This window comes from Bufo bufo, chromosome 2, assembly GCF_905171765.1.
Source record: "Bufo bufo chromosome 2, aBufBuf1.1, whole genome shotgun sequence".
NCBI classification, from domain to species: Eukaryota; Metazoa; Chordata; class Amphibia; order Anura; family Bufonidae; genus Bufo; species Bufo bufo.
This window is the reverse complement of record NC_053390.1, coordinates 573,610,499-573,682,587: the sequence shown is the minus strand read 5'-3', so window position 1 is coordinate 573,682,587 and position 72,089 is coordinate 573,610,499. Positions and strand designations below refer to the sequence as shown.

The 72,089-nt window shown below is 42.2% G+C and overlaps 1 protein-coding gene across 1 annotated transcript; it reads right to left on the bottom strand.

Annotated features, from left to right (window-relative positions):
* Nucleotides 1-17,607: 17,607 nt before the first annotated feature.
* Nucleotides 17,608-52,139, bottom strand: LOC120991693 (alcohol dehydrogenase 1-like). The gene is made up of 9 exons (XM_040420487.1): nt 52,122-52,139; nt 51,108-51,209; nt 45,925-46,066; nt 37,524-37,608; nt 33,794-34,016; nt 28,465-28,725; nt 22,153-22,288; nt 19,696-19,834; nt 17,608-17,809 (listed from the first exon to the last, which is right to left on the bottom strand). The coding sequence occupies exons 1-9, from the start codon at nt 52,137-52,139 to the stop codon at nt 17,785-17,787; spliced, it is 1,131 nt and encodes a 376-aa protein (XP_040276421.1). The 3' UTR covers nt 17,608-17,784.
* Nucleotides 52,140-72,089: the final 19,950 nt, after the last annotated feature.

The following is a 72,089-nucleotide window of genomic DNA, read 5'->3' as shown; positions in this document are numbered from 1 at the left end:
CTACGCCGATCAGATCGGCGTAGGATTGTTTTGATACCAAAATTTTGATTCACTTTCGTCACCATAAAAAAGTATTGCGATACTCAATACCGCGCAAAAAAAAACACCAAAAAAAGCCGCGTGCATTTCACATTTTATGAAACATTCAGCCCATAATAGAACCGTCCTATCCTATTTTTTGGGGTGACAAGGTGACTAAAAAATGGCGAATGCTCACCGCATAGGAGATATTTTTTAATAATTTAATAGTTTGGACAGCGCTATGTAATATGTTTATTTATTGTTTATATATAAAATTGGGAAAGGGGGGATTTAAACTTAATATTTTAGGGTACTTTCATACTAGCGTTTTTCTTTTCCGGCATAGAGTTCCGTCCTAGGGGCTCTATACCAGAAAATAACTGATCAGGCATATCCTTATGCATTCTGAATGGAGAGAAATCCGTTCAGGATGCATCAGGATGTCTTCAGTTCAGTTATTTTGACTATATAAAAGAAATTAGTCACCAGTCCGCAACAATGCTGTGCTGCAGGTCCGAAAAGTGTTGTGGGATCAATCACGTTTAAACAGGTAAAAATATAGAGTTCGGACCGCGCATGTCATCAAGGTCAGTATGCAAATAATTTTTCTTTCTTTCTTCCTTCCTTCTCCCTTTTGACAGAGAACCAAGGGCTGCAAATACCCTTTTGTATGGATATCCTGCAACTAAACTTTTATTAGTTGCAGGATATCCATACAAAAGGGTATTTGCAGCCCTTGGTTCTCTGTCAAAAGGGAGAAGGAAGGAAGAAAGAAAGAAAAATTATTTGCATACTGACCTTGATGACATGCGCGGTCCGAACTCTATATTTTTACCAGTTATTTTGACTGATCAGGCAAAAGATAAAACCGCAGCATGCTACGGTTTTATCTCTGGCGAAAAAAACTGAAGATTTGCCTGAATGCCGGATACAGCATTTTTCCCCATAGGAATGTATTAGTGCCAGATCTGGCATTCAAAATACCGGAATGCACCCGCACTGAATCCGGACACATTCACTTCTATGGGGCTGTGCACATGAGCGGTGATTTTCACGCATCACTTGTGCATTGCGTGAAAATCGCAGCATGCTCTATGTTGTGCGTTTTTGACGCAACGCAGGCCCCATAGAAGTTAATGGGGCTGCGTGAAAATCGCAAGCAAGTGCGGATGCGGTGTGATTTTCACGCATGGTTGCTAGGATGAAAGTCTATTCACTGTATTATTTTCCCTTATAACATAGTTATAAGGGAAAATAATAGCACTCTTTAATACAGAATGCTTAGTAGAAGGTCAATATAATAAACATTGGTGGTGCAGTGCGCCCCCCCCCCCCCCCCCCAACACCCCAGTATGATAAAAATTGGTGGCGCAGTGCGCCCCCCCAACACCCCAGTATAATAAACATTGGTGGCGCAGTGCGCCCCCCCCAATATAATAAACATTGGTGGCGCAGTGCGCCCCCCCCAACACCCCAGTATGATAAACATTGGTGGCGCAGTGCGCCCCCCCCAACACCCCAGTATAATAAACATTGGTGGTGCAGTGGGCCCCCCCAATATAATAAACATTGGTGGCGCAGTGCGCCCCCCCAATATAATAAACATTGGTGGTGCAGTGCGCCCCCCCCAATATAATAAACATTGGCGCACTGCGCCCCCCCAATATAATAAACATTGGTGGTGCAGTGCGCCCCCCCAACACCCCAGTATAATAAACATTGGTGGCGCAGTGCACCCCCCAATATAATAAACATTGGTGGCGCAATATAATAAACATTGGTGGCGCAGTGCGCCCCCCCAATATAATAAACATTGGCGCACTGCGCCCCCCCCAATATAATAAACATTGGTGGTGCAGTGCGCCCCCCCAACACCCCAGTATAATAAACATTGGTGGCGCAGTGCACCCCCCAATATAATAAACATTGGTGGCGCAATATAATAAACATTGGTGGTGCAGTGCGCCCCCCCTCAATATAATAAACATTGGTGGCGCAGTGGGCAGTGCCAATGAGGGTTAAAAAATAAAAAAAATATTAACTCACCTCCTCCAATTGATCGTCTCCTGTTCTTTCTTCAGGACCTGTGGTGACATCACTGTGCTCATCACATGATACATCACATGATCCATCACCATGGTAATGGACCATGTGATGAGCTCAGTGACGTCACCACAGGTCCTGAAGAAAGAACAGGAGACCGGCAGCTACGCGATCAACTGGAGGAGGTGAGTTAATTTTTTTTATTATTTTTTAACCCTCATTGGCACTTCCCACTGTGCCACCAACGTTTCTTATACAAATACAGGAGGCGGGTGCCGGAATCAAATAGCCGGCACCCGACCTTTGTGACAGGGAGCTGCGATCAGCGGCAGTTAACCCCTCAGGTACCGCACCTGAAGGGTTAACTCAACTGCAGCTGATCGCAGCTCCCTGTCACAGAGGTCGGGTGCCGGCTATTTGATTCCGGCACCCACCTCCTGTATTTGTATTACAGGTCAGTTATCTTCATTGGTGGCGCAGTGGCCACAGCCCCTCCCCTCCTCTTCCCGTCTCTCTTCTTATTGGCAGTGGCAGGGGCAGCAGCACAGGGGGAGGGAGAGACTCCTTCTCCACTGCGCTGCTGAATAGAACATCGGCGGCGGGGCAGAGAACTATCATCTCCAGCCCTGGCTCATCTCAGTGCCTGCCCCGCCGCCGCCGCACACATTGCCCCGCTGCCGCTGGGGGGGATTTGACCATACCAGTCCCCCCCGCATTATTTCCTGGGGGGGGGATCCGTCCCCCCCCCCCCCCCCCCCGCTTCCTACGCCCATGCATGCAGCATCCTCCCTGTTTTTTAAAGGGCAAGGTTTTTGAAAGGTGGGTACATTGCTTCAAAATACAGGGATGGTAGGAAAAACAAAGAATTTGAGCCATAATTTTGGAACGACAGCTACTACTTTGCTCCTGCGGCAGGTGCTGTGGTATTCTAACATGACCTCTCCACTGTGGTGAACTAAATAGGAGGCTGCTCACATGCAGCTTGTTACCTAAAACTGGCCAAAACCAAACCAGCCCATTGGAGTCTACGGGTCCGTGAAAACCACTTCGTTCTGTCAGTGATAATCACTGACCATTGGTAGGAGCTGTGATTGAAACTAAATTTTCAGCCTAGCAATGTATATGGAATACAGATGACACCTGGAGGGCAAAAAACGGACACACGGATCCTTCACAGACATTTTCACGGATGAAAGACTGACCAGCTTGTCACAGATGTCATCACGGATGTGTGAAAGAGATCTTACTGTTATTGGGGCATTTATATATCACGGGGCGGCCACCAGCTCTCATTTCTCTTCACCACTCTGATACTGTGGAATCAGGGCAGTGTTAGGCCTTAGGCTTATTGCACACGACGGGGTCCCGTTTTTCCGTGATCCGTGACCGTTTTTTCGTCCGTGGGTCTTCCTTGATTTTTGGAGGATCCACGGACATGAAAAAAAAGTCGTTTTGGTGTCCGCCTGGCCGTGCGGAGCCAAACGGATCCGTCCTGAATTACAATGCAAGTCAATGGGGACGGATCCGTTTGACGTTGACACAATATGGTGCCATTTCAAACGGATCCGTCCCCATTGACTTTCAATGTAAAGTCTGGAGTCCCTTTTATACCATCGGATCAGAGTTTTCTCCAATCCGATGGTATATTTTAACTTATTGCGTCCCCCATCACCATGGGAACGCCTCTATGTTAGAATATACTGTCAGATATGAGTTAGATCGTGAAACCTCATTTCCGACAGTATATTCTAACACAGAGGAGTTCCCATGGTGATGGGGATGCTTCTAGTTAGAATATACTACAAACTGTGTACATGACTGCCCCCTGCTGCCTAGCAGTATCCGATCTCTTACAGGGGGCCGTGATCAGCACAATTAACCCCTCAGGTGCCGCACCTGAAGGGGTTAATTGTACTATCATATCCCCCTGTAAGAGATCAGGGCTGCCAGGCAGCAGGGGGCAGACCCCCCCCTCCCCAGTTTGAATATCATTGGTGGCCAGTGCGGCCCCCCCCCCTTCCTCCCTCTATTGTAATAATTCGTTGGTGGCACAGTGTGCGCCCCCCCCCTTCCTCCCTCTATTGTAATAATTCGTTGGTTGCACAGTGTGCGCCCCCCCCCCCCCCTTCCTCCCTCTATTGTAATAAATCGTTGGTGGCACAGTGTGCGCCCCCCCCTTCCTCCCTCTATTGTAATAAATCGTTGGTGGCACAGTGTGCGCCCCCCATCGGCCCCCCCTCCCTCTATAGCATTAACAACATTGGTGGCCAGTGTGCGGCCTCCCATCTCCCCCCCCGATCATTGGTGGCAGCGGGTTACTAGCAATAGTACAATAGTAAAAGATTCATACTTACCTGGGAGCTGCGATGTTCGTGTCCGGCCGGGAGCTCCTCCTACTGGTAAGTGACAGTTCATTTAGCAATGCGCCGCACAGACCCTGTCACTTACCAGTAGGTGGAGCTCCCGGCCGGACACGAACATCGCAGCAGCCACCAGCAGGTAAGTATGAATCTTCTACTATTGTACTATTGCTAAGTAACCATGGCAACCAGGACTGTAGTAGCGTCCTGGTTGCCATGGTTACCGATCGGAGCCCCAGCGATTAAACTGGGACTCCGATCGGAACTCCGCTGCCACCAATGATGGGGGGGGGGGAGATGGGAGGCGGCACACTGGCCACCAATGTTGTTAATGCTATAGAGGGAGGGGGGGGCCGATGGGGGGCGCACACTGTGCCACCAACGATTTATTACAATAGAGGGAGGAAGGGGGGGGGCGCACACTGTGCCACCAACGATTTATTACAATAGAGGGAGGAAGGGGGGGGGGGCGCGCACTGTGCCACCAACGAATAATTACAATAGAGGGAGGGGGGGGCCGCACTGGCCACCAACCTATTATTACAATAGAGGGGGGGGGGCCGCACTGGCCACCAATGATATTCAAACTGGGGAGGTGGGGAGGGTCTGCCCCCTGCTGCCTGGCAGCCCTGATCTCTTACAGGGGGATATGATAGTACAATTAACCCATTAAGGTGCCGCACCTGAAGGGGTTAATTGTGCTGATCACGGCCCCCTGTAAGAGATCGGGTGCTGCCAGGCAGCAGGGAGCAGTCTTGTACACAGTTTGTAGTATATTCTAACTAGAAGCGTCCCCATCACCATGGGAACGCTTCTGTGTTAGAATATACTGTCGGTTCTGAGTTTTCACAAAGTGAAAACTCAGCTATGAAAAAGCTTTTATGCAGACGGATCTTCGGATCCGTCTGTATAAAAAGGTACCTACGGCCACGGATCACGGACACGGATGCCAATCTTGTGTGCATCCGTGTTCTTTCACGGACCCATTGACTTGAATGGGTCCGTGAACCGTTGGCCGTGAAAAAAATAGGACAGGTCATATTTTTTTCACGGCCAGGAAACACGGATCTCGGATGCGGCTGCAAAACGGTGCATTTTCCGTATTTTCCACGGACCCATTGAAAGTCATGGGGTCCGCGAAAAAAAACAGAAAACGGCACAACGGCCACGGGTGCACACAACGGTCGTGTGAAAGAGGCCTTATTCACACATCAGTGTTTGGTCAGTGATTTCCATCAGTGATTGTGAGCCAAAACCAGAAGTGGAGCCTCCACAGTCATAATGTACTGTATAAGGGAAAGATCTGCACCTGTTCTGTGGTTAGACCCGCACCTGGTTTTGGCTCAAAATCCCTGATAGAAATTACTGACCAAAATATTAGAGTGGCAAATGCAATGTGACGCGAGGTCTACCTTATCTTGCGTGTCCATGCTGTGCTCTCACTGCACTCTCTCACTCTCTCTCACTGAGTTAATTTCATTGGTGCAGAAAACCTGGCTGAATCTGCACTGAAACCGCCTCCCATTGTATTCAATGGGAGGCAAGCGGCAGTTCATGCAGCCGAGGGTTATTGCCCCCCACAAAGCCGTACCCGGAGTCTGCTAGTGGATTTAGCTCCATCAGCGGCAGAAAACCACAGCGCAGCGGTTTCTGACGTGGGATACCAGATGATTTTGGAGCTGGAACCTACCTTTAAAAGATTGTGTCATTTCAGCAAGTGGCATTTTGTCATGTAGAGAAAGTTAATACAAGGCACTTGCTAATGTATTGTGATTGTCCATATTGCCTCCTTTGCTGCTGGATTCATTTTTTTTACCAATTATACACTGCTCGTTTCCATGGTTACGACCACCCAGCAATCATTCAGTGGTGGCCGTGCTTGCACACTGTAGAAAAAAACACCAGCCTCTCTGGTGGCTGGTACAGTGGGAGCTTATATAGGCTGGTGCTTTTTCCTATAGAGTGCAAGCACAGCCACCACTGATGGATTGCAGGGTGGTCGTAACTATGGAAACGAGCAGTGTATAATGTGATGGAAAAATGAATCCAGTCAAAGGAAGCAATATGGATAATACCTCTACACTAGTAGTGCCATCGTATTAACGTTCTCTACATGATAAATGCTATTTTCTGAAAGTGAGACAACCCCTTTAACCACTTAAGGACTCTATTTCACCTTAAGGACATTTTTTGACAATCTGACCAGTGTCACTTTAAGTGCTGATAACTTTAAAACGCTTTGACTTATCCAGGCCATTCTGAGATAGTTTTTTCGTCACATATTGTACTCCATGACACTGGTAAAATGAAGCAAAAAAAATTCATTTTTTATTTATAAAAAAAATACCAAATTTACCCAAAAATTTTTAAAAAAATTGCAAATTTCCAAGTTTCAATTTCTCTACTTCTATAATACATAGTAATACCTCCAAAAATAGTTATTTACTTTACATTCCCCATATGTCTACTTCAGTTTGATCATTTTGGGAATGATATTTTATTTTTTGGGGATGTTACAAGGCTTAGAAGTTTAGAAGCAAATCTTGAAATTTTTCAGAAAGTTTCAAAAACCCAATTTTTAGGGACCAGTTCAGGTCTGAAGTCACTTTGCGAGGCTTACATAATAGAAGCCACCCAAAAATGACCCCATTCTATAAACTACACCCCTCAAGGTATTCAAAACTGATTTTACAAACTTTGTTAACTCTTTAGGTGTTCCACAAGAATTAATGGAATATAGAGATACAATTTCAAAATTTCCCTTTTTTGGCAGATTTTCCATTTTAATATTTTTTTTTCCAGTTACAAAGCAAGGGTTAACAGCCAAACTAAACTCAATATTTATGGCCTAGTTTTTGCTGGATTGTTTTTAGACACCATGTCCCATTTAAAGCCCCCTGATGCACCCCTAGGTTAGAAACTCCAAAAAAGTGGCCCCATTTTGGAAACTACGGGATAAGGTGGCAGTTTTGTTGGTACTATTTTAGGGTACATATGATTTTTGGTTGCTCTATATTACACTTTTTGTGAGGCAAAGTAACAAAAAATAGAAATTCTGAAATTTAATCTCCATTTGCCATTAACTCTTGTGGAACACTTAAAGGGTTAACAAAGTTTGTAAAATCAGTTTGAATACTTGAGGGGGTGTCCTTTTTCCAAAATGGGGTCATTTTTTTCAAATGGGACATGGTGTCAAAAAACCAGTCCAGCAAAAACTGCCTTCCAAAAACCATATGGCATTCCTTTCCTTCTGCGCCCTGCCGTGTGGCCATACAGCAGTTTACGACCACATATGAGGCATTTCTATAAACTACAGAATCAGGCAATAAATATTGAGTTTTGTTTGGCTGTTAACCCTTGCTTTGTTATGGGAAAAAAGGATTAAAATGGAAAATTTGCCAAAAAATAGCTGTTTTGGCAATCTGTTTTTATTTTTTATTATTTACAACGTTCATCTGACAGGTTAGATTATGTGCTATTTTTATAGAGCAGGTTCTTACGGACGTGACGATTACCTAATATGTATACTTTTTCATTTATTTAGGTTTTACACAATACTATCATTTTTGACACAAAAAGAAAACATGTTTTAGTGTCATCATAGTCTGAGAGCCATAGTTTTTTCGGTTTTTTGGCGATTGTCTCAGGTTGGATATCATTTTTGCAGGATGAGGATGACGGTTAGATTGGTTACTATTTTGGGGTGCATATGACTTTTTGATCGCTTGCTATTACACTTTTTGTGATGTAAGGTAACAAAAAAATAGCTTTTTTGACAGTTTTTTTTTTTTTTTTTTTACAGTGTTCATCTGAGGGGTTAGGTCATGTGGTATTTTTATAGATCAGGTTCTTACGGACATGGCAATACCTAATATGTCTACCTTTTTATAATTTATCAGGGTTTTACACAATAATATCATTTTGAAACAAAAAAAAATCATGTTTTAGTGTCTCCATAGTCTGAGACCCATAGTTTTTTATTTTTTGGGCCATTGTCTCATGTAGGGGCTCATTTTTTGCGGGATGAGGTGACGGTTTGATTGGTACATTTTTGGCGTACATGCGACTTTTTTGATCACTTTTTATTACTTTTTTGGGAAGTAAGGTGGGCAAAATTTCAATTTCCTCATAGCTTTTATTTTTTTTTTTTAGGAGTTCACCGTGCGGGGAATGTAACATGACCGTTTTATAGATACGGTCGTTAGGACGCGGCCATACCTAATATGTGTAGTGTATTTTTTTTTATTTTTTTTTTATTCAGTGATAAATGTGTTTTTTTTAACTTTACTTTTTTCACTTTTTTTCACTTTTTTTTGACCCAGACCCCACTTGGTTCTTGAAGATCCAGTGGGTCTGATGTCTGTATAATTCAGTACAGTACAATATATATATTTTTACTGTACTGTATTTTACATTTGATCTGAACAGATCTATGCCTTTGAGCACAGATCTGTTCAGCACCATGGACAGCAGGATGCCTGAGAGGCGTCCTGTTGCCATGGGAACCTTCCCCGTCTGCTCAGTACTGGTCAGAACTTCGCAGACGGGGAAGGGTAAGGACGGGGCTGTCGGGGGGCTGTCTGGGGGCTCTCTCCCTCTCCCATCGGGGGGCTGCAAAGGCACAGCGGCCCCCCGATGGGAGAGGGAGGGAGCTCCCTGAGCTGTTAACCTTATCCATACAGCGGTCCGTACGGACCGCTGTATGGAAAGGGTTAAACGGCTGACATCGCATCACCGATGTCAGCCGTTTATACCAGGGTGCCAGCAATGTGCTGGCACCCTGGTATACCCACTAGACGCCAACGATTATTCAAAGGGAGGCGGGCGGGGGATCGCGATCCCGCCTCCCGCACCTCCCGCACCGCCTACGACACCCCCCCTGCACCACCCGCCCACATAATATCATTCAGGGGTGCAGGGGGGGTGAAAAATCTTTATTTTGGACATACTAAAGTTTCTGATACCGCGGGGATCAGAAACTGCAGAAAGCGCTACAAACCGCAGGTCTGAATTGACCTGCGGTTTGCAGCGATCGCCGATAGGGGGGGTCACAGGACCCCCCTCGGCATTGACCCAAGGTGCCTGGCTGTGTGTAACAGCCGGGATCTCAGCGCTGTCACCATGCGCTGCGATTGGTCCCTCTGCAGTAATGGACCAATCACAGCGATCGCGGGCGGGTCAGAGCTCCTATACAGTTCCTGCCGGCTTCTCTGGTTGCCTAGCAACCCCAGCACGCCGGCTTCACTGAACCTTCAGCGCTTCGCTCCCTGCGCTGACAGAGAAAGCGATCACGTACATGCACGTGGGGATGCGGTGAGGCACCACATTCCCCCCACGTACATGTACATGATGTTGCGTGAAGGGGTTAAGGGACCTTTCTTTAAAGGTTGCCTCTGTACAATCTGATATCTCCATCATAAAAGATGAAATGAATAAAATACGAGATAGAGTTAAGGAGCTGCAGGATTTTACCAAGGAAATAAAAAAGGATCTGGACGTGACCTCGGGAAGCCAATGTTTGGAATCCGAGAACAAAATACTGAAGGATAAACTGGCCTCCCTAGAGATACGTCCAGAAGATCTAATTTAAGGCTGATGCGATTCCCGGAGGGGTCGAGGGTGATGTGGCGGATGAGTTTGTACAAAGTTGGTTGTTAAATAATATTGGAAAGGAATCCCTTTTGCCCTCTTTCTGTGTGGAGAGGGCGCATAGGATTCCAGCTAGAAAAACCCCACTGGGCGCCCCTCCGAGGACAATGTTGGTTAGATTGCTATCCCAAAAAGATAGGGATAAGATCCTGAGGGGAAAGCATGACATTAAAGATCTGCTGTTTAATGATAGAAGGATTGAGATTTATACAGATTTCTCTAAAAATACTCAAGATAAACGTAGGGCATTTTGTGAGGTGTAAAAATTTAATATTCTATGATGTACCCAGCAACCCTTAGACTAATATATGAAGGAAAGACTTTGTTTTTCCCCAAATTGGATGGATTGGTATCGTGGATGGAGCAGGAGGGTATTGCTAATTAAATATGGAGTGGGTATGGGTGGCGAGGGTGGGGAGGGGGGAGTGCAAATAGGAAGAGGCTATCGGGGAGGGATGCTACTCTCTTATGACCAGGAAGGGGGATTGGGGGGGCGGGAGGGGGGTGGGAATTCGCTGTCTCGGGGCGTATCTATGGTGGACAGGCCTGGGAGGTTTGCGCCTCCAAGGATTGATCTAGAGGCAGGATAAGAACATTTTAATGACAGAAAGATTTTTATATGGAATGTCCGTGGTTTGGCGGACAGAACTAAAAGAGTGATTGTTTCTGACATAATTCGCAAACACCTCCCCGCGATTGTGGGTCTAGTTGAAACTCACCATTCCTGAGAAAGTTTTGAGTATGAAAAAAAAGTGGGCACAAGCTGAGTATCACTCCTGCTCTCCTCTTATTCCGGAGGGTTAGTGTGTACATACATAATAAAGTACAGTAGCAGCCCATTGGACAAAGAATAGATAAAGAGGGCAGGTTTATGTTTCTGCACTGCAAGTGGTCCCAGACAATTTGCATACTGGCGTTTGTTTACATCACTCCCCCTTTCTCTCTGTATGTCATTTCTCAACTCTTTGACTTTGTAAGTCAAAGAGATGAATGTCCAATTATACTGCTAGGAGATTTTAATGATGTTATGGACCGGGGGCTGGATAGGATCTCCTCGGGAGGTAGGAGTGGAGCGGGAATAGGAGGGATATCGTCACTATCTAATATAAGTCAAGAAATTACGCTAATAGATATTTGGCGATATCTGTATGGTAATGCAAGAGTATATTCCTGTTTTAGTCGTTCCTGCTCTGCTCTATCTAGGATAGATCTCGCATTTACAACGGCCAACTTTATTAAAAGGATTGTGCGTATGAAATACGAGCCACATACGATCTCAGACCACTCCCCAATTCTCCTAGAAATAAAAAAAGGGGAGGCTGTGAGGATAGCTCACAATTTTAGAGTTAACCCTCACTGGCTCAATATACTTCAGGAACAGGGAGAAATAAGGAGTGATCTGGAAGAGTTCTGGAATTTTAACGCTAGTTCTGCTCATAAGCATTATGTTTGGGATGCCTTAAAAGCTTTTATCCGAGGCATTCTCTATTCTAGAATTCAAAAAGCTAAAGCTTCTTATGCTGAAAAGGAGAAGGCTCTGGAACAGCGAGTATATGCTCTACAAGGGATGGTGGCCACGGATCAAAGCGCAGACATACAACAGCGCTTACTTAAGGCAAGGGAGGAATATAACCACCATCTTCAAGATAAATGTCAACAAAAGATCTTTTTTTCAGGTCAAAAACAGTTCTGTGAGGCTGGAAAGCCAGGGAGATTGTTAGCCTCCCTGATCCAAAACCAGCAATCCACCACCGTAATTAAAGTATTAGATCTTCTAACGGACAAATATACACAGATAGGGTGGATATTGAGCAAGATGTCTGAAGCTATTATCACTTTGGTTCTAAAAGAAGGAAAGAATGAATTGGAGATGGGGTCATATAGACCCATCTCCTTACTTAATACTGACTATAAAATTGGTGCTAAGGCACTTGCTAATAGACTAAGGCTACTTTCACACTTGCGTTCGGAGCGGATCCGTCTGATGTTTCATCAGACGGATCCGCTCCGATAATGCAGACGTTCGCATCCGTTCAGAACGGATGCGTCTGCATTAAAACTTAGAAAATTTTCTAAGTGTGAAAGTTGTCTGAGCGGATCCGTTCAGACTTTACATTGAAAGTCAATGGGGAACGGATCCGCTTGAAGATTGAGCCATATAGTGTCATCTTCAAGCGGATCCGTCCCCATTGACTTACATTGTAAGTGTGGACGGATCCGCTCGCCTCCGCACGGCCAGGCGGACACCCGAACGCTGCAAGCAGCGTTCAGGTGTCCGCTCACTGAGCGGAGCGGAGGCTGACGCTGGCAGGCGGATGCATTCTCAGTGGATCCGCCTCCACTGAGAATGCATGGGGCCAGACGGATGCGTTCGGGGCCGCTCGTGAGCCCCTTCAAACGGTGCGCACGAGCGGACACCCGAACGCTAGTGTGAAAGTAGCCTTAAGAGGGCAATAGCTAAGATAATTCATATTGATCAAACAGGTTTTATACCAAGGCGCTCAGCCCAGACTAATATAATGAGGGTGGGGGAAGGGAAGGGGGAAGGGGACTAAACAGGTTCTTCTCTTTTGTGTACACGATCTTTGTATTCATGATGGAAATGCTGTACAAATTTGTGGTCAATTATTGATCTGTGTAACATCATGTTTTTTAAAATTTTTATGCTGTGGATATAAAATAAAAATTACTCAATTAAAAAAATTAAAAAAAACGTTGCGCAACTAGTTTAATGATGTACATCATGCTGGAAGCATGCGTTATTTCCCCCAGGTTCAGCATGGCCACAATGTTGCAGCCATTGTGGCTGACCACTTTGCCCAGTTGGAGTTGGCAGGGTACAGCCTTGATTTTGGATGTTGCTGCTTGATGTATTTTAGCGACACTGTGCCCTGCTGCTGTTAAGGACGTAAGCGTGTCCATGGAGGAGGAAGTGGAGGAAATGGATAGGTGCCTGGTGTGGGAGCCAGCCCAACGCAATTGTGGGGGGTCAAAACGACCTGGCCTTTGTTGCTGGGGTGCTGCCTCCCCGCTGGCTGCAAAAAACATTGACCCACTGGGCTGTGAAAGACATGTACTGTCCCTTCGCGTAGCAGCTTCTCCAGGTGTCCACCATGCCGTGAACCTTGCCGCACAACAACAATCACAAGGAGCAGCCCATGTTCTCTGCCACGTGAGAGCAGACTTTACTAAATGGTATGACAGCCATTGCACCACCAGCGACTTGGCCAGGTGGGGGTTCAGCTTGTAGACAAGCTAATTGCTGGTCAAGAATAGTGGTTTTTTTTCATTGCCACACATTCTGTTATGTATGTCTCACTATGGATCACAGGAAAAGGAGGAGTCCTAGCAGGATAAATAGATGCTGATATTGATGACAAGGACACTGTATTGCTTAGGGATGGAAGTTGGCTGCAACAAAGAAGACCAGAAGAAGGAGGACAGACTTGTTCTTATTGGGAATACTGGCCAGTTGTATTTTCCCAGGGGATCCAGTGATGCTGCCTCATGTGCTGCAATAGAGCTCTGGTACCTACGTTTGAGTTTTGAACACCCACAGCCTATTTTAATCCTGAAGATCTTGCACACAGCTGTGGTTTTGTTTGCTAGCCTTGTGGAGTAAAACGCCATATGGGAGTTGCTCGCACAGAGCTAGTCGAAGCTGAGCTTGGCATAGGTCTAGCATGTTTTGCGACTGTGCCCATTGTATTACCAGCATTACCAGTTACCGAGCTGACCAAAATATAAGCAGACCTGGCCCTGCCAGTTCTTTGGGAGGTTTTGGTCGTATATTGCTTCCACTATATATTGCCACCATGGTCATTACCTTTCTTGTCAGATTTGTCCTCCTCCTCCACTTCGCCACCACAGTTTGGCTCCTGGGTCCTGTCCAACACACAATCCTTATCGGAGTCCTCTCCCTCCCTAACACTTTTATTAGACTATAGGATATAATGGTGGGCTTCTTAGCACCCCTCCCTATTCCCTGCTCTGTATTTAGCATGACTGCCACTGTTGCTGCCCTCACCGCAAATACCGTGGCTACAGATGCCACTATTAACACCACCAACACAGATATACATTGGATCCCCAACCTCCCCCTTAACCTCCTCCTTTAGGGTAGTCCAAATGCTCGCTGCTCTCACACAAGTTGTCAACAGGGAGACTCTCTTGACCATCGGCAGTAGGGTGTAGTGGAGTTTTGTTGTCTCTTCTAAAGGAAAAAAGAGGATGCCCCACTAGGAAGGGGCAGTGAAGAAAGAGAGGAAAGGCTTCTCTGGGGCTGCAAGGAGGAGGAGGAGGAGGAATGCTGTGATTCCGGTATTCAAGGCACAGTGTCAGACTCAGACGTCTTCTCCTTGTCATCCTTCTGTGAATAAGAGGAGGAGTGAGCCATCCAATCCACAATCTCATCCCTTTTTAGTCAATAATGTTGCACCTTTCCAAAGCCACGGATAACTACTACTACTACTAAAACTACTTCTGGCCAGATAGCTGGTGCGGCTACTACCCACATTCTGGCTCTGCAAGGACAAGGCCTGGACCTGGGTCTTTCATTTCGGAACCTTTCCGTATTCCTGACATTTGGCCTAATGTACACAGTCACACAAAGTATGGAACAGTTTGCAAGTCTGTTTTCTGGAACTTAAAAATAGTGAGGCACAAATAAATGCCCTTCCCTTTCTACAAATACACAAAAGACACTGCTACTGACAAGTTACTTTGGAAATAGTGAAGTATAAAAGTATCAGTGCCATTAAAAGATCTGGGCCTAATGTCTTATGTGCATTAAGATATGCAGATTCAGAAAAAAGCTCTCTGTAGTATAAAACACAAGTTGTTAACCTACTGTATGATTATTCCTACACACCAACACTTAAACTGTTTTGGAAATGCCCTGACACAGATGTAGGACTAGTATTTCACATGTTTTCACTCAGAGATGTAAAATGATACCCTCTGGATTGTGAAACGCACAGTACATACTTGTATTGCTATTTTTTGTGTAACAAAAAAAATAACTGCCTGGAGATGTCTTGACACAGATTTCAGACTAGCATTTCACATGTTTTTCACTCAGAGATTTAAAATGCTACCCTCTCTATTGTAAAACACTCATTGCACATAGGTATTGCTATTTTTCACAAAACAAAAAACCCTTGAACTGTCTGAAGATGAGCTGACACAAATTTCAGTCTAGTATTTCACATCTTTTCACTGACAATTAAAATGCCACCTTCTGGATTGTAAAACACATATTGTACACATGTATTGCTATTTTCCCAAACAAACAAAAAATGCCTGGAGATGCTCTGTCCCATATTATTTCAGGTGTTTTCACTGAGATTTAAAATTCTATCTATTCTCAGGACACTAAAACATGTGTTGTACATTTGTATTGAGCTTATTCCCCCTACACCAACTCTTGAGAAAAAAAGTTGTATTTCTGTTCTAATGGGGGGGGGGGGAGAAATCCTCTTGCAGGTAGTTTCTTTTGAGTTTATTAAACAACTGCAACTGTGCTAGGAGGCACACCCAGCCTCAGCTGCTCACTTCTCACTCCCTGGCTGAAAGCTTTCCCTGCCTTTTTCTATTCTACACAATTATTATTCTTTCTAGCTTTTGCCTTCACTGTCCCTGACACTAGAATAGAAGCTTGATTGTAATTGTACATAGTCCCTATGATTGTTTGCTGTCAGACAGTGCTATACCCACCCACCTTTGTTCACAGCCTAACAAAGAATGACATTCTAGCCGTACTGCAAGGGCACCTCCCTGCCTGCTACAACACTGATTGGCTTATCCAGGCTGTGAGCCAATAAGGACAAGCCTTCCCCCCACTTCCTCTCAGGATCATCTGAGCAATCTTCTTTTGCCTCCCTCGTGCTTTTTTCCACCGAAACGTGCAGTAAAATGGCACTGCACATCGTTGTACTGGATTCAAAGAGAACCTGAAAAGTGAAATTTTGGGAAGTTCAGAACAAACTGATTCATTGATCTGTACAGCAAACCCAACTGACATACTTAGGACTACAGTTACATAAACACCTGGCCTCTTTATATCAGGCACACTACCCTTCTTTGCTCTCTTTGGAATCCCTATCCATCCCTTATCTGTTCTGGATAGGGAGAAAGAACCCATTGAAGTCCTTCAATCCTCTGTAATCAAAATGAGCTAATCTATTTGTGTGAATCATTTTTTTCATCTTTATGCGTTCTAGACCTACACCTACAGGGCCATACATCTAACCTGGCCCTGAATATCTCACACCTGTGTCACTGCTCCAGGTAGTGTAGCAAGTGCAGAGACTCTACTGCCAACAGAGGAGCAGCGACTGTGCATGCGCCGCTACACTTCTGGGTAGTGGCGCCTGAACAGTCAGTGCTCTAGAAGTGGCACATGTGTAGTCGCTGTTGCTGAATTTTTTGAACAGGCTAAGGTCCACATAGATTTTTTTCCTTTTTGTGTTCTAGTGAATTTCCCCCTGTTAATTTTCTACAAGTAGAAAACCTTTGCTAAATCAGTCCTTACCCTGAATTTTCCTACTCCCCCAGATTATACCTGGTTTTAGAAATCATCAAGCAGTACTATGACACTACGACCTACCCAAAACTCATGGCTCTTCTATATGGGTCTCTGTTATCTTCAGATAATGGGGTTATCTCAGCATATATAGATGTATATATATATATATATGAGGTTAGAAATCAGGGCTGTCTAGATCCTTCTCTGAACCTCAGTTGCTATAATCCACAAACTTTCCCATGGTTTCCCAAAGTGTGTTTGGGTGCAGGAGAACCCCTATAAAATTTTAACATGTTGGTATAAAACACCTTCAGTTCTTGAAAGATGTGGGAGATGTGGTTCTGATCTTTTCTGGGACTGTCCGATGGTCAGAGACTATTGGACCAGGATTGAAGCTACTCTTCGACAGGTTTGTAACCATTTGATTAAATTGATCCCTTAGGCTGTGCTGCTTTGGATGCAAAACCAGCATTGGCGTCCAACAAAAACTGACCTTTCGACCCACTTAATCCAGGATGCTAAGCTCCTTATCCCTCTTCAATAGTTTAAGACATCACCCCCTACCATTACTATGTGGTATGAAAAAGTAGACCAGATGCTTAGAATAAAGGAGTTGGCTAGCTGGGAATTGAGATCCCTTAAACTTTGGGGCCCTTGGTAGCACTTCAGAAAGTTACCGGGGCCTGAGAATTAGTGCTTAGATTGTCTGTGTCCGTATACTCATTTAATTTGCCTCAAAATATTGCATTCAAGTTTTATCGTTTATTATAACCTTCATAATATACTGTATAAAATTTTTGGATCGTGGGCTCTCGCCTTTGTCACTAGCCCAGGAATATATAGCCCAGCTATTGTTATTGCATTTCTTTATTATATTTCCTTTCTTCTGCCTTCCACCGGTTCCCCTTCTTCCACCACACCCACCATCTTTGCACTCTACCTCCAAGAGCTCCATGGATGCCGCTCCAAATGTTGGTATTGATGTTGGGTGGGTTCTTCTTTACATTGGCTCTTTTTGTATACTGTGATTGGCTATGTATGTGTATCTTTCAGTAAAAAGATTTTGATAAATTTGCATATGCATTTATTTCAGCTGCAATGAAGGGCTGAACTCTGGAATTCTTGGAGCAGGTGTAGTACAACGGTACAAAAAAAACAGCAGATATGGAAGATTCAAGAGAAGTGTCAAAGTGTCAAAATTGTCCTAAGGCTGTAAGTAAAATAAGAAAAGAGTCATCTTAAAATGTGCAGTAAATGAAGAATAAAGTTCATCTGTGTTATATACAGTCCTGAATCAACTATACAAAATACAATATGATGACCTGACATGGTGAATAATCAAGATTTTCTGGATTAAGATCTAGATTTGATTTGCCTGTGGTAATACCTATTGTATGATGTTCAAAATAAGTAATATGCTCTCTACTGTAGGCTAAAGATATATTGCATTGTGTGTGTCTGTGTGTGCAATGTGTGTGAAAATGAGAGGGTACGAGCTATTATGCAAAAAGTTAAAATACATGAGTTCTTTTTTTAGTCAGTCACTAAGACAGACCCATTTAAACTAAATAAAAGTCAGCTGATATAAAGCGGGCCAAGCTGTGTTAAACATGTCTGGTTTTGGAAGAATGCGGACAAGACTCAGGGCATGCTGGAAATTAAAAAAAATACAGATCCTGCACCACCGCTCCGGTTCTCCCGGATATGCTCTGTTGACCTGACTGCAGTGGTGACAACAGATGACCACTGCATCCAGTCACTGGCCTCAAGCAGTGCACCATGCAGTGGTCACATGTTGTTGATGTGACATCATCGCTGCAGCTGTGTCAACAGAACACGGAAGGGAGAACCGGAGCGGCAGCGCAATGTGCTCAGTAAGTTATGGTCTATTTTTCACTCCAAGTGTTGTCTGGTTTCTTCTTCCTGAACTCCTTTAAGATGGCCCTACACAATTTTAAAAGCTGCACAAATCAATTATTTTCCCTCTGTATTGTTGGTCAGGGAAGCATGTCAAATAGGAGGATGCTAAATCTTAAACAGATAGATATCCCACTAATGTATTGCTCTCTATACTCTTCTTAGGTAACTATTAAAATGAAGACAACAAAGCAGCTCAGAGGAATGGCAGTCGGTATACTAAGGCCAAGTTCTCACTTCAGTTATTTGGTCAGTTTTTTCGATCAGTTATTGTGATCCAAAACCAGATGGAGGTGCAGGTCTGTCCATCATACTTTATCTCTGAGTAGGCTTCACTACTGGTCTTGGCTCACAATAACTGATGGAAATAACTCACTAAATAACTGAAGTGAGAACTTGGCCTTAGGACAGACTAGATGGACCATGTGGTATCTTTTCACCATTAATCTTCTATGTTTAATCTCTTAGACTAAAGGAAATTATGGAATATTGGATAGTCAGAAAACATTAAAAGGGGTTGTTCAGGATTAGAAAAAAAGGGTTTGCTTTTTTCAAAAAGAGTGACATGTCCTCCCATAGGTGTCTGATATTGCAACAACTTTTCCTCATTTGAGTATAAGTGGCGATACCAGACACAGCCTATGGGAATACATGGCTGCATTTCAGCAAAATAAGACTAGAGATGTCCAATTCACCCAGTTTTCATGTTAGATTTGGGGCTGAATACATTTGCTCGAATCAAAAGTGCCCTGATCTTTCTAAAAAGTCGTGCATGGCATTCCTGGTCTCCTAGTACAGTATCCAACTCATTTCAAGCTCTTTAACACCATAACAGCATTAGTGATGTCAAAGCGACACCAAAATATCTGGCTATGGGTATAAAGATAAAAGCTGGCGGTAACAATCAGCCTGTATAAAAACACACTGCACCATTGGATTCTTTATGTTTTTGAAAAATAATACAATATTCAGCAACTGTGATGCAGGAAAATGCATCAGGCAGTATATTATCAGCACCAGGATTAATATCACAAACGATTTGGTGTAAATTATGTGACATGTGTACATTGGGCTGAACTTAGGATAGGTCATCAATAGTAAAAGCCAGGACTACCCCTTTAATAAGAAGTAAATAATAGAAGTGAAATGTAACAGACATATTTCAGAAGTAAAGCGTACCTTTCACCAGCCCGCATGAGGGCAAATCCTTCATTGATCTTTTCCAGGGATAGATTATGTGACACCAGTTTATCCAAATCAAACTTTTTTGCGTTGTAATCTGAAACTAACTGTGGAACAAACTGCTTACTCTTCACCCCTAAAAAGGAATTATGCATATTATATTTAAGGACTCTTGGAATGTATGTAAAGTTGTTGTAGATTTATCAAAACTTGTGCAAAGAACTACTGGCTTAGTTGCCCATAGCAACCAAAGGTGGGATCTGATGCTATGGGCGACTAAACCAGTTTTCCTTTGCCCCAGTTGGATATTGAGTCATATAAAGCAAATGAAAATACTGGTAAGCTCAGACAACCAAACAACCTATTTAACCCCTTAAGGGCTCATGCACACGACCGTGCGGCAGCCAGGACAGATCGAGACCCATTCAACTTGAATGGGTCCGTCATCTGTCCGCACCGTAAAAAAAAAATAGAACACGTTCTATATTTTTGCGGTGCGGAGGCACCTACAGAAAAACCACAGAAGCACTCCGTAGTGCTTCTGTGGGTTTCCGATCCGTGCTTCCGTTCTGCAACGCATCTTCCAGATTGCGGACCCATTCAAGTGAATGGGTCCGCATCCGTGATGCGGGTTGCACACGTCCGGTGCCCGTGTACTGTGGACCCGGTGTATGCAGGCTGCAATATGGCCACGGCCCTAATGGTGACAATGTTTTGGTCCTAAATCACCAGACACTTTTTTTTTGCCATTTTGTGCACATGGTGGTGGCTTAACCCCTTTAAAGATCAGGCCTGTTTGGGCCTTAACAAACAAGCATTTCATTTTTTGTTTTTTATTTGTCGAAATTTTTATTTTTCCATTGATGAAGCTGTATGAGGGCTTGTTTTTTTGCATAATGAGTTTTTTTTTTTTTCAGTGGCACCATTTGGGAAAAAATCTAAATTCTAGGAATGTATTGCCTATATTTTTACCAGTTTAGACTAGATGCTGAAAAGAATTTTTTAAATATTTTTAGTTCTATTTCCTATACATGTATACCTGTATAGAGATCATTGTGCAGGGAGGGGGAGTATATAAGCTTTGACAATCACCCGCTGTAAATGGTAATTCCTGTGTTACGCATACAGAGATGTTATCTGTCACTGTAATCCTGCTTATAATGACAATGAGATGACTGCAGAACAGGTGGGGGGCAGCCTTTTATGAGGCTGAGTGTCCAGTTTAAAAATTACAAGATTTCAGAATGTATATTAATATGGTAATATGGAAATAAAAAACTTTTAAACAATAGGTTATTTTTTTATGACCTATTTCTTTTAAAGGGGTTGTCTGGGTTCAGAGCTTTACCCCACTCAGCCCCTTTGACATAAGCATCGGAGCATTTCATGCTCCGGTGCTCCCCCTTGCCCTGCACTGAATCACACAGGGCAAGGGATTTTTCTGGAGATCTGGTGAAACGGCTAGGGCAGCGCTAAAACCCGCCCATTAGTGGCGGTGATGTCACCGGGAACACTGCTAGGCAGAGGCCCCAACCTAGCAGTGTAAAAATATAAACAAGAATCTCTTGCCCTGCGCAATACATGAAATGCTTCGATGCTTATGTCACAGGGGCTAAATGGGGGAAGAAGGGGATATGTCTGGGTTCAGCTCCGAACCCGGACAACCCCTTTAAACCCTTACTAAGGAGGACTCCCTGGCTAGATGAATATTATATATAAACACCAAAATGGACAAAAATAAAGTCACTTTTTGTTATTCTATTAATTATTTTTCACACTTTATCCTTATTTAACATTTTCATGACAGGGCCTATCTTTAAATGCCTAAATGTCCTTGGCAAAATGTAACCGAAATAACTATTGTAAAGGTAATTTTTTAACTTTATTTGCCACTCATATCCCTTATTTGCACACTGTAAGGCTACTTTAACACTAGCGTTAATATTTTCCGGTATTGAGATCCGTCATAGGGTCTCAATACCGGAAAAAAAGGCTTCCGTTTGGTCCCCATTCATTGTCAATGGGAACAAAACGTAACTGAACAGAACAGAATGCTCCAAAATGCATTTCGTTCCGTTCTCATACCGGAAAGCAAACCGCAGCATGCTGCGGTTTGCTTTCCGTCCTGGGATGCAGAGCAAGACGGATCCATCCCCATTGACTTGCATTGTGGGTCATTTCTCTGACACAATCTGACACAATAGAAAACGGATCCGTACCCCATTCACTTTCAATGGAGTTCATGACGGATCCGTCTTGGGTATGTTAAAGATAATACAACCGGATCCGTTGTATTATCAGTAACGGAAGCGTTTTTGCTGAACCCTGCCAGAACCAGCAAAAACGCTAGTGTGAAAGTAGCCTAAATACTGGAGATTAGCTTCTTAATGTCATTTGGACCGTTTGTTATGGAACAGCAATGAGGGTAAATCATTCAAATACACATTACTATACCTCCAAATAGTGAGCCTTTCACTGTGCGTCCAGTAATCAACATCATTGGATCAAACGTAATGGTTTTTGATAAACCTGAAACTCCAATAAGTACTGTTGTCCCATAATTATAGTTACTTGAATAAATGGCAGAAGTCTGTAGGACACAAGCATATGAATGAAATAAAATCTAGTACTTAGGGTAAATCTGAAATTAAGATAATCAAACACTAAATAATAAATAAGTGAATGGCACAAATTCAGCATTAGACTCTCTTCACGCTGGCATTAATGGTTTCCATCAGAAGCCTCTTCTCCAAGATTAGGAATTTTTGACAGCAAAAATATTCTGTGTTCTTATTTTTGCTGTCTCAAAAAATGGCACCCCGACAGAAACCTGATAAAACCAATTATGGTCAATGGGGTCTTCTGGATTTATCAGTATCCATTGCTAACTGGACCCAGCACCAGTATAAACTGAAGCTATTATACTAGTGTGAACAGAGCTTTACTGTAACAGGTTTAAGGGGTTGTCCGGGTTCAGAGCTGAACCCGGACATCCCTCCATTTTCACCCCGGTAGCCCCCCTGACTTGAGCATCAGAGCAGTTCATGCTCCGATGCTCTCCTTTGCCCTGCACTAAATATCCGGTGACCTACCGGGGCTCTCCATGGGGCTGCCAGGAAGCCCGGTGACGTCACCGGCACAGATGGGCGGGATTTAGCGCTGCCCTAGCCAGTAAAACGGCTAGGGCAGCACTAAAGCCCGCCCATCAGAGCCGGTGACATCAACGAACACACTGCCGGGCGGAAGTTTCCGCCCGGCAGTGTGTTATTGAAAACAAAAGAGACCTCGCCCTGCCGATTTAGCACAGGGCAAGGGAGTGCATCGGAGCATGAGATGCTCCGATACCAACATCAGGGGGGCTGCCGGGGTGAAAATAAGGGTATGTCCGGGTTCAGCTCATCGCATCTAATGTCAGTCAGCTACATAACAGTATTTCTGATGGTAGAAACCCTTTAATTTTTATTTTTATTTTTTATACATATGCAAATGAACCTGAGATGAGTCCCTGATTCATCTCACGTACAGCACTCATCTCAGGTTAATTTGCATATGTATCAAATCGTTTTTTTTACACAATAAAAGCACACAGAGCTATAGGGACTGGGTATTGCAGATGTGCTAGCGGCCATCTAGCAACCCATGTCCTCAGCTCTAGACACAAAATCCTTGTGACAGGTTCCCTTTAAGTTCCCAATCTACATTTTAGTAAGCATTCTGTATTAAGAATGCTATTATTTTCCCTTATAACCATGTTATATGGGAAAATAATACAGGGAATACACTTAAATGGGGTCCGGGGTTGCTTTCATCCCTATCATCTCCTAGCAACCATGCATGAAAATCGCACCGCATCCGCACTTGCTTGCATACCCATTCACTTCTATGGGGCCTGCGTTGCGTGAAAAATGCAGAATATAGAACGTGCTGCGATTTTCACGCAACGCACAAGTGATGCGTGAAAATCACCGCTCATGTGCACAGCCCCATTGAAGTGATTGGGTCCGGATTCAGTGCGGGTGCAATGCGTTCACCTCACGCATTGCACCCGCATGGAATTCTCGCCCGTGTGAAAGAGGCCTTAACCCCTTAAGGACCTAGGACGTACCGGTACGCCCTATTTCCCGAGTCCTTAAGGACCTAGGACGTACCGGTACGCCCTATTTCCCGAGTCCTTAAGGACCGAGGACGTACCGGTACGTCCTGACTTAAAATCTGTATTCCGGCGCCCCAGGGGTTAATTGGAACGGGATTTCGGCTGAAATCATTCAGCCGGCATCCCGTAACAATGCAGGGGGGGGTCATTTGACCCCCCCGTATCGGCGATCGCAGCAAACCGCAGGTCAATTCAGACCTGCGGTTTGCTGCGCTTTTTGCAGTTTCTGATCGCCGCGGTCCCTGACCGCGGGGATCAGAAACTTTAGAGTGGCTAAAATCATTATTTTTCACCCCCCCCTGCACCCCTGCACGATTTTATGCCGGAGGGTGGTGCGGGGGGGGTGTCGCAGGCGGTGGGGGCGTTGCGGGAGGCGGGCGGTGCGGCAGGCGGGATCGCGATCCCCCGCCCGCCTCCCCATGAACGATCGTTGGCTTCTAGTGGGTATACCAGGGTGCCAGCACATTGCTGGCACCCTGGTATAAACGGCTGACATCTGTGAAGATGTCAGCCGTTTAACCCTTTCCATACCGCGGTCCGTACGGACCGCTGTATGGAAAAAGTTAACTGTCATCGGTCAGGGAGCTCCCTCCCTCTCCATCGGGGGGCTGCTGTGGCTTTGCAGCCCCCCGATGGAGAGGGAGAGAGCCCCCAGAGAGCCCCCCTCAGCCCCGTGCTTACCCTTCCCCGTCTGCGAAGTTCTGAGCAGACGGGGAGGGTTCCCATGGCAACAGGACGCCTGCTCAGGCGTCCTGCTGTCCATGGTGCTGAACAGATCTATGCTAAAAGCACAGATCTGTTCAGTGTAAGTAAAATACAGTACAGAACAATATATATTGTTCTGTACTGTATTATACAGACACCAGACTCACTGGATCTTCAAGAACCAAGTGGGTCTGGGTCACAAAAATGTAAAAAAAAGTGAAAAAAGTTAAGATAAAAAAAAAAACATTTATCACTGAATAAAAATTAAAAAAATAAAATAAACTACACATATTAGGTATCGCTGCGTCCGTAACGACCTGATCTATAAAATGGTCATGTTACTTTCCCCGCACGGTGAACGCCATAAAAATAAAAAAATAAAAACTATGAGAAAATTGAAATTTTGCCCACCTTACTTCCCAAAAAAAGTAATAAAAGTGATCAAAAAAGTCGCATGTACGCCAAAATAGTACCAATCAAACCGTCATCTCATCCCGCAAAAAATGAGACCCTACTCAAGATAATCGCCCAAAAGCTGAAAAAACTATGGCTCTTAGACTATGGAGACACTAAAACATGATTTTTTTTTTTTCAAAAATGAACTCATTCTGTAAAACTTACATAAATAAAAAAAAAGTATACATATTAGGTATCGCCGCGTCCGTATCGACCGGCTCTATAAAAATATCACATGACCTAACCCCTCAGATGACCACCGTAAAAAAATAAAAATAAAAACAGTGTAAAAAAAGCCATTTTTTGCCATCTTACGTCACAAAAAGTGTAATAGCAAGCGATCAAAAAATCATATGCACCCCAAAATAGTGCCAATCAAACCGTCATCTCATCCCGCAAAAAATGAGACCCTACTCAAGATAATCGCCCAAAAACTGAAAAAACTATGGCTCTTAGAATATGGAGACACTAAAACATTTTTTTGGTTTTAAAAATGAAGTTATTGTATAAAACTTACATAAATAAAAAAAAATGTATACATATTAGGTATCGCCGCGTCCGCGACAACCTGCTCTATAAAAATACCACATAATCTAACCTGTCAGATGAATGTTGTAAATAACAAAAAAAAAAAACGTGCCAAAAAAGCTATTTCTTGTTACCTTGCTGCACAAAAAGTGTAATATAGAGCAACCAAAAATCATATGTACCCTAAACTAGTACCAACAAAACTGCCACCCTATCCCGTAGTTTCTAAAATGGGGTCACTTTTTTGGAGTTTCTACTCTAGGGGTGCATCAGGGGGGCTTCAAATGGGACATGGTGTCAAAAAAAACAGTCCAGCAAAACCTGCCTTCCAAAAACCGTATGGAATTCCTTTCCTTCTGCGCCCTGCCGTGTGCCCGTACAGCGGTTTACGACCACATATGGGGTGTTTCTGTAAACTACAGAATTAGGGCCATAAATATTGAGTTTTGTTTGGCTGTTAACCCTTGCTTTGTAACTGGAAAAAAAATATTAAAATGGAAAATCTGCCAAAAATGTGAAATTTTGAAATTGTGTCTCTATTTTCCATTAAATCTTGTGCAACACCTAAAGGGTTAACAAAGTTTGTAAAATCAGTTTTGAATAGCTTGAGGGGTGTAGTTTCTTAGATGGGGTCACTTTTATGGAGTTTCTACTCTAGGGGTGCATCAGGGGGGCTTCAAATGGGACATGGTGTCAAAAAACCAGTCCAGCAAAATCTGGCTTCCAAAAACCAAACCGCGCACCTTTCACTCTACGCCCTACTGTGTGCCCGTACAGTAGTTTACAGCCACATATGGGGTGTTTCTGTAAACGGCAGAGTCAGGGCAATAAAGATACAATCTTGTTTGGCTGTTAACCCTTGCTTTGTTAGTGGAAAAAATGGGTTAAAATTGAAAATTAGGCAAAAAAATGAAATTCTCAAATTTCATCCCCATTTGCCAATAACTCTTGTGCAACACCTAAAGGGTTAACGACGTATGTAAAATCAGTTTTGAATACCTTGAGGGGTGTAGTTTCTTAGATGGGGTCACTTTTAGGGAGTTTCTCCTCTTGGGGTGCATCAGGGGGCTTCAAATGGGACATGGTGTCAAAAAACCAGTCCATAAAAATCAGCCTTCCAAAAACCATATGGTGCACCTTTCACTCTACGCCCCGCTGTGTGGCCGTACAGTAGTTTACGGCCACATATGGGGTGTTTCTGTAAACGGCAGAGTCAGGGCAATAAAGATACAATCTTGTTTGGCTGTTAACCCTTGCTTTGTTAGTGGAAAAAATGGGTTAAAATTGAAAATTAGGCAAAAAAATGAAATTCTCAAATTTCATCCCCATTTGCCAATAACTCTTGTGCAACACCTAAAGGGTTAACGACGTATGTAAAATCAGTTTTGAATACCTTGAGGGGTGTAGTTTCTTAGATGGGGTCACTTTTAGGGAGTTTCTCCTCTTGGGGTGCATCAGGGGGCTTCAAATGGGACATGGTGTCAAAAAACCAGTCCATAAAAATCAGCCTTCCAAAAACCATATGGTGCACCTTTCACTCTACGCCCCGCTGTGTGGCCGTACAGTAGTTTACGGCCACATATTGGGTGTTTCTGTAAACGGCAGAGTCAGGGCAATAAAGATACAGTCTTGTTTGGCTGTTAACCCTTGGTTTGTTAGTGGAAAAAATGGGTTAAAATGAAAAATTTGACAAAAATATGAAATTCTCAAATTTCCTCCCCATTTGCCAATAACTCTTGTGCAACACCTAAAGGGTTAACAATGTATGCAAAATCAGTTTTGAATACCTTGAGGGGTGTAGTTTCTTAGATGGGGTCATTTTTGGGTGGTTTCTATTATGTAAGCCTCGCAAAGTGACTTCAGACCTGAACTGGTCGCTAAAAATTGAGTTTTTGTAAATTTCTGAAAAATTTCAAGATTTGCTTCTAAACTTCTAAGCCTTATAACATCCCCAAAAAATAAAATATCATTCCCAAAACAATTCAAGCATGAAGTAGACATATGGGGAATGTAAAGTCATCACAATTTTTGGGGGTATTACTATGTATTACAGAGGTAGAGAAACTGAAAATTTGAAATTTGCTAATTTTTCAAAATTTACGGTAAAAATTGTATTTTTTTATGCAAAAAAATTAACTTTTTTGACCCAATTTTAGCAGTGTCATGAAGTACAATATGTGACGAAAAAACAATCTCAGAACGGCCTGGGTAAGTCAAAGCGTTTTAAAGTTATGAGCACTTAAAGTGACACTGGTCAGATTTGCAAAAAATGGCCTGGTCCTTAAGGTGAAAATGAGCCTGGTCCTTAAGGTGAAAATGAGCCCGGTCCTTAAGGGGTTAAGGTTGCACGGGAGAAGGGGATTGCTGGGGAAGATGGGGGCATTAAAAAATTTGCTCTGGCGCCCAGTGAGTTGTAGTTACTTTATTGGCCCAACCTTTCCCACCCACATTTTGTAAAATTGATCAGTGTGGTGGAAAAAGAAGAAAGGGATGGGATTTGTGCCCAAATTTGGGTCTTTTCTATGCCGATTTTAGCACAGTGATACATTTCCCTCCTTTATCTTCACTAACTGTTATACTGGGCAACCAATAAGAAGGCATAAGGCATATAATAAAGTGTTTTCTAGCCACAGTATCTACACATATACAGTTTTTGTTTGCTTCCTTACCGCCCCTCAACATACTGTATCCTGGTATGTTTGAGGTGAGATGACCAGCTTTGAGAAAAAACATGATATTGTGATGCTATATGCTATATTTATTATGTGGCCACCCAGTGGTTGCAGTGTCTATTGTAGCCTATCAAAGTTTTTTCTAGCACATTGCAATAGTGTTTTATATTTGTATGATATGAATTAAAAGTTAGCAAAATTTGTGCAAAAAGAAGGGTGGAGACATCTGTATCTATTGTGGCATTTACTTACCATAGTTTCAATATTGCCAATGCATTCAAATGCATAGTCTACTCCACCGTACGTTTGTTCCATCAGCAGCTGTGCAATGGGTTTCTCAGTGTCTTGTGGGGCAATGCATTCAGTTGCGCCAAGCTCTTTAGCTTTTTCAAATTTGTCTTTCTTGATATCTATTCCAATGATACGAGAAGCTCCTGCCATTTTACAGGCAATGACCACTGAAAGTCCAACGCCACCTAATCCAAACACAGCACATGTGGATCCCGGTTTTACCTGCCAAAAAGTAAAATAAGGTTCATTGAAAACACATGCACATATTTAGGGTTTTTTCATACATAGTTAGGTCTCATGCACACGGCCGTTGTTTGGGTCCGCATCCGAGCCGCCGTTTTGGCGGCTCGGATGCGGACCCATTCACTTCAATGGGGCCGCAAAAGATGCGGACAGCACTCCGTGTGCTGTCCGCATCCGTTGCTCCGTTCCGAGGCCCCGCTAAAAAAATATAACATGTCCTATTCTTGTCCGCGCTTTGCAGACAAGAATAGGCATTTATATTGACGCCCGTTCCGTTCCGCAAATTGCGGAAGGCACACGGGCGGCTTCCGTTTTTTGCGGATCCGCGGTTTGCGGACCGCAAAAAACGGAACGGTCGTGTGCATGAGGCCTTAGTTTGTTGCCTAAATGTCATATTCTGTACCATTCATCTGAATGGAGATTGCAAAAATACATGCATGCATTTGGATGTTTGGTATGGATTTTTGATTGCTGAAACTTTTGCCACAAATGTACATAATATCTATGGTGACTTACCAACCATACCTGATGGTAGATGTTGGGGGAAGGAAGGCTCAGGCATGGTGATCCTTTGTTCCCAATTGAAATGAAGATACAAATTCAGCCCCAAAGGGTATCTGGTCAACAGATATTTCATGTATGGTGATCTGAGCTGCTGTGGAGCTGAAGTGACTGGTGTAAAAATGCAAAATGTTCTAAAAAAAAATTGCAAATAGGTCGAAAACTTCACAAAACCCTATTTTGCAACATTTGAAGCCAAAATTCTTAAATGTCAGGCTTGATAAATTTTCTCCAGAGTGTCTACTCCCCTTTGCATAAAAAGAAACTATAAAGCCCTAATTTATCACGCCTTCACTCCAGAATTCTGTCTTCAAAAAGTTGCAAAATGGAACGACTTTTGTGACTGTTTGCACTTTCACACCACTCACTCCGATTTCAAAGCATGGATGGGAAAGTGGGTGTGGTTAGCTATGTTAATGAGTTCACTCCAAATTTATCATTGAGACTTTTTAACAAAGTTGCAAAAAATAAACACAATCTCACTCCAGTAGGAGGGTGGAGTAGGAAAACTGGAGAAGCTTTTCTAGACAGAAGAATTACCGTAGGTTTTAGGATAAGACACATTTATCAAACAACATGAGACATTTGATAAATGTGGCATAAAGTACTCCAAATAGACTCAAGCAAAACTGACTTCACAAGTTCCCCTCATGATAAGTTCCCCCCTATGGGGGAGATTTACTAATCTATTTATGGCACTTTTGTGGTGTAAATAGGCTGCAAATTTTGTCGCACGCCATTTAGGATTTTTCCCTGCTCACGTCTCTTTTTCCAAAGTGATGAGAAAAGGAGGTGTAAGTTAGGTGGGGAAGTGGGTGGGCTTTTTCTACTACAGTTTTTTGCGTAGAAAATGGCTTAGATCTATGAAAGCAAGAGGGCTGGCATAGAGTTAAAGGGGTTTTCCCATCTCAGACAATCGGGGCATATCCCTAGGACATGCCCCCATTGTCTCATAGGTGCGGGTCCCACCTCTGGAACCCTTACCTACACTGAGAACGAAGCCCTGAAAGTGGAGGAGGGTGCACTGTGCATGCTCAGCCGCCCTCCATTCATTTCTCCTAGGGCCACCGCAAATAGCCAAGCACTGGCTCAGCTATTTCCATCAAAACTGACTTCACATATTCCCCTCATGATAAGTTCCCCCCTATGGGGGAGATTTACTAATCTATTTATGGCACTTTTGTGGTGTAAATAGGCTGCAAATTTTGTCGCACGCCATTTGTGCTTTTTCCCTGCTCATGTCTCTTTTTCCAAAGTGATGAGAAAAGGAGGTGTAAGTTGGGTGGGGAAGTGGGTGGGCTGGCAGGCCCGACTCCTTTATCATTTTCTACTACAGTTTTTTGCGTGGAAAATGGCTTAAATCTATGAAAGCAAGATGGCTGGCATAAAGTTAAAGGGGTTTTCCCATCTCAGACAATCGGGGCATATCCCTAGGACATGCCCCCATTGTCTCATAGGTGCGGGTCCCACCTCTGGAACCCTTACCTACACTGAGAACGAAGCCCTGAAAGTGGAGGAGGGTGCACTGTGCATGCTCAGCCGCCCTCCATTCATTTCTCCTAGGGCCACCGCAAATAGCTGAGCACGGGCTCAGCTATTTCCATCAAAACTGACTTCACATATTCCCCTCATGATAAGTTCCCCCCTATGGGGGAGATTTACTAATCTATTTATGGCACTTTTGTGGTGTAAATAGGCTGCAAATTTTGTCGCACGCAATTTGTGCTTTTTCCCTGCTCATGTCTCTTTTTCCAAAGTGATGAGAAAAGGAGGTGTAAGTTGGGTGGGGAAGTGGGTGGGCTTTTTCTACTACAGTTTTTTGCGTAGAAAATGGCTTAGATCTATGAAAGCAAGAGGGCTGGCATAGAGTTAAAGGGGTTTTCCCATCTCAGACAATCGGGGCATATCCCTAGGACATGCCCCCATTGTCTCATAGGTGCGGGTCCCACCTCTGGAACCCTTACCTACACTGAGAACGAAGCCCTGAAAGTGGAGGAGGGTGCACTGTGCATGCTCAGCCGCCCTCCATTCATTTCTCCTAGGGCCACCGCAAATAGCCAAGCACTGGCTCAGCTATTTCCATCAAAACTGACTTCACATATTCCCCTCATGATAAGTTCCCCCCTATGGGGGAGATTTACTAATCTATTTATGGCACTTTTGTGGTGTAAATAGGCTGCAAATTTTGTCGCACGCCATTTGTGCTTTTTCCCTGCTCATGTCTCTTTTTCCAAAGTGATGAGAAAAGGAGGTGTAAGTTGGGTGGGGAAGTGGGTGGGCTGGCAGGCCCGACTCCTTTATCATTTTCTACTACAGTTTTTTGCGTGGAAAATGGCTTAAATCTATGAAAGCAAGATGGCTGGCATAAAGTTAAAGGGGTTTTCCCATCTCAGACAATCGGGGCATATCCCTCGGACATGCCCCCATTGTCTCATAGGTGCGGGTCCCACCTCTGGAACCCTTACCTACACTGAGAACGAAGCCCTGAAAGTGGAGGAGGGTGCACTGTGCATGCTCAGCCGCCCTCCATTCATTTCTCCTAGGGCCACCGCAAATAGCTGAGCACGGGCTCAGCTATTTCCATCAAAACTGACTTCACATATTCCCCTCATGATAAGTTCCCCCCTATGGGGGAGATTTACTAATCTATTTATGGCACTTTTGTGGTGTAAATAGGCTGCAAATTTTGTCGCACGCAATTTGTGCTTTTTCCCTGCTCATGTCTCTTTTTCCAAAGTGATGAGAAAAGGAGGTGTAAGTTGGGTGGGGAAGTGGGTGGGCTGGCAGGCCCGACTCCTTTATCATTTTCTACTACAGTTTTTTGCGTGGAAAATGGCTTAAATCTATGAAAGCAAGATGGCTGGCATAAAGTTAAAGGGGTTTTCCCATCTCAGACAATCGGGGCTGTTAAGGAAATTATCCAGCTTTTCTGAAAGTGGATATAAAATTCATAAGATGTTTTCATTTTCTCTGTGCACGTGATATAATGTGGTGACATTTGACTAAAACTTATAACAAGCGTAAGCTAAAAACCTACATAAGTGAGCTGTGTGTGTTAAGATAAGATAAGATTTGTACGTACTACTAACCAAAAATATGCATCTCTTGCTAAAACACCTAAACTCATTAGTTAACACATTTTTGCTAAAGTGAAACTGGTAAAATACTAACCAATCAATAGATGGATTCAAAAACCATTATTGAAATGTCTGTAAACCAATCATGTTTTACTTTGAGGGGTTACACCCTTTTGAACTGTGTATAAATAAAGGGTGCAGGACACATTATGTTAGGGTCATGACAAGGTTTTGAACTATACTCAGACTTCTGTCATTTTCCTCCGTCGACGTCATTCACCTGAACATGAGGCAACGATCATCACGTGGCTGACCCTTGGCCTGCCACAACAGGGCATATCCCTCGGACATGCCCCCATTGTCTCATAGGTGCGGGTCCCACCTCTGGAACCCTTACCTACACTGAGAACGAAGCCCTAAAAGTGGAGGAGGGTGCACTGTGCATGCTCAGCCGCCCTCCATTCATTTCTCCTAGGGCCACCGCAAATAGCTGAGCACGGGCTCAGCTATTTCCATCAAAACTGACTTCACATATTCCCCTCATGTAAAGTTCCCCCCTATGGGGGAGATTTACTAATCTATTTATGGCACTTTTGTGGTGTAAATAGGCTCCAAATTTTGTCGCACGCCATTTGTGCTTTTTTCCTGCTCACGTCTCTTTTTCCAAAGTGATGAGAAAAGGAGGTGTAAGTTGGGTGGGGAAGTGGGTGGGCTGGCAGGCCCGACTCCTTTATCATTTTCTACTACAGTTTTTTGCGTGGAAAATGGCTTAAATCTATGAAAGCAAGATGGCTGGCATAAAGTTAAAGGGGTTTTCCCATCTCAGACAATCGGGACATATCCCTCGGACATGCCCCCATTGTCTCATAGGTGCGGGTCCCACCTCTGGAACCCTTACCTACACTGAGAATGAAGCCCTGAAAGTGGAGGAGGGTGCACTGTGCATGCTCAGCCGCCCTCCATTCATTTCTCCTAGGGCCACCGCAAATAGCCGAGCACTGGCTCAGCTATTTCCATCAGCCCCATAAAAATGAATGGGAGCGGTGGCCGTGCAAGCATGGTGCGCTCCCATTCACTTCTATGGGGGGAGCACTTGATAGTACCCGGGGCAACCTGGGGTCCTCCGGCCACCACCTTCCCTGCTCCATTCTCTATATAAGTGAGAGTCCTAGCAGTGAGACCCGCATCTCTCAGACAATGGGGATCTATCCTAGCAATATGCCTCCATTGTCTCAGATGGGAATACCCCTTTAAGTATGTCACGTGGTCTGCCGGACAAAGCGCCTCTTGTGTAGAGACGCAGATAACTTTGGTGCATCCTCCGGCACTTGAGACCAGTCTTAATAAAGGTCCCCCTATGTCACTTTTCTATTTCAACAGACATATTTTGAACTCTGCGCACTTTATACCTGAGCAGTCTTTACAACAGATCCGTATCCTGTCGTGAAGCCGCATCCTATGAGGCAGACACTACTCAGAGGTGTCTCATCATCAATTTTTGCACAATTAAATTGACTGACTACAGTATATTCAGAAAATGTGCTGGTGTTCATAAAATGATGGATTTGCTTCCCTTTACAAGTAAATCTTGTTGTTCCATCAGACATCAAACCGTCTGCAGATTTGCCCTGACTGGTAAGAGAGAGAAAATTTTAAGAATATGTAATTGAACAATATCACGTTGACTTTGTTGAATAATTTTTACAACTGTTCATTAATGAAAACATCAATTTATTTATTTATCAACATACCCTATAATCATTTCTACACAGATGAACCAATCTATATTGTGGACTGAGCTTTTGCCTAATTCTAGTAAATAATTAGTACATATTGTACATATGAGCAACTATTGACATTAACCCCTTAATGATCACAAATATGTGTTTTTATGGTGGTCATTAAAGGGCCTTTTTACTGCAGCCTAGAATAAGAGCCACACGGGTCTCTCATGCAGCGATGCGCCGGGTTACTGCTTTGTTTAACCCCTTAGATCCCACGGTTAATGGCGACCATGTCATCTAAGTAGTTTAGGGAGAGGGAGCTCTGTCTGTCAGGCATCGGCTCCCTGCGAATGAGATTGCAGGGTGCCGATGTCTTTATATGGCTGCCGGGACCCTAATGAAGGCCACTAGATCTACCTGCATGGTATGTCTATCAGGCATTTCAGAATAGTAATGACAATATAATACACTTTACTGCATAAGGAGTACAGTGTATTATAGAGATCAAAGGATAACATGTCAAAGTCCCCTTCTGCGATAAATAAGTAGTGAAAATAAGAATTAAATAAAGCTTTATCTAAAATATATCCAAGTGGAAAAAAAAGAAAAATATACCCTTTTCCATAAAAAAAATATTTTCAGGATTTTCAGAATTGTTGTTTTTTGCTTATTTGTCCCAAACAAATGTATATATAAAATATACGCAAATATATACATGTACCATTTTATAATACGCACTGGTTTATAAGATGCACCTAGATTTTAGCAGCGCAAAATCATGAAAAAAACATTTATCATCAGACCTCCAAATTAGACCCCAATCTGCATGAGACCTCAGAGCAGACCCCCATATCAGACTTCAGATAAGATCGCCATTTCAGACTCTTATGTAAAGTATTCACCATAAAATGTATTTTATAAAAAATAATCAGTTATTTTTGTGAGATTTTTTCTATTTAATATTTTTATTACCTTATTTTTCACTTTATAAGACACTCCTGATAATAAGACAAACCTAGGTCCCCGTAGCAGATATCAAACACCCATATCAGATCCTAAAATCAGAACCCCATATTAGATCTCAGATCAAATAATCAGACCCCATATCAGATCTGCAGATCAGACCCCATATCAGATCCTCAGATCAGAACTCCGTATCAGATCCTCAGATAAGACTCCCATATCAGATTCTCAAATCAGAACCCCATATCAGATCCTCAGATCAGACTTCCATATCAGATCCTCAGATCAGACTCTCATATTAGACCTCAGATAAGACACCATATTAGATTCCCATATCAAACCCCCATATCAGACTTCCGATCAGACCCCCATATCATATTTTCATATCAGACCCCCCTCAGATTAGACCCCCATATCAGACCTCACATCAGAACCTCATATTAGATTCCCATATCAGACCCCCATATGAAACCTTAGAACAGAACCCCAATAAGACCCCTATATCAGACCCCTATATAAAACTTTTCAGATTAGACCCCCATATCATACCTCAGATCAGATCCCGATATCAGACCCCAATATCAGATTTAAAAAAAAAATAGAATAACCTCTCCAGACAGAGTACTGCACTAATCGCTCTCTGGTCTTTTCCAGATCTGCACTGTACTGTGACCTGATGTTGCACAGTACAGGTCATAGTGTGTGCACTACGTCCTGACGCTGTACGCAGTTAGGACAGTGCAGTTCAGGCCTGGGGAAGACCAGGGAACAGTGAGTACAGGCAGCAGTGGGAGAGCTTCATTCACTGCACCTGCCTACTGCATACTAGTCAGCGCTTCCATAATGGAAGCCGAATATATGGAAAAATATACTTTACTGATACATATAAACAATAAAATCAGAGCTCTATATGGGCCAGTCAAGTTCTTCCACAACAAACTCACCCAACCATGGGGCACAGTCATGCTGAATCAGAATAGGCCCATCCCCAAACCGTATCCACAAAGCTGGAGTCATACAATTGTCCAAAATGTCTTGGTATTTTTCACATCACTTAAACGAAGGGGCGTAGACCAATCCCTTAAAACAACCCCATAGCATTATCCCTCCCATCCGCTACTAGCATTTGCCAAAGTCCAGTGCCCAGAATCCAGTGATGGCGTGCCTTACCCCACTCCATCCAACACTTGGAATTGTGCTTGGTAATGTTAAGTTTGCATGCAGCTGCTCAGCCATGGAAACAGTGGCGTAATTAGAAATGATTTGGCCCCACAGCAAATTTTTAAACAGGCCCCCCCAGGCAACTTCGCAACCCCCTCCTCCAATGAAACTATGTGGCTAGTCAAGATCACTCTCTTAGACGAGACCCAGCAGCCACTCCGTCCATTTCCTACAGTGTCTCTGTATATTATGCCATGGTATAATACTGTTGAGGAGACCCTGACAATAAAATATTTTAGTCCTCCGCCTGGGGGGGCCCAAAGCAGCCGCTTCCCCTGCATGGAAACCCATACCATGAAGCTACTGGTGAGCAGTTATTGTGCTGATGTTCATGCCAGAAGTGGTTTGTAACTCTGCAATTATTAAAGGGGTTCTGCACTTTGTTTTAACTGATGATCTATCCTCTGGATAGATCATCAGCTTCTGATCGGCGGGGGTCCGACACCCGGGATCTCCGCCAATCAGCTGTTTGAGAAGGCAGCGGCGCTCCAGTAGCACCGCGGCCTTCTCACTGTTTACCGCCGGCCCACTGACGTCACGACTAGTATCAACTAGCATGGGCGGGGCTAAGCTCTGTTAAGCTAGTTTATACTAGTCGTGACGTCAGTGGGCCGGCGGTAAACAGTGAGAAGGCCGCGGCGCTGCCTTCTCTAACAGCTGATCGGCAGGGGTCCCGGGTGTCGGAACCCTGCTGATCAGAAGCTGATGATCTATCCAGAGGATAGATCATCAGTTAAAACAAAGTGCAGAAACCCTTTAAGTCAGTAGAGCATTGGTGACTTTTATGCACTATGTGCCTCAGCACTCAGCAACCCCACTCTGTAACTTTCTGAGGTCTGAGATTTGGCTGAGTTTCTGTGGTCCCTAAAAGATTTTACTTTGCAATAATACCACTTACAGTTGATTATGAAATATCTAGGAGAGAAAAAATTTAACTGACCGGTTACAATGGTGACACCCTATTACAGTGACATTCTTGAGTTCAGTGAGCTCTTTAGAACAACCCATTATTTCACATGTTTGAAAAGGCAGACTGCATGGCTAGGTGCTGGATTTTATACTCCTGTGGTAATGGGACTAAATGAAAAGCCTGAATTCAATGATTAACAGGTATGCCCAGATACATCTGTCCATATAGTGTATGTAACCCAACCTGGTTTAGATAAATTGATAACATCACAGCAGGGTATTATATGCATTGCCAATGGCAATAAAATATGTATACACTTACTTTAAAAAACAGAAATTGCTTTTAGGATTCTTGCAGGAGGGACATTGGTCACACTGACCCATAAAAAGTGGGATAACCTTATCACCTGCAAAATAAAGTATGATATAGATTGTCAGAGTACCAGGTACAGTCCTATATTACAGTTACAAGCTGCTGTAATAGAAAGAAATGAAACCTCACCACTACTATTTGCACCAAAAAAAGGAGGAGAAATAAATGCACATAGAGAAGGATGCAGGTGCATGCTACCTTGGCTGAAATGCAATACATTTATAGAACTACAAGTAACAGCATACTGCTAAATGCATAAAGACATAAGAAAACTGTGAATTCATGGGAAAAAAGGAAACTACATTGTTGCTATAGTTACTGTAAGAAAAAGTAGAAGCTCTTTGCGCATATTATTAATCAAAAATATGTCGGGTCCATCTACCCGTGACAAGGTGGCTTCAAACCGGACCTACTCTAACACATACCTCTCTTGGGCCATCCGACTGCAAAGTAAGATTCAGCTATGTGATACACTTCCTACCCAAATACATGCCTCTCCTCGGCTTTTGACCTACAATTGGGAAAAGAAGGATCCAGCTATGTAATGCTACTGATTAAAAACAGCAGGTAGATGGGCAGGGGTGCATGGTTCCCAGGGGACGCCACTCCCCAACGGTATACACCAAAAAAAAAGGGAAAATTAAACCAGCCCCTGTTAGTAGTCTGTTTGAAGCCACCTTGTCTCTGGTAGATGGGCCCGACATATTTTTGATCAATAATATGCGCAAAAAGATTCTTCTTTTTCTTACAGTAAGTATAGCAACAATGTAGTTTCCTTTTTTTCCCATGAATTCACCCTTTACTTATGTCTTTGTGCATTAAGCAGTGTGCTGTTACTTGTAGTTCTATGTATGCACTACTATTTGCAGTCATGACCAACCTATACGAGCACAAACTTCTCTATGTCAGCCAAACCTAAGCTGAATTTGAAAGCATTGGTCTTAAATTCAAGCTCTCTTTCTAGATTGGTCCATACTGGCAATATAGTAAAACTTTAGCAATATTCGGCCAGCACCCAATCCGTAGTAGAAGGCTGCAGCAGGAAGGAGTGGACTCCAAACAAGAAAGAAATCCGGGCAGTCGTATCTTGCTTTTCTGTTATGCTTTTAATTAATTTCACGTGTTACATAGCGTATACAAGGACGCGTTTCGGCTATTGTGCCTTTGTCAAAAGGTCTGCCTGTTGACAAAGGCACAATAGCCGAAACACGTCCTTCTATACGCTATGTAACATGACTGCCGGGATTTCTTTCTTATGGCAATATAGTAAAAGGCAATGTTTCGGCCCCACAGGACCATTTAACAAGCCTCAGAAATAGCAGGTTCTTCTTGATCATTAAAAACCTGACAACTCCCATATTTTTCTTCAATTTTACAGATGTAGCAGAACTAAAGACAAGCCTACAACCAGTGACCCTGCTGCCTCTATACCGCCATGACCAGCTTTACCCTCTCCAACTGTGTCCTTCTCCCATACCATGTAGATTGTAAGCCCTCATGGGCAGGGCCCTCTCTCCTTCTGTACTAGTTTGTAACTCGTCTTGTTTATGATTAGTGCAATTGTCTGTATTATGTATGTGCACCGCTTATGATATGTACAGCGCTATGGAATGAATGGCGCTTTAATAATAAATAATAATAATAATAATAATAATAATAACTAAAAAGAATTGTGATAATGCATTCCACAGTGTTATCTCATGACAAAAGCCATTGAAAACCATTAAAAAAGTCAATTAACATTTTCTTGCCATTCTTTACGTAATGTGTTAAGTGTTTATTCCTGTCAATTGCCTGCTCATCAGTGGAGGAGAAAGCTGCATTTACATGTGGTGATCCCCTCCACAGTATGCGGAGGAGCGATCGCTATTGATATTCCTTGTCCCAATACAGAATCATTCTTTGCCGACAGCAGCTGCTGTTTAGACGGCACGATCTGCCGCGAGCAAATGATTATTTAGGTGTCCGCAGCAATGATTTATTACACAATGAACAAGCGTATTTCTATCTGCTTATTTAAAAACATTTTAAAATAGGAATCCGAAGTTGGCTTTGGTACTGAGGTACCAGTCAGTAACAAAGCCCACTTCGGATTCCTATTTTTAAATGTTTTTAAATACGTAGATAGGAATACAGTAGTCATTCACTGAAGTCTCGCTCCACTTCAGCCGAGATGAAGTTATGTTACACGGAGCCCATACATTTTAATGCTGTACGGAAACAGCATTATAAGTGAAGTTTTTTAACGAATCGACTTTGGATCTATGATTCGCAGCCTGATTCGCTCAAGCCTACTCACAATAATGAATGGATCTTAAAGAAATAAAAAATAAAAGGTCTGTACCACAGGACTGGAGAATGATTGAAAGGTAAAAGGGTGTAACTACCATCCAGTAAGTATATAATGGAGGATAAATTAATAACTCATAACCAGCATGGATTCACATAAAACAGGTTGCACTTAAAGAGGTTGTCCGGGTTCACAGCTGAACCCGGACATACCCATAATTTCATCCAGGCAGCCCCCCTGACAAGAGCATCGGAGCATTTCAGATTTGTTTTTCTCTATGGAAAGCTCCATGGAAGATTATGTATTTTGGCTTTTATTTATATTCCTACCCCTTTTTCTTTATATGTACTCAATTGTTTATTAACTTTCATGGATAAGTGGCCTGAATGCCCCTCACTAGTTAATGGGGACTTTAATAGTGTTATTAATCCAGAGACTGATAGGATTTCTATGAGAGGAGATATACATATGCCCACCCAAGGGTCCCCTTTAGCACGTTTCTGTCAGGAATCAGGCTTTGTGGATATATGGATATATGGGGATCTTTGGGAAAGGGGAAAAGAGCTTATTCCTGTATAAGTAAATTCCATGTCCAGGATAGATTTGGCCCTGATAAATAAAAACTATGAAATATATAAGTCAGATGAAATATGAGACCAGATCTCTATCGGACCATGTACCTTTATCTCTAGAATTAATTATGAGGGATAATAAATTATAGGGTAAGAGCTCCATTTAGATTGAACCCCATTGGATCTCTATAATGGATAATCATGATTTGATGAAACAGGAGCATCTCTGGGATAGTAATTATAACTCGATGAAGATCGAACTGGTATGGGATGCATTCAAGGCCTTTATGAGGGGAATATTTTTTAGTAACATCTCTAATTTAAGAAGGGGTTATGGTAGGAAAGAGAGAGATCTAAAAGAAGCAGCCCTTGTTGGTATGAATGAATTTCCTAGGAATAAAAGCAAATAGGGAAATTATGCAGGTGTATTCTGACTTTCTCTTGGAAAAGGCCCAGCAGAAACTTTTTTTTAAGGGACAAAAGTATTTCTTTGAATCGGGTAGACCAGGGAAACTTATGGCGAGGGTGATTTCTAATCAGGAGCAAAAGAAAGAGTCAGTATTCATTCATCCGAGGGTATAATCATTGAAGATCAAGACCGTATAAAGGAAACTTTTCTGAAGCATTTTTTCGGAATTATATAGTTCAGATAAGGTCATTTTTAGATGAATAGATAGACTCATATTTGGATTCTATTTCTCTTTCAGTTCTTACAGATACCCAAAGAGAATTCCTTGATGTAGATCTTTCTTTAGAGAAGTTAGAGGCAACCCTGAAGGTATGTTCTGGAAACTCCTCCCCTGGGTCCGATGGATTTCCATATGAATTCTATTGTAAATATAGGGAGATTATTTTTCCTCGTCTTTTGAAGGTGTTCATTGGATCATTAGAGGAGGGTAGTTTTCCAGATCCAATAACAGAGGCTGTAATAACATTAATATTGAAACATATGGGGTCATATAGGCCAATTTCACTATTGAACACTGAAATGAAGCTTCTCTCAAGGATTCTGACTACAAGGCTATCCAAGGTTATTTCATCAGTTATACATCCCAATCAGAATGGGTTTATTCCCAATAAAGGTATTCATTATAATTTGCATCGGTTGTATGCGAATATTCAGTCTTCCGGGGGGGTCTCTCGCTCCATTCTATTCTTAGATGCCTCTAAGATGTTTGACAGGGTGAAGTGGGGATTCCTCTCAAAGGTTTTAGGGCAAATGTGATTCGGTACCAGATTCATAAATATGATTAAACTTTTGTATAAGTCCCCTACTGCGAGATTGAATATTAATGTTAGTTTGACAAGGAGTTTTCCCTTGAATAGAGGAACCTGTCAAGGATGTCCACTTTCTCCATTATTATTTAATATTTATATTGAGCCTCTTGCTGCTAGGGTTAGGCAAGATACTAGATTGAAGGGTTTGGGATATCAGGAGTAGAGGACTGCATTTCCGTATATGCAGATGATGTCCTGTTTTTTATAACTTATACTACTTCCAGAACTTATTAAAATAGGTAACTCCTTTGGTGCAGTCTCGGGCCTGGATATTAACTGGTCAAAGACCACTCTTATGCCTGTAGGTAGACCTGAATATTCTATTGATGGGCCCTTGAGTATGTTAAAGATCACCGATTCATTTGAATACTTGGATATGATGATATCGCCCAAGATTGAAGATTTTTTACAGCTCAATTTGATCCCATTGATTAGTAAATTGAGGTAAAAAATTACGGTATGGCTTCGACTTCCCTTATCTAGAGCTGACAGAATATCCCTGGTGAAGATGGCGATGTTACCCCAACTTCTCTATATCCTTAAAAATTCTCCAATATGGATTGAGGATAAGTTTTTTTATTTAATTGAGAGAATTATTAATGATTTACTTTGGGGAAGAAAGCGGGTAAGGTTAAAGTTGGAGTACCTTTATAAGCTGATGGAACAGGGAGGGCTAAATCTTCCCTACTTTAAGGGCTATTTTATAGTTGCACAGCTATGGATTTATTTCCAAAGGGAGAAAAGTTTACTCTGTCGGACTTTGGTTAGGAGCCCCTTATATGATAATATGTTCACGCTATTAGAGTCTGGGCGATTATCCAGTATTCAACAGGACTATAGAGAGTCTAGGAGGTTATTAATAAAGCATGGGGTACTATTAAAGGATGGTTGGGAATAAGGGGATCTTTTTACTGTACACCCCTCTGGCATAATCATTACCTATAGGAATTAGATGATTTAGCTGGGGATAAGTATTGGCAAAAAAATTATATTTAATATGTTGCATAGGTGGTGGGAAATAGAATTATACTCCCATTCTTGGAGTTGGCACAAAGGGAACATATAGTTAATTTATTCTGGTTTAGGTATTTTCAGTTACGTTCGGCACTTTCTAGTGTAAAGGGAAAGTTTATGTTTGAGATAGATACTTCTACACCTTTGAATGATTTGATGGGAAACTTGGGTCAGAAGGTCAAAATTTCCGAACTTTATAAATTGTTGTTGGAAGCACTATTTAAAAATATACGCTCCCCCGAACAAAGAGCTTTGGGAGTGAATTGTTCAATATTCAATTAGGTGATTGGGAAAATATATTGGTTAATTTAAGATTAGTGTCTCATAATTTCAAACACGTGGTGGTTCAATTTAATATTTTGCATCGAATATATGTCACGCAGTATGGCTTAACAAACGTGGTTTAAGAAATACTTCCAATTGTCCATGGTGTGATTCACTTGGAGCTGACTATCTACATATGTTTTGGTCCTGTAGAGAATTAATAGAATATATTGGAGGGCAATTAACAACTGCATTACCCAAAAACTGAAAGTATTGATTTTGTTTACGATACAATGTTGGATACTCAGTGATCTTTCCCAGGTTAATTGTTATAAGTATAAAAATATTCTCTTAATTAAAGTAATGTTTTTGGCGAGACTCTTGATTACTAGAGTCTGGTTCTCACGAAATCCTCCTAGTGTATGTACATGGTTACATTTGGTTAATAAGATCAAGAGATATAAAAATATTCTACATAAGCAAAGAAATACAGAGGAGAAATGGAACAGGATATGGGGGATTTGGAAGCTTCAAGCTTCCCTGCCTCCACCTCATCGTTATCCCTTCTCCGTCTTGTTGATGGAGGGGATACTGTAAGAGACGCATCGCAAGGGAGGGAAGAGGGAAAGTTGGGGGGTAAGGGTTAAATTGGGGGAAAGAAGAAAAGTAATAATGTCTTTGTGTATTTGTATTTTAAATGTGTTTTTTTTTATACTGTAAATGCATTTAGGACAGTTTAGGATTTTATGGGCTGTTTTTACCTAGAACAGGCACTGTACTGACCGAACTATTTAAACTGCTGTGTCTTGTCCAATGATTAAACTGGTTTTATAATGTGCTGGATGACTGCCTGTATCTGCCCTGTGTCTTCATAGTATTATCTGCTGTGTCAGACCTAAAAGGAGTTGTATTGCCATTCAGGGTGTAGTCTACAGGGTGAGCCATTTATATGGATACACCTTAATAAAATGGGAATGGTTGGTGATATTAACTTCCTGTTTGTGGCACATTAGTATATGTGAGGGGGGAAACTTTTCAAGATGGGTGGTGACCATGGCGGCCATTTTGAAGTCAGCCATTTTGAATCCAACTTTTGTTTTTTCAATAGGAAGAGGGTCATGTGACACATCAAACTTATTGGGAATTTCACACGAAAAACGATGGTGTGCTTGGTTTTAACGTAACCATATACTTTCATGAGTTATTTACAAGTTTCTCTTTGTTTACAGCCATTGACATGTCGCCGAGGTTAACACGTGAGGAGCGGATAGAAATTGTGTTGATGTCTGGTGAACGCAGTAACCGGGTCATTGCAGCAGATTTCAATGCAAGACACCCTACGAGACCGCCCATCTCCCATGCTACAGTTAGCAAACTGCTTGCTAAGTTTCGTGAAACTGGTTCAGTGTTGGATTTGCCAAAATGTGGACGCATGAAATCTGTCTCTAATGAAGAAACATCAGTGGCTGTCCTAGCTTCATTCAGCAAGAGCCCACAGCGTAGCACTCGCCGCATGTCACTGGAGAGTGGCATTAGTCGAACATCCCTTCGGCGGACATTAGCTACTCACAAATGGCACCCTTACAAACTCCATCTACTGCAGCATCTCAACGAGGATGACCCAGATCGGCGCACTGAATTTGCAGAATGGGCAAAACAAAAATTGGAACAGGACCCTCAGTTTACGCAGAAGATTTTGTTCAGTGATGAGGCAAACTTTTATGTGAAGGTGAAGTTAACAAACAAAACCACCGCTATTGGTCTGACACTAACCCACATTGGATAGATCCATCCAAGACTGTTGGAACTTGATGGTATGGTGTGGTATATGGGGTACAAAGATAGTGGGGCCATTCTTCATCAATGGAAACCTCAAGGCCACTGGATATGCAAAATTGCTACATGATGATGTGTTTCCCTCTTTATGCACTGAAGCTGGCACGTTCCCTGAGTTTTTCCAGCAAGATGGTGCACCACCACATTATGGGTGTCAGGTCCGAGCATTCCTAGATGAACAGTTTCCTGGAAAGTGGATTGGTCATCGTGGGCCAGTTGAATGGCCCCCAAGGTCTCCTGATCTGACCCCCTTAGACTTTTATCTTTGGGGTCATCTGAAGGCAATTGTCTATGCTGTGAAGATACGAGATGTGCAGCACCTGAAACTACGGATACTGGAAGCCTGTGCTAGCATTTCTCCTGCGGTGTTGCTATCAGTGTGTGAAGAGCATTGACAATCCAACACAATGGGCAGCACATTGAACACATTTTATAAGTGGTCAGAAACTTGTAAATAACTCATGAAAGAATAAATTTACGTTAAAACCAAGCACACCATTGTTTTTCTTGTGAAATTCCCAATAAGTTTGATGTGTCACATGACCCTCTTCCTATTGAAAAAACAAAAGTTGGATTCAAAATGGCCGACTTCAAAATGGCCGCCATGGTCACCACCCATCTTGAAAAGTTTCCCCCCTCCCATATACTAATGTGCCACAAACAGGAAGTTAATATCACCAACCATTCCCATTTTATTAAGGTGTATCCATATAAATGGCCCACCCTGTACATCACTTCGCTTCTCTGCACTTCCCCAGAAATATTCACCCGGTTTCCTGTAAGTCACTGATGTTCCTGCACCGTTCACTGAGGGTCTGTCTGGCACAGCTGTTTGTATGGAGCCCCCCATGTCTGTAACCGTTGTAATAAAGGTGTGTAACATGAGGGGAAAAAAAAAAAAAGGACATTACAAAGGACCTGAGGACATATTTTACCTGTGGAGAAAATTTAAAAATGGAGAAATGCTTATCTAATAGCAGACATCGTTGAAGGTTATAATTATCAATTGTATAGTTGATCTGAGAAAGGTTGAACCTGATGGAACTGTGTAATTTTTCAACCTATGTAAAATTTCAAGAAGACTAAAGAGTCATACCTGGTTTAAAATCTTTAACCTCTTCTCCTACACTTTCCACAATTCCAACACCTTCATGACCAAGAATGACTGGAAATGTAACTCCTTTGATATTGTCAGTGAGTGCATGTTCATCCGAATGGCAGATTCCTGTAGTTACAATCTGACAAAAATATTCCATGTAAGTTCATAAAAAAATCTAAACTGTTATCAGATCTCTCCAGTTCTTCAATATATTCATTGTTGTATATTTCTTTAATAATTCAATTATTATGTACAGTTTAAGGCTACTTTCACACTAGCGTTGTTTTAATCCGGCGTTCAATTCCGACACTGGAACTGCCCGCCGGATCCGGAAAAACGTGTGAAAACGGATTACATTTGAATCTTGATCAGGATTTTGATCACAATGAAAAAATGCATTGGAAAAAACGGATCCGCCATTTATGGACTTTAACTTTTTTTTCACATTTTTCGTTTTTAACATGCAAAAGCCGAATAAGGTTTGACTGAACACACAGCGCCGGATCCGGCGTTAATGCAAGTCAATGGGAAAAAGACCGGATCCGGTGTTCAGTCAAAGTGTTCAGGATTTTTGGCCAGAGGTAAAAATACAACATGCTACGTTTTTCTGAAAAGCCTGATCAGTCAAAAAGACTGAAGTGAAGACATCCTTCCTGATGCATCCTGAACAGATTACTCTCCATTCAGAATGCATTAGGATAAAACTGATCAGTTCTTTTCCGGATTTGAGCCCCTAGGACGGAACTCAGCGCCGGAAAAGAAAAACGCTAGTGTGAAAGTACCCTAAGGGGCTTAAATTGAAGATTTACTTAAAACTTATTTGTTAAGTAATTTAGTCATCGTAAATAATGTGGTAAAATGCCATATGGTCTGCTAACATCAAGATTGGCTGTAGCTGACCTTTCTAGCACTAATTCTAAATGATACAGTGGATATAAAAAGTCTACACACCCCTGTTAAAATGTCAGGTTTCTGTGATGTAAAAAAATGAGACAAAGATAAATCATTTCAGAACTATTTTCACCTTTAATGTGACCTATAAACTGTACAACTCAATTGAAAAACAAACTAAAATCTTTTAGGTAGAGGGAAGAAAAAATATAAAAATAATATGGTTGCATAAGTGTGCACACCCTTAAACTAATACTTTGTTGAAGCACCTTTTGATTTTATTACAGCACTCAGTCTTTTTGGGTATGAGTCTATCAGCATGGCACATTTTGACTTGGCAAGATTTGCCCACTCTTCTTTGCAAAAGCACTCCAAATCTGTCAGATTGCGAGGGCATCTCCTGTGTACAGCCCTCTTCAGATCAAACCCCTTTTTTTTTAATCGGATTCATGTCTGGGCTCTGGCTGGGCCATTCCAAAACTTTAATCTTCTTCTAGTGAAGCCAATCCTTTGTTGATTTGGATGTATGCTTTGGGTCGTTGTCATGCTGAAAAATGAAGTTCCTCTCCATGTTCAGCTTTCTAGCAGAAGCCTGAAGGTTTTGTGCCAATATTGACTGGTATTTTGAACTGTTCATAATTCCCTCTAGCTTAACTAAGGCCCCAGTTCCAGCTGAAGAAAAACAGCCCCAAAGCATGATGCTGCCACCACCATGCTTCACTGTGGGTATGGTGTTCTTTTGGTGATGTGCAGTGTTGTTTTTGGGCCAAACATATCTTTTGGAATTATGGCCAAAAAGTTCAACCTTGGTTTCATCAGACCATAACACCTTTTCCCACATGCTTTTGTGAGACTTCAGATGTGTTTTTGCAAAATGTAGCCTGGCTTGGATGTTTTTCTTTGCAAGAAAAGGCTTTCGTATTGCCACTCTACCCTGTAGCCCAGACATATTAAGAATACGGGAGATTGTTGTCACATGTACCACACAGCCAGTACTTGCCAGATATTCCTGCAGCTCCTTTAATGTTGCTGTAGGCCTCTTGGTAGCCTCCCAGACCAGTTTTCTTCTCGTCTTTTCATCAATTTTGGAGGGACGTCCAGTTCTTGGTAATGTCACTGTTGTGCCATATTTTCTCCACTTGATGATGACTGTCTTCACTGTGTTCCATGGTATATCTAATGCCTTGGAAATCCTTTTGTACCCTTTTTCTGACTGATACCTTTTAACAATGAGATCCCTCTGATGCTTTGGAAGCTCTCTGTGGACCATGGCTTTTGCTGTGGGATGCGACTAAGAACATTTCAGGAAAGACCAACTAGAGCAGCTGAACTTTATTTGGGGCTAATCTGAGGCACTTTAAATGATGGCAGGTGTATACTGACTCCAATTTAACATGATTTCGAATGTGATTGCTTAATTCTGAACACAGCTACATCCCCAGTTATAAGAGGGTGTGCACACATTATGGGGGTTATGCAACCACATTATTTTAGTTGTTTTTTTTTTTCTTCCCTCCACCTAAAAGATTTCAGTTTGTTTTTCAATTGAGTGGTACAGTTTATAGGTCACTTTAAAGGTGGAAAAAGTTCTGAAATGATTTATCTTTGACTCATTTTTTTTACAGCACAGAAACCTGACATTTTAAAAGGGGTGTGTAGACTTTTGATATCCACTGTATGTGTAATATCCCATACCTTGTTTTTATGTTTTACCATGTTCCTGATTACACTGTACACTAGCAGATGGGTGTGGCTGGAAATAGTTGACAGTAGAAATAGGACTAACCATCCCATTCTTCCCCTCTTAGTAGGACTGGGCTGGCATTAGCAACACTAGTGGGGAGCATGGAAGCATATCCAATTGTTGCTGCTCCAAGGGTCTTACGGACCAGCATTAGATCCAACTTACCTGAGAGACTGCAAGAATATCAAAGACACATAGATACCTGAAAAGCTACAGCATTTAAAATCAGCAGAGTGACCTGCAAGCCTCACCATTACAAACCATGCTGCAGGTGAGGGACTATGGCTAAGGCACCCATCACCTAGATTACATCCAGTCCAGACCAACTCAAAGTCTGCATTACTCAGCGGACACCCATAGCCACAAGTGCTAGCACACAGAGTCATCATCAAGATGGCATACCAGAGGTGCCATTAGCTGACACTGCCAGCCACCATACCTCATCATCTGGGAAGAGAAATTGCACTATAAACAACTATTGCTGGATGTACTACAACTCCTATTTTGCAGTGAGTAAAGAGACTTTTATTCTACCTGTGGCCTGATTCCTTATACCGCCTTTTCATTGTACTGAACCCCAGGGGGCTACAGCATGATTGAGTCCACCGTAACACATCATCTCATCGGGGCCATTATCACTCCCATCCTCTACACAGGCTCCTTAGGGGTTCTCTGCATATGTTTGTACAAAAACTAACAAAGCTCATTACTCATAGACCACAATGTCAATTATGGTGGTGGCTGCACTTTCAACTACTTCTCTTCAGTTTGGAGTGGGGTTTTATCCAAGAAAGTCGAGTTAAGGATAGCTCCAGTAATCAGAAAATTTTGGTAGAAACCTGCTGGCTTTTTTGGAAAGGTTAAGATGAGGAATGATTTCACTATTCAAAATGTTAATAACACAAAGAACACATCTAAAGGTCCCTTTACACTGCACATTTAGGCAGACAATTGTTGGGAAGACAGCATTCCTTTCTGACAAACACTTGCTTGTCAGTCAAGAGCTTTAAAATTACATGTAGCGATCTCCTCCACAGTTTGGGGAGGAGCGATCACTAATGCCATCGCTCGTCCCCTGTTTAGACAGCCCTAAGCTGCCGGCAAATTATTGAGGTGTCCACACAAACAAGCCTTTCGTTCATTCATCAGTAATCGGGAGCAACTTTACATGGGCAGATAATTGCTAACAAGCATTCCTACGAATGCTTGTTAGCGATTATCTGGCCGATGCTCGTCCAGTGTAAATGGCAACAAAAAAAAAGAGGAGATTCAAGTCTCAAAATGGCTCAAACATGGACTTCAGCTCTCTCCATAGTTCTACATCTTGGCATGCATTACTTTCTGATATACTGTATTCACCTTTCAGTTTCTTAGCCCAGCATTTTTTTTTTCTCATTAGCTTTTCTATCAGGAAGTAGCTAATTTCTTTGCTAATTTCTTTGCTTAGTGCTGTATGCATTAATGAGAAATTATTAATTAATGACACAGTGAGAGACAGAGGGATGGTGTTACCTTTATCTACAACATTTTGTACTAGAGAGGTGACTACCCCTTTACACTAAAACAAACATCTGCTTTTTTTTCAATGAAATAAAAAGTAATAGTACTTTTAAATACTAAAGAAAGTCTAAGGCCATATTAACACATCCGGTTACAGAATCCGGATTGCCAATGTTTATCCAGGTCAAACAATGCATCAAATACAGTATATATTTTATGCTGTGAGCAGGGGCGTAGCTATAGGGGAAGCAGGGGAAGAGGCTTCTTTGGGGTCCGAACTCAAAAAGGTCCCACCCAGGAGGAGAACTAAAAAAATGTATTTAGATATTTAGATCTGCACTGCCAATATCCCGAACCAGAAATCCAAAGCACTAGGTTCAGCCAAGGATATTTATTATACTTACAGGATATTGTATAAAACATGCATATAATAAAACCAGATGTCCTGGGAAGCCCGACACAGGTTTCGCTGTGCTTTTTCAAGGGCCTGGACGTGGCGAAACCTGGGTTGGGCTTGCCAGGACATCTGGTTTTATTATATGCGTGTTTTATACAATATCCTATAAGTATAATAATTATCCTTGGCTGAGCCTAGTGTTGCAGTACTTCACTATCCTCTGGTTTGTCTCTGAGAGGGATTACAGGAGGAGAAAACCAGGAAACAGAGAGGGGCAACGCGGCCAGCTTACAGCCATTGTCTGTGTGCTCGTGTGGAGAGGAGGAACTTGGTCTTCTCAGCTGTTTTGGATTTCTGGTTCAGGATATCTGCAGCGCGGATCTAAATATCTGAACTTGTTTGTGGTGAAGGTGGCCTACTTCTATAGATCCTGCAGTGCCAAAAACAGTGGACTCTGGACAATAAGGTTTTTTATTCTTTAAATTTTTTTATTTTTCATTGCCAGGGCCCCCTCTTCATTCCTATGAATCCATAAAGAAAATCCCTTGTATTTATAAAATCGGGGGCACATGGAAGCACATTTTGGAAGCAGCATGACAAATGTTGCAGTTTTAAGAAATTCTTATAAATGTAAACAGAAGGACATACTTTTATTCTTATTTCTTGGGCTTTAGGTGGAGCAACTTCGATTTCTTCAATGGAAAATGGTTGATTTGCTTCCCATGTCACAGCCGCCTTGCACGTAATTACCTGTAATCAGAGTTAATCTAAAGTGACATTCACATATGCTGGGGTCTGTACATTTCACTGTTTACAAATTTCCTGCAGAAAAGAAGATTTACTGTAGCAATGAGATTTTAAAAGTCCTGTTCACATGAACTGTGTGTTTTCTAGCTTACCTTGCAGTTTTCTTCTAAAGGATCTGCCCCATCCTGTCACATTCACATTACATACATCTCCCCGCCTGCGATTGGCTGCCCCCCAACACCGGATGTTTTCATCTGTGCACGGGGAGAAGCAGCAGCAGCGGTGCGGGGAGCCAGGTAAGTATATTCATTTTGAGGGGCCCGGCATATGGGGGACATTTTTATAGTCTTGGATAACCGTTTTAGTTTTCGTCTCAGGCAGAAGAAGGGCTAGGTGCATCCCTGTACATCTCATAATGATCATTATCATATAATAAGCATTACATATGTAGTATACTCTAAAGGGGTTGTCTTTTCCTATACTGTGCTAGGACAACTACCACTGATGGATTGCAGGGTGGTCTGTAACCATGGAAACGAGCAGTGTATAATGTGATAGAAAAATGAATTCAGCCAGCAAAGGAGGCAATATAGACGATCACAGTACATTAGTATATGCCTTGTATTAACTTCCTCTACATGATAAATACCATATGCTGAACTGAGACAACCACTTGATAAAAATAATTTGGATCACGTTGATTTGAAAAATGCCATATCATCAATAAGGACTGATAGGTCAGTGGTGAAATAACTGATAAGGTCTTTGACCTTTCTTATTTCTCTGGCCCCATAGTATGATAATGTGTAATACAAAAAAATTGATGAATAAGTAACTGAAACATTTAGATGTGTCTGAAAAATAAACCATGCACAAATAAAGGTAAGTGTGCTGGGAACAAATCTATGCACTTACCTTGCCTGCTGTCTCCATGTCTTTTTCTGTGCTGTCAGTGAGTAACTTCAATGATCAGAACATTCAATGAGTCGTGTGCCAACTCATTCTGCTTTTATGCTCCTAAAGTTAATAATGTTACGCAAGTATATCTGTACATCTGGGTAAGAACCTTTGCCCATATGCTTACAACCATCTCAGATTTCACTTACAATAGCTCAACTAAAATTCTTCACTCTTAACCATTTCAAGACTGGGTGTTTGAACATGTGATCATTAGATATCTTACAGTATATCATAGACGGCAATAGTTTACTATTGCAGTCTACAGCAAAAATCACTGCATTCCTATTAAAGGGGTTGTCTCACTTCAGCAAACAGCATTTATTATGTAGACATAGTTAATACAAGACACTTACTTATGTATTGTGATTGTCTATATTGCCTTCTTTGCTGGCTGGATTCATTTTTCCTTCACATTATACACTGCTCGTTTCCATGTTTATGACGACGTTGCAATCCATCAGTGGTGGCCGTGCTTGCACACTATAAAAAAAGCACCGGCCTCTCTGGTGGCCAGTAGCGTGGGCTTGTGCTTTTTCCTATATTGTGCAAGCACGGCCCCTGCTGCTGGATTGCAGGGTGGTCATAACCATAGATACGAGCAGTGTATAGCATGATGGAAAAATGAATCCAGCCAGCAAAGGAAGCAATATGGATAATAACAATACTAGTGTTGATCGAGCACCAAAGTGCTTGGGTGCTTGAGTAGAACACCCTGGGATGCTCGGGTGCTCTACCAAGCACCCGAGCACAATGGAAGTCAATGGGAGAACCCGAGCATTAAACAAGGCACCCCCTGATCTGAAGAGGGGAGTGTGTCTGGTTCACATAAAAAGGTCAGAAATTGATGGAAACACCCCTGAAATGGTTCAGGAACCGCATGGGGAGGATGTCTGGATGCATCTTGGACTCCCAGGCTGCTGCTGGGAACGATGTTGTCCGAGTAGTACGCCGATTTTACAGACTGACAATTGTTAGGAAACATTCTTTACTGTATATTTACTTGTATATAAAGTGCAAGTGCTGCCAAAAATTACAAGGAAGAGGCACTCCGATACAACCTGTATATCACATAAAGGTGGGCCTCGTTCACATTGTGGTACAATTGTTCAGGTAGTGGGACTCCTACACTCATAAAGCCTATGCACTAAGTAAAAGGGCTGCCAAAAATGACAAGGAACCGGCAATGCAATACACCCTTTATTACACATAAAGGAGGGCATCATACACACCCTTGAAAAATTATGATTGATGGCTTGCTGGTGACCTTCAAAAACATTAGGAGCAAGGGCCGGCTGGTGACCCTCTAAAACGTTAGGGGCGAAGGTCTGCTGCTAAGCTGACCATCTAAAACATTAGGGGTGAGGGCCTGCTGCTGAGCTGACCATCGAAAAAATTATGGTTGAGGGTCTGCTGGTAAGCTGACTCTCTAAAACATTAGGGGTGAGGGCCTGCTGCTGAGCTAACCATAGAAAAAAATGATGGTTGAGGTCCTGCTGCTGAGCTGACCATCAAAAAAATTATGGTTGAGGGCCTGCTGCTGAGCTCACCATCTAAAAAATTATGGTTGAGGGCCTGCTGGTGAGGTGACCATCAAAAAAATTATGGTTTAGGGCCTGCTTCTGAGCTGACCCTCTAAAACATTAGGAGCGAGGGCAGCCTAATAAGCATGTTGATATGATGGAGGAGAATGAGAAAAGGGAGATTGAACCATATACCCTTTTTTGTGGTGGAAGGGGTGCATGGGAATACAGTGTATTCAATATACCAAAAAAGCCACATTTAAAGTGCCTTTATGTTCAGCCACTTTCCTCTGGTGGAATAGAGAAGTCAGGAGCAATCCAGGCCTTGTTCATTTTGATAAGAGTCAACCTGTCAGCATTTTCAGTTGACAGTCGGATGTGCTTATCAGCTATTATGCCCCCAGCAGCACTAAATACACGATCTGACAAAACACTGGCGGCAGGGCAGGCCAGCACCTCCAAGGCGTAGAGCGCCAGTTCGTGCCACGTGTCCAGTTTGGACACCCAATAGTTGTAAGGCACAGAGGGATCATTGAGGATGCTGACACGGTCTGCTACGTACTCCTTCAAAATCTTGTGACACTAGGATGCGCATCAGGGTAAGGTTGCTGGCGGGGTGTCATGAAACTGTCCAAGGCCTTAGAGAGTGTTGCCTTGCCTCTGTTGGAACGGCTGTGTGTTCCCCTTGACTTCCCTCTGCGGTTGCCCAAGGAACTACGTACTCTGCTGCCAGCGTTGTCAGCTGGAAATTTTTGGAGCAATTTTTCCACAAGGACCTTCTGGTATTGCACCATTTTGCTTGTCCTCTCCACCACAGGAATGAGAGATGAGAAGTTCTCTTTGTAGCGGGGGTTGAGAAGGGTGAACTACCAGTAATCGGTGTTGGCCAAAATGCATATAACGCGAGGGTCACGGGAAAGGCAGCATAAAATGATGTCAGTCATCAGGAGGATGACTCTCAATATCCTCATCCTCTTCCTCCTTATCGGCCCATTCACGCTAAACAGATGAAATGAACCTGCTGTGGGTACTACACTCTGTAGCAGAGGCAACCGTCTCCTGCTCCTCCTCATCATCATCCAATTTGTGCTGAGAAGACGAAAGGAGGGTGGTCTGGCTATCCCTGTGTACTGTCTTCCCCCATTTCCACCTCTTCCACATGCAAAGCGTCCTCCTTCATTGTGAGCAGCGAGCGTTTCAGTAGACACAGAAGTGAGATGGTTACGCTGATAATAGCGGCATCGCCGCTCACCATCTGTGTTGATTCCTCAAAGATGCGTAAAACCTCACAGAGGTCAGACATCCATGCCCACTCGTCGCTTATGAAGACCGGAAGCTGACTGGAATGGCGACGACCATGTTGCAGCTGGTATTCCACTACTGCCCTCTGCTGCTCACAAAGCCTGGCCAACATGTGTAACGTGGAGTTCCAGCGCGTGCTCACTTCGCACAACATTCGGTTGTGCTGGCAATTACAAGCGCTCCTGCAGCGTTGCCAGACCGGCGGCAGCTGTAGATGACTTTCGGAAATGGGCACACATGCAGCGCACCTTCACCAGAAGCTCAAGCAAATGGTGGTAGGTTTTGAGAAACCGCTGAGCCACTAAGTTGAACATGTGGGCTAGGCATGGTATATGTGTGAGCTTGCCGAGCTCCAAAGCCGCCACCAAGTTACGGCCATTATCAGACACAACCATGTCTGGTTCTAGGTTGAGTGGTGAGAGCCACAGCTCAGTCTGGTCCCTTATACCCTGCCACAGCTCTGCGGCGGTGTGCTGTTTGTCACCTAAACATATTAGTTTAAGCACGGCCTGTTTTCGCTTCCCCACTGCAGTGCTACACTGCTTCCAGCTACTGACTGATGGCTGACTGGTGCTGCAGGATGAGAATTCAGAGGTGGAAGTGGAGGAGGAGAAGAGGGGGCTGCAGCCACTAATGTAGGTGGTAGCGGAAATCCTGATGGAAGTAGGGCCCGCAATCCTTGGCGTCGGTAGCACCTGTGCCATCCCAGGGTACGACTCGCTCCTGATCTCCACAACGTTCACCCAGTGTGCCTTCAGGGAAATATAGCATCCCTGGCCACAAGCACTTGTCCATGTATCAGTCGTTAAGTTGACCTTCCCAATAACTGCGTTGGTCAGGGCACGGGTGATGTTACGGGACACATGCTGGTGTAAGGCGGGGACCGCACACCAGGATAAATAGTGGCGGCTGGGGACTGAGTAATGAGGGATCGCCGCTGACATCAGGCTGCGGAAAGCATAAATGGTAACATTTCCAGGGCCAACAATTTGGAAATGTGTGCATTTAGTGCTATGGCCTGTGGGTGAGTGGTTGGGTATTTGCGCTTTTGTTCAAAGCCTGGGGTATGGACATCTGTACGCTACGCTGGGAAACAAAAGTCGATATGCTAGCTGATGGTGCTTGCGAGGGTCCAGGTGCAGGGGGGAGGGCCTGTGTCTTGGACAGGGGATTGGCCAGCACGTAACACAGGGGAAGAGGAGGCAGTGGTGTGACCCGCAGACACCGATTGTGGACCAGGGCATTCGGCCCACCTATTAGAGTGCTTTGATGCCATGTGGCGGATCATGCTGGTGGTGGTGAGGTTGCTAGTATTCACGCCCCTGCTCATTTTGGTACAGCACAGGTTGCAAATTACAATTCCTTTATCGTCCACACTTTCCTCAAAAAATCCCCAGACTGCAGAACACCTAGCCCTTGGCAAGGGAGATTGCCGCAAGGGGGTGCTCCGGGGAACAGTTGCGGCCAGTTTGGTGTGGCCCGCCTTCTCCCTTTTGCCATTCCACTACCTCTTCCAGCCTGTTGCGGTACTGCAGATCCCTCCCCCTCTGTACTGCTGTCCTTACTCGGCTTGCCACCTTTTCCAGGTTGGGTCAGTGATTTCATTGTCCACCACCTCCTCTTCCACTTCCTCACTCTGGTCATCCTCCTGACTTGTTGACCTAACAACAACCTCACTTATTGACAACTGTTTCTCATCCTCATCATCAACCTTTTGAGACACTAATTGCCGTTGAATTATTGGCAACTGTGTCTCATCATCATCATCCACCTCGGGAAACACTAATTGCCGTTCCCCACCGTCATCTTCTTGTGACTGTGGATGCTCAAGAGCTTGGGCATCAGTGCACACAATCTCCTCATGTCCCTCTTCGAGCGGGCTTGGCGAGAGGCCCAAATCAAGGAATGGCGATGAAAAGAGCTCCTCGGAATATCCGAGGATCAGGGTGAGGATTCTGTTGACCAGACTCTTAGCTACTGAGTGTCAGGATTCGAACCAGTGACCAGCCATGTCCCAGCCAGTAGCTCTAGCCACTAGACTACCAACCCTTCTGGACATTTCCTTTTACTGAACTCTTTGATCTACCTTGTTCCAGCCTTGCCTTGTTAATCTCTGTGATTCCTTGCACCTGCTACTTCCTCTTTATAAGCCCAGCCTCTTGCACCAGATCCCTGCTGGTTATTGTTCTTCTGGACTTGATCCTGCTGCATCTACCGCTGTTCCTCTGTTGCTACTGCTACCAACTTGACTGCTGCCGACCTCGGAATTGTCCCCGACTACTCTTCTGCTTGTCCCTACCAACTGAACTGCTACCACCGTTCCCGATCTGGATTGTCTGACCACGCTCACTGCCGCCTGCCCTGACCCACCGCCTGCCAACCGATTACGCCTCTGCCTGACTTCCTGCAACTACAACCTGCCTGCAGTCCTTGCCACTGGGCTCCCACCTCCAGCCAGCTGTCCTGTATCGTGGATGAGTGTGTTGCTTGTGCTTTGGCAGCAGGCACAGTTTCACCCCGCTCAGGGCCACAGCCTCTGCGTGCACCATCAGCAGCACGGCCACTTCCCTGTCCCTTACTGCTCGCCTTCTGCATATTAAATGGTATATATGCTTCCAAGTATGTTACACGTACAGTAGCGCAGGACTTTTGGGTCTCTAATCTCTAGGTTGCGCTAAAAATATATATTGCTGCTATAAACAACAATAGTCCTTAAAATAACTTTTGGGTCTCTAACACCAACCCTGCCTAGCCCAAAAAAAAATTCAATTCCCTACACTATCTGTCCCTTCTACAGCACAGCTCTCCCTGACTAAGACTGGCCGAACCACGTGTCATCGGGTGATTTATAGCAACATGGCTACGGCATTACAGTGAGTGGCAGTACTCACCTGCACGTTTATTGGCTGCTTAGCAGCCAACAAACGTGTGGGGAGGAGACTCGAGCATAACACTCGAGCACACACGGTATTCGACCAAACACCGCGATGTGCCGAGCAGGCTCGATCATCACTAAACAATACATTAGTAAGTGCCTCGTATTAACCTACTCTACATGTTAAATACCACTTGCTAAAGTAAGGCAACCCCTTTAAGCCCTGCCATAGGCGGCATATTTAAAGATGCAACATACATAGTGTATGTAAGGCATATATTGGGAAGAAATTCTCCGGGGAAGGGGGGGACTAAAATGAAAAAATGTCATTATAAGTACAATTATAAGTAACTTTAATTAGCATAAGATGCTTGTTTGTAGGCTATAGATGAACCTTCAGAACCCAACTGATGGAAAAGTTGTGCACATAGGGTGGGATTTATAAAAATTAGCATAGCTGCTCATAGCAATTAGATTAGATTAAATACCATCTTTCATTTTTCAGAGCTTCTTTGTTGGAATTTGATTGGTTGCTATGGACAACTAAATCAGTTTTCATTTACACCAGTTTTGATAAATCTCCCCTATTGTGTACTATGGGACCAGTTTTGGCTTTTTTGAACCGTGCTTAAAAGGAATGAGACTGGAGGGCTGGCCACAAATAAAAAAGCCTTTACATAGTAACATAGTAACATAGTAACATAGTAACATAGTATATAAGGCCGAAAAAAGACAATTGTCCATCCAGTTCGGCCTGTTATCCTGCAAGTTGATCCAGAGGAAGGCAAAAAAAAAAACCTGTGAGGTAGAAGCCAATTTTCCCCACTTAAAGAGGAAAAAAATTCCTTCCCGACTCCAATCGGGCAATCAGAATAACTCCCTGGATCAACGATCCCTCTCTAGTAGCTATAACCTGTTATATTATTACACTCCAGAAATACATCCAGGCCCCTCTTGAATTCCTTTATTGTACTCACCATCACCACCTCCTCAGGCAGAGAGTTCCATAGTCTCACTGCTCTTACCGTAAAGAATCCTCTTCTATGTTTGCGTACAAACCTTCTTTCCTCCAGACGCAGAGGATGTCCCCTCGTCACAGTCACAGTCCTGGGGATAAATAGGTTATGGGAGAGATCTCTGTACTGACCCCTGATATATTTATACATAGTAATTAGATCTCAGTCGTCTTTTTTCTAAAGTGAATAACCCTCATTTTGATAATCTTTCAGGGTACTGTAGTTGACCCATTCCAGTTATTACTTTAGTTGCCCTCCTCTGTACCTTCTCCAGCTCTGCTATGTATGCCTTGTTCACAGGAGCCCAGAACTGTACACAGTACTCCATGTGTGGTCTGACCAGTGATCTGTAAAGTGGTAGGACTATGTTCTTATCACTGGCATCTATGCCCCTTCTGATGCAACCCATTATCTTATTGGCCTTGGCAGCAGCTGCCTGACACTGGTTTTTACAGCTTAGTTTGCTGTTCACTAAAATTCCTAGATCCTTTTCCATGTCAGTGTTACCCAGTGTTTTAACATTTAGTATGTACGGGTGACTTGCATTATTCCTTACCATGTGATAACCTTACATTTGTCAGTGTTAAACCTCATCTGCCACTTATCTGCCCAAGCCTCCAATCTATCCAGATCCCTCTGTAGTAGTATACGGTCCTCTTCTGTGTCAATTACTTTTTCACAGTTTAGTGTCATCTGCAAAAATTTTAATTTTACTGTGCAAGCCTTCTACAAGATCATTAATAAATATATTGAAGAGAATAGGACCCAATACTGACCCCTGAGGTACCCCACTAGTGACAGTGACCCAATCTGAGTGTGTACTGTTAATAGCCACCCTCTGTTTTCTATCATTGAGCCAGTTACTTACCCACATAAAGAAATTTTCTCCCAGTCCAAGCATTCTCATTTTATATACTAACCTTTTATGTGGTACAGTGTCAAATGCTTTGGACCTAGAAAGGGCCATTATTCCTGCTGTTAGGACACACTAGCCGTAACTGCAGCCTGTGCCATAGAGACACAGAACATAATGTATTAGCATACAGGAGTATGCTAATACATAAGTATAGAATAATTTTGTAAAGCTGCAATTCCTTATTCAACTTATAAAAATGCAATAAAAAAAATTGCTATATTTTTTCATTATAAGACACAGTTTTGTTCCCTTCCATCATGGAAGTGCTCACTAGTATCCAGGAGGCGGAGGGAGTGGCAAGTGTAGCACCGCTAGTGCTAGCTGTACTCACCGCTCTCTGGTCTTCTCTGGGCCCACACTGTTCTGATGGTCAGGTCACAGTGCAGCGTGGGCCCAGAGAAGACCAGGGAGCGTGACTGCAGGAAAGACCGCCAGACCTTCAGAGTAGCGGCGGAGCAGTAGAGAAAAGTTATTTAATTTATTTTTAGCTCTGATGGGGGTCTGATCTGAGCTTTGATAGTGGCATCTTATCTGAGGATCTGATATGGGGGCCTGATCTGAGGATCTGAGATGAGAATCTGATATGTTGGTCTAATGATTAATCTGAGGTCTTTATATCTTTTATATGTAAAACTAAAACGGGGGTAATTAGAATTTTTAATTCTTTTGTTTTTCAATATATAATATATAGGGGACTTCAACATATGATCATTTGATTGTTTATACCAAAGACTGCAGTATTATTGGAGTGTATGGAATTTTTACAGGCTTCCTATTATGCCCTGGGGTGAGGTACAATCACTGAAATGAGTTATATAGGCTTCCAGGCATTGCGGTTAGGTATCTATGCAAAGCCATCATTTCACTACTTTATTGCGCTTTTAAGTGTTAAAGGGGTTGTCTGGGTTCAGAGGTTTTACAGGCTAGGGCAGCACTAAAGACCTCCCTGTTCTGCTTTGCGTTATTGAACTGTTGTATAACACTAGTCAGACAGCTTAACAATAATTCAGAAGTCAAGAAACATGAGACATCAGATCTGTATGTATTCTCTTTTCTGAATAACTTTGTAAAACTACAACATAAGCATAAACAAAACATATGTGTCAGTACATTAAACATTATACTGCAAACAGAAAAAGATTGATGGTGCACTGGTGTGGTGCACCAATTGATACCTTCTGGCGCAAAAACACGACCTCAGTGGATAGATAAAGGGGTCTTTTATTGATAATAGACAACGCGTTTCGGAGTTGGTACACTCCTTTTTCAAGTCTAGGAAATAACAGGTTTAGAGGGGTGGAGGTTTTTTGGTACAGAATAAAAATAAATGAAATGATATAAAATGTATACACGTAATCGTGTTAAAATGAATTAGGAGTAGATGTGCACGTAAGAATCTGTGCACATATGCAAGTCAAATAAAACAAAGAGCAAGAGCACTAAAATGCGTCGTTGGGAGAGATTAAAATTGTCCACACATAGAAGATATCACAAATGAGGACGAATAAGGAATTGATAGTATAATAAATTAATATATTCTAACATAATATAATGTGATAAAAATAAAATAAAATAAAATGCATGGAGAAATATGTGTATATGGGGGGATACATGCAAACACACATGCGTGCGCATACGTGGCCGCATGTATAATTACATATAGGGCTGGAGCCACTGTTGGAAATAAATAAATAAATATATAATAGGCTGGAGTGCCATAGATATGGTGGTATATACCATATATAAATATCGATGGTCATCATAAACAATACCACAAGTGTGATGATATAACTGGTGGTGGCTTCATTAATGGTGGTGGGATCGCTGTGTACACACATCTATAAGATGTATCCTAGTTTGGCATGGAGTCTGGAAATCTACACGTGCATAATAACAATAACAACAAGCATGCACATATACAAACAGATGTGCCCACACCTGCATAAGCACAATGAACACAGGAGGTATAAGCATGTGCACAGATGTGCCCACACCACAACCATGTATAGTGAAAAGCATGGCCAGGGCAACCAAATAAGACTGGGATTACTGGTCCCACATTGATTCAAACGATAGGAAGGAAAATGACCAAAGGATGAATAAATAGATGAATCAATCGTAATACAATAGCCTGAATGAATGGGAGACATACAGCGATGGATGTACAGATGGTACAAACCACTGTGGGATACAAACAATGCCGAATGGAACGACACAACTGGGGAGTGGGCCCAAAGTGATTTGAATTATCAAGGTGGACATGAGGAGATGTAGAGCACATGGCTGCTGTTCTTACCTGTAGGGTCCGTGCTAGGGCTTGAAGCGCGGCCTTGCACACCTGCTGGAAGGCGCGCTCAGAAGAGCAGGAGGGAGGGGGGCGGAGTCTGGGATTGACAGCTGTTCAGTCCGTCGGACCGGAGCTGTCATTGTGAACAGCGCATGCGCCGAGCGCTGTGTGAGATGCTGGCTCTCTGAGCCACAGGGAAGGGATCGCTCTCAGGGAAGATTCCATAAGGGGTGATAGCTAGATGGGGGAAATGAATGGAGGGGAGTGGTGTGGGGTGTTTTGGAGGCTAAAGGCTGGTTAGGTGATATGACTGGGAATTTTGGGCAGTTGTGGACTGGATGATATGGGAAATGAGTGATTAGATGAATATATAAGCGTAAATACTGATGGTGTGAGCACAATTGAAATGGGGGAGCATTAATGTTGCCCTGATGTATGGATAACTGGTGTAGGGGTGAATATAATTTGGGGGGGAATAGGGGAACAACATAGAGGGACTGGTAGGGGGTTGGGCCAGTGGGATGGAGCAGGTGTATGGGTATGTGGGTCAATATGGGTGATTGGGGGTAAGGGCTGATGGCGGGAGGGCTGTGTGCTGAAGGGAAATAATCCTATGTAAAGGGTATGCCGACAAGAGATATTGGGTGGATGGCAAGTGGCAGCTGGGGAAATTGGTGATAAAGGACGTGTAGTGTGGTGATGGTAGGGGCTCAGAAGAGGGCGGCGAGGAGGAAAAGCAAAATCAAGCGAACTCACAAAGTACCAACAACAAAAAAACAGTGACCAGCAACATAAGTCCGAAGAGAAACAGGAAGAAACACTAGTCCGTATTTTTAACCTATCTTCACATCCACTGAATGAGGCTGAAACGAGCCTGCTACAGAAAGGCTTATCCTTCTGCCCTACGGGCAAATTTAACGAATTTGAACTATTCGTGGACCTAAATACCTTCATCCGCAAATTAACGCTACATCGGCATTTCGAGATCCAAGCATCAAAACCCAAAATTGTACCGCAAACAATGTCAGAAAATACCACAATGGACCCAGATACAACACCAAAAGTTGTCAACACAGGGCTTAAACCTAAATCAACATTTAACCCCATATACCATAGGGGAAACCACATAGAAACCTTCTCTGCCCTGGTGACCAAAGAACTAAACATCCCTGATAACCTCAACAAGAGGGAGAAGATAGCCCTAACGGATCTCACGAATAACGAGTCCATTGTGATCAGAAGCGCGGACAAAGGAGGAGGTATTGTGATTCAGGATAGAAGTGATTATTTTTTGAATGAAGCATTCAAAATCCTGGGAGATGAAGACTACTATCAGGTCATGGCAGAAAATCCGCTAAAAGAGGACACCAAACTACTAATCCATCTACTGGAAACTGCTGAGAAACATCGAGTCATATCAAAAAAAGAAAAAGAATACATCCTAGTGGACCATCCGAACCTGGCCCTCTTCTACCACCTACCAAAGGTGCACAAATCTATCAATAACCCGCCGGGGAGACCCATCATCTCTGGCATCTCTTCCTTAACCTGCAATCTGTCACACTACATTGACATTTTGCTACAAAAATATGTAATGAAATTACCGTCGCATCTGAAGGATTCAGCGAGTCTTATCTCCCTCCTTAAAGATATCGAATGGAAAGAGTCCTACATGTGGATAACACTCGATGTTTCAGCACTGTATTCCAACATTCCACATGCAGCAGGCATAAGTGCAATACAGCTTTTTCTCCAACAGGATGAAACTCTACCAGACCTACAAAGCCAATTCATTCTGGATGCGATAGATTTCATTCTGAAATATAGAAAAAATGACTGGGCACACCTAGGATATTTAGTAGCTGGTGTTTATTGTTACTCAAATATAAAATATGGATCCAATAGGGGGATGTACAACATATAATTTAATGGTGTGTACTTAAATAGTTAAAACGTTACCTATAGATAAAACAATATTCAAGGCAGATATTCTGTGTATTCTGCGGCCGAGGTGCTGCTGATTTGGTTACCCAATAGTGGTATTGTGACCCAACAGCCTCATCTCAGACGCATTATGAACAGAAATACTGAATAGCAAAAAATGTGGCAATAAATAGATAGTATAACACAATATTAATACAGCTTATTGGATAAAAAAAAGTAAAAAATGTGTAAAAAATGTATAAACACCGAATGATGTAAAAAGTTGTCCTCAAGAAATCCGAATATAGTCAAGTCCCACTAATATAGGTAGCCAATTTGGAGTAAAAGATAATACTGTACAGTAAATTGGCGGTACTCAGATGCAGTGATACTTTGCTCCGTCACTGACTCAGCGGCGTCCCGCTTTCAGTCAGAAAAGGAATCCAGCAATAAGTAGTAGTTAGTGAAGGAACGCTCTTACCAGGGTTGGAGGGATCTCACAGGTCAGAGAAACCTCTGCCGTCTGTCAGAACTTTTAATCCCGATTTTCTTGTTGCGGTCAGGTGAAAAACCCGTAGTGGGTAGTATGAATCACCTGTTAGCAGTTGGATTTTCTGCACGAGGTCCCGCTTGTTGAGATCTGGATGAGGTGTCCCAGCTTTTCGGGCAAAAGTTTCAGACCGGCTTTATTTCGTAAGGCGGCTCAGAGTTGTTCCTTAATAAGTTCAATGCGGTGCACTCGCATAGAGTTGGGGGGTCAGACCAGACGCGTTTCGGGGCTAGAGTATCCCCTTCCTCAGTGGCTTATCTGACCTCCCCAAAAGACCCTTCTTTTATACTCAGCAAAGGAGTCAAAAACCCGGTTCGGATTTTGGTTCCGGAAGTCCTGTGAAGGGCGTTATCCAATCAGGAAATATTTCCATTATCACTGTGGTATAGCGGATTTTCGTATTCTGTTTCTTTAACATTGGTGTGTGTCCACATATCTAAACTCATTATAACTTGTGGGATTGTTATGTTAGGTGAATGGCAATAACTTTATGTGCCGTTGCGATTCCCCTGTGCTTTTGTAAAACGTCCGAACAGTAGCATAGTGACCATTATAAACATAAATAGATAATAAATCATATATGAACAACATTTTAAAAGCGGTATCAACATTTGTATATGTGTTCAATCAATCAATTTACTAAAGAATAATACAAAACGAAAAAGGTTAAAAAACGAAAATAGGGGATTCCTAGTCAAATAAATGTTAGAGGAACATGTGTACTACGAGGCTATCAGTATATATATTGGTATGATAAACAGATTATATATCTATATACCTATAGCCTCTATGTATAAATATTTAATATCACTTATTAATTCATTAATTTATATGAGGTCTTCTCTAAAGTTTCAAAAAGTGAACAATCTATATATTTGATGATGGCCAAAAATTTGCACAAAGTAGTAAAAACATGTATAAATATTTGGTTCATTTTCACAATATATTTTTGAAAAATGTTTTTGTTCATTCTCAAAGTATATTTTTATATATAAAAAACCATCAATGTGTATTTCTAAAAGGCAAAAATTTGTATATATGGATCATAAATATAATAAAAAAAAATATATAATGTTAAAAATGTTAAAAAATATATATCTGTTGTTTATAAAATTCAATGATGATCCCATAAATTCCCACACAAATAGTAAAAGTTCATAAATATTCACAAAAAAGATAAATATATAACAACTATTTTTGATTGTTTTCTGTAAAATATTTTTGATTCTTTATAAAAGAATTTTTTTCTAAAGAAAATTCGATTAAATACCATGCTCAGTCAGTCGATGTTGTGAGGTAAGGGACTGCCGTCGAGGGGGAGCCAGCCGGGGCAAAAAGCTACTCGGCATAGCTCACCCTCAAAGACAGGCCCCAACCCATATTTATAAAAAGCCAAAAATTTCATACTCTGCATTTAAACCGTCAGGGATCATAGTTTCCATCTCAAAGATTCTCTGTGTCTCTAATCTTGACATTTTGCTGATGTGATTCCCTTTTCTCCAGCTTTTTGGTACCTTATCTATTGCTGCAAATTTTAGATTGGATGGGTCACTATTATGGGCAATTTTAAAATGTTTAGAAAGTGAATGAGTTTCTACGCCCTTTTTAATATTTGATATATGTTCAGAAAGGCGTTTTTTAAGGGTTCTTTTGGTCCTGCCTATGTATTGGCGTTTACATGGACATTCTATCATATAGATAACATTTTCCGTACTACAGGTTAAAAATTCCTTTATAATGTGTTTATGTCCATTGGTGGTTGCAATTATTTCTTTAGTTTGTTTTGTGAATGATGTTAATTTGCAATTGCCGCATTGGCCACACCTGAAAAAACCTTTTAGATCCATCCATTTTTGTATTGATGGGATATTTTTTTGTTGTTCATCCTCCTTGACTGTAGGGGCTATCTTATTGCCTAATGTTGGTGCTTTGGTAAAAACAATCAAGGGTTTTGGTGGAATTATTGTACCTATAGTTTTTTCTTTTTTGATAATATCCCAATGTTTATATATGATGTTTTTTATCTTGCCATGTTCACTACTATATGGTAATATTATTTTTACTTGATTGTCCACATTCTCTTTGCGGTTTTTAGTTTTATCATTAAAAAACTCCTTTCTATCCATTTTAGTGACTTTGTCCAATGCCAAATTCAAAATTTCTTCTGGATATTCTTTTTTTAAAAATTCTGACTTCATTTGCTCTGCCTCAATTTGGAACTGGTCCATCATTGTACAATTCCGTCTCAATCTTTGGAACTGTCCCTGCGGAATGTTAGTGAGCCAGCTTGGTAGGTGGCAGCTGTTAAATAAGATATAACTATTTCGCGTTGAGGGCTTAATGAACGTGCACGTTTTAAGTACATTTTCATCTACATAAATTTTCAAATCTAAAAATTCTAAAATTTCTTTACTATTAGTTCCCGAAAATTTAAGATTGAGATCATTATGGTTAATATCGTCTAAAAACTGGTTGAGTGATTCGGGGCCTGATTGCCAGATAAAAAACACATCATCGATGTATCTCTGCCAGAGCACCAGGTCCGCCCCCAGTCTAGGGGCCACGACCCGTTCTTCCCAATCGGCCATGAATAAATTGGCATAACTGGGGGCGAACCTGGTGCCCATGGCAGTACCCCGAATTTGCAAATAAAATGATCCATTAAAATAAAAATAGTTATGTTTTAGAATAAAATCAATACCCTCAATTATAAAATCTATCTGTTTCTCTGTTAATCTGCCTTCCGTTATAAGCTGTTTTTTTGTTGCTTTTTTACCTTGTTCATGGTCTATGACCGTATACAAGGATTGGACATCTAGAGAACCCATTATCCAGTGTTTTTCAAATTGCATATTTTCTATTTTATGTATAATTTGTGTTGTATCTTTGACATATGAAGGTGTTTTTTTCACTTTAGTTTGAAGTAAAATGTCAATATACATTGAAAGATTAGCTGTTAATGATTCTATCCCTGAGATAATGGGGCGTCCTGGTGGATTTGATTTGTCCTTATGTATTTTCGGAATGCAATAAAACGCTGGTATTCGTGGGTATTTATTTAAAATAAAGTCATGTTCCTCATTATTTAAAATTCCACTATCCATCCCTTTCCTACAGAATTTCCCTAAATTTATATAAAATTGATCAGTTGGATCATTTTTTAAAAGTTGGTATGTCCCAGTATCAGCCAATTGGCGTAAGCATTCCGCATTATATTTTTTAATATCCTGAATCACTATAGAGCCTCCTTTGTCCGCTGGCCGGACAATAATGTTATTGTCCTTTTGTAGATGTTTAAGTGCAGTAATTTCTTTTTGTGTCAGATTGTTGCGTTTGTATTTTAAATTACTTTTTATCTTTTTTACATCGTTCATCACACATTCTTTAAATGTGATTAGTTCTTGACTAAGCTCATTTCGTGGATACTTTTTTGATTTATTTTTCAAAGCAGTGTGTATAATTGAATCATTATCCATAGAGGGAGTAATTGCTCGATTCATTGGGTTTTTTAGGAAGTATTTTTTTAAACATAATTTCCTTATGAATTTTTCCACTCCAACAAAAGTTTCAAATTTATTAAGTGGTTTTGTTGGAGCGAATTTAAGACCTTTGTTGAGAAGTTGTTTCTGTGTATCTGATAGGGTTACTGAGCTTAAGTTAATGATGGCATCATTTGTAATTATGGGTGATGTCTGTAGTGATAGTGTCTTTTTTCTCCTTGTTCCTCTTCGTGTCTTCCCCTTTCTGTATCGTGATGTCTCACCCTGTGTGTTTGATTGTGGTTGTGATACTCGTCCTGTGAATTGTGTCTCCTCGTGTTTTGGGTCTTGTGTGTCTGTGAGGTGTTCTGGGTTTTGTTTCTCAAATTGTATTGGTGGTCTATATACGTGTTTTTCTGTGTGATTTGTGCCCTCGGTGAAGGTGATCTTTGTCTTATACGTGCACGGTGATGTGGGGGAGTGCGGTCTAAAAAATGATTTGTTTCTTCTAATATTTCAAATCTATTATACGTGGGTATATTGAAGTGTTCATTTCTTATTGATTCTTGTTCAATCGTGTCTGTTTCTTTTACAGTGTTACTAGTTGCTCTTGTCATTAGTCTGTGCTCATCATGACCTTCCCTATTAGTGATTTCCCTATCAATTCTCCCTCTTCTCTTAAAGTTCAGCTTTTTTACTTTTTTCTCTATTATTTCCTGTTCTATTCTGTCTAAATTTTGACATATGTTAGTCTGAATTAAACTAATTTCCTCATTCCTAGTGAATTTGTCTATTATTGGTTTTAGCTCAGAGATACGTTTAGTAGTGTCCTCTAGTATCTCTGTGCGTCTTTTAATAATTAGCTTTGTACATGCGACTGACTGTCCATGGAGTAAATCCTCCCATTCCTTGTCAAATTCCACACTACGCAAATCTTGTGCAGGATATTTAGTAATCAATAATCCTTTAGGGATTTTGTCAATTTCAATGCATCTTCTTAATGTCTTAATTTCCCACCGTTGTTTTAACTGGCGGATTAATAGTGTTTCTAATTCTCTAAAAGTATTAGTGATACATATTTCAGAGTTGACAGTATCTGTGTTGACACTATCAAAAAGGAAATTATCCACTTTTTGTTTCTTGGTCTCCATATGATCCCAAATATCCATGGTGGATCAGCCAACCGTGCTATCCACTAGGGTGACAAAACTAGAATTCAATTGTAATATATTAGTTGGATGCACAGGCTGGTTGAACCGCCAACCAGGGTGCTCACAGTCTTGCAGCGTCACCCCGCTGCTAAGAAAGACAGAAATATAGAAAAAATGACTGGGCACACCTAGGATATTTAGTAGCTGGTGTTTATTGTTACTCAAATATAAAATATGGATCCAATAGGGGGATGTACAACATATAATTTAATGGTGTGTACTTAAATAGTTAAAACGTTACCTATAGATAAAACAATATTCAAGGCAGATATTCTGTGTATTCTGCGGCCGAGGTGCTGCTGATTTGGTTACCCAATAGTGGTATTGTGACCCAACAGCCTCATCTCAGACGCATTATGAACAGAAATACTGAATAGCAAAAAATGTGGCAATAAATAGATAGTATAACACAATATTAATACAGCTTATTGGATAAAAAAAAGTAAAAAATGTGTAAAAAATGTATAAACACCGAATGATGTAAAAAGTTGTCCTCAAGAAATCCGAATATAGTCAAGTCCCACTAATATAGGTAGCCAATTTGGAGTAAAAGATAATACTGTACAGTAAATTGGCGGTACTCAGATGCAGTGATACTTTGCTCCGTCACTGACTCAGCGGCGTCCCGCTTTCAGTCAGAAAAGGAATCCAGCAATAAGTAGTAGTTAGTGAAGGAACGCTCTTACCAGGGTTGGCCATCATCAAATATATAGATTGTTCACTTTTTGAAACTTTAGAGAAGACCTCATATAAATTAATGAATTAATAAGTGATATTAAATATTTATACATAGAGGCTATAGGTATATAGATATATAATCTGTTTATCATACCAATATATATACTGATAGCCTCGTAGTACACATGTTCCTCTAACATTTATTTGACTAGGAATCCCCTATTTTCGTTTTTTAACCTTTTTCGTTTTGTATTATTCTTTAGTAAATTGATTGATTGAACACATATACAAATGTTGATACCGCTTTTAAAATGTTGTTCATATATGATTTATTATCTATTTATGTTTATAATGGTCACTATGCTACTGTTCGGACGTTTTACAAAAGCACAGGGGAATCGCAACGGCACATAAAGTTATTGCCATTCACCTAACATAACAATCCCACAAGTTATAATGAGTTTAGATATGTGGACACACACCAATGTTAAAGAAACAGAATACGAAAATCCGCTATACCACAGTGATAATGGAAATATTTCCTGATTGGATAACGCCCTTCACAGGACTTCCGGAACCAAAATCCGAACCGGGTTTTTGACTCCTTTGCTGAGTATAAAAGAAGGGTCTTTTGGGGAGGTCAGATAAGCCACTGAGGAAGGGGATACTCTAGCCCCGAAACGCGTCTGGTCTGACCCCCCAACTCTATGCGAGTGCACCGCATTGAACTTATTAAGGAACAACTCTGAGCCGCCTTACGAAATAAAGCCGGTCTGAAACTTTTGCCCGAAAAGCTGGGACACCTCATCCAGATCTCAACAAGCGGGACCTCGTGCAGAAAATCCAACTGCTAACAGGTGATTCATACTACCCACTACGGGTTTTTCACCTGACCGCAACAAGAAAATCGGGATTAAAAGTTCTGACAGACGGCAGAGGTTTCTCTGACCTGTGAGATCCCTCCAACCCTGGTAAGAGCGTTCCTTCACTAACTACTACTTATTGCTGGATTCCTTTTCTGACTGAAAGCGGGACGCCGCTGAGTCAGTGACGGAGCAAAGTATCACTGCATCTGAGTACCGCCAATTTACTGTACAGTATTATCTTTTACTCCAAATTGGCTACCTATATTAGTGGGACTTGACTATATTCGGATTTCTTGAGGACAACTTTTTACATCATTCGGTGTTTATACATTTTTTACACATTTTTTACTTTTTTTTTATCCAATAAGCTGTATTAATATTGTGTTATACTATCTATTTATTGCCACATTTTTTGCTATTCAGTATTTCTGTTCATAATGCGTCTGAGATGAGGCTGTTGGGTCACAATACCACTATTGGGTAACCAAATCAGCAGCACCTCGGCCGCAGAATACACAGAATATCTGCCTTGAATATTGTTTTATCTATAGGTAACGTTTTAACTATTTAAGTACACACCATTAAATTATATGTTGTACATCCCCCTATTGGATCCATATTTTATATTTGAGTAACAATAAACACCAGCTACTAAATATCCTAGGTGTGCCCAGTCATTTTTTCTATATTTCTGTCTTTCTTAGCAGCGGGGTGACGCTGCAAGACTGTGAGCACCCTGGTTGGCGGTTCAACCAGCCTGTGCATCCAACTAATATATTACAATAGATTTTATTCTGAACCACAACATTTTCACCTTCGAAAATAAAATATTCAAGCAAACGAAAGGGACCGCGATGGGTACGCGTTTCGCGCCGAGCTATGCAAATTTATATATGGGTCTATTTGAGACCCAATATATTTATAACAAACACCCTTGGCACAAGCTACTGATCTTCTATAGGAGGTACATCGACGACCTGTTACTAATTTGAGATGGAAATATGGAAGACGCTGCCAGTTTCACGTCTCACCTAAACAACAATACATTTAACCTCACCTTTACCGCAAATTACTAAAATGTGGCCATAGAATACCTAGATTTGGTCATATCCTCAAAAGGAAACGCTATTAAGACCAAAACTTTTTTCAAAAAAGTTGACGGCAACAGTTATTTGGATTACCAGAGTTCCCATCACAAAAAATGGAAAAACAACATTCCATTCAGTCAATTTAAGCGCATACGCAGAAATTGTACTAAGGATGAAGATTTCAGAAACAAAAGCCAAGTCATCAAAAGAAG

Excerpts from the sequence above, each read along its gene's own strand:
- LOC120991693 (XM_040420487.1), bottom strand. Across the intron at positions 28,726-33,793 it reads CTGTTGTAAAGACTGCTCAG|GTAAAACCGGGATCCACATG; the intron begins GTATAAAGTGCG and ends ACTTTTTGGCAG. Across the intron at positions 22,289-28,464 it reads TTGGCAATATTGAAACTATG|ACTTCTGCCATTTATTCAAG; the intron begins GTAAGTAAATGC and ends TGTGTCCTACAG.